We start from the raw sequence: 72,089 nt of genomic DNA, 5'->3' as shown, positions 1-72,089 counted from the left end.
TTATTTCCTTAAGGGGTAAAATACAGTAATTTCTATTTTACTTTGCAATAAAACTGTTGATGTGTTTCTATTGCCTTGATGTCATAATGATGGTATTACGAGATGGATTCATTCAGATAGGACACCACTGAAGGCCTAGGTGTGAAATGCACAGACCGCCGAAGTACTAATATGAACGTATATAACATTAGTACGTTAGGTGCAAATGTGTACTTTTTGAAAGGGTAGTGCTCAAGTGACAGCTGTAGTACATATTTTGACCGTTAACATCTGACAGTGTAGAAATTGCTTTTAAACTTGATAGAATACACATATGACACAGAACAAGGGTGTCATGATGCTGTGTTGAAAGGATGATGGAGACAAGGGAAATCCAATAAACACATAAACTTTAATAAACATGGAACTCAGGGAACATACAGGCAATGTAGCTTTACACAAACACCATACCACTACATGGACTGGGCCATGATGGGAAAACACAGTAAGCTTAAATAATGGTGCTGATCAGGGTAATGGTTGACAGGTGACAATGATTGGACATCAGGAGCAGGTGCAGGGGAGTAAGGGATGCTGGGACCTGGAGTCCATGGGCAGATGATGGGGGAAAACAATGGAAAACAAACAAGCAGATAGACTGGCCCTGCGTTCCAGTTCTTTTTCAATGACCTTCCCTCGCTAACTTCCCTCAGTCTCATTCACTCCGATGTATATCATTGCTCACGTTTTACGAGTGCCCACTACTGCTGGAACACTTGAAGTGGGTTCAAATGGATCGCCCTAAGCCCTTGATCACATGGAAAGTGGAGACCGCCCCCTCCATCATTTGAACTGTGCACAGCGCGAGCTGCTGAAGTGACGTCACAATCGTGATGCATTGTGGTATATGAAGCTGCCTGAAGTGTACATATGAAGTAGACTCGCTCCATCAGTCAAAATCGAGGGAGCAAGGGTCTGTCCATATAAACTTCTCTCGTCCACTTGACGAAGTGGAACGCGCTTAAAAATGGGGCCAGGGATTCCCTCTAGGCGATGTGTTTAGGGAAGTTTGCGAGTGCGTGCCTAAAACTGGAGTGGAACCCAGCCTGGGATTCTGACAATTGGATGATCAAATGCATTACTGAACTTGTCAACTCAGCATTTCTTTGGTAAAGACAGTGAGAAATGTTAAAAATCCGGGTCTTCCAGATTGGGTTTAGCTGGTGTAGCAGGCTGGTTTTATGGGCTTTCACCACTTTTTTATCTGCTCAAGCTGGTCTTAGCCAGTCAGATTGGAAAACCAGAAGACCCACCAACTAAAACCAGCCTGACCATACTGAAAGCTTGACTAGCTTGGTGAGCACCCCCTGCTGGTTTCACAAACACCTCTACCAGCAGCAACCTGGCTTTCCCAGGTGGTCTCCCATCCTAGTACTGACCAGGCTCAGCCCTGCTAAGCTTTAGTGGGCAAGCTGTCTTGGGCTACAGGGTGATATGGATGCTGGACCCTGACTTGTACAGTAGGCTAAAAAGTTTGCAACCAGCCACAGCTAAAAGTGACCAAAATCCCTCTAAAATCAGCATGCTACCCCAGCTAAAACCAGGCTGGGAGACCACGTAAAACCAGTCAACCAGCTTAGGCTGGTTTTAGCTGTTTTTTTTTTGCAACAGGGGACATTTGAGAAATACGGTATGTGTACTGTTTGTATTATGCAAATCTGCTGATGCTATACATGAAATACTGTACTGGGTGAGCTTTTACATTTGAGAAGATATTGAGATATTGTATCCCACAATGCAATGTGCTCAAACTGACCTTTTGTTACAGTGTAATGAAAAACTAAGATGGTGTCTTTTTATCTTTTCTCAACTTGTGGCACCCTGATCAAATCGAAAGGTATTGGGTGCATCCCAATTCAGGGTCTGGATCCTTTTAAGGATCAGCCTTCGTCACAGCCCGTTGACGTCATTGGCCTTCAAATAAGGCTTTGGAAGGCGGCAGCCCCCTCACAGGGGCGCATTGAAACTTGGGAGAGCCAAGGCTGTGAAGGATCCATCTATGCAAAAAAAGGCCACATTTGGAGGCTTGTATGTGAAGTAGCCTTCAAATTGGGACAGCCTTTTTCACGGCCCGGTGACATCAGGCCTTCAAATAAGGCCTTGGAAGGCCGCAGCCCCTCACAGGGGCGCATTGAATCTTGGGATATCCAAGGCTGTGATGGATCCATCTATTGAAAAAAAGGCCACATTTGGAGGCTTGTATGTGAAGGAGCCTTCAAATTGGGACAGCCTTGGTCGCGACCTGGTGACGTCATTGGCCTTCAAATAAGGCCTTGGAAGGCTGCAGCCCCTCACAGGGGCGCATTGGATCTTGGAATAGCCAAGGCTGTGGGGCACTTGAATCTTGGGATAGCCAAGGCTGTGATGGATCCATCTATTGAAAAAAGGCCACATTTGGAGGCTTGTATGTGAAGGAGCCTTCAAAGTGGGACAGCCTTCGTCGCGGCCCGTTGACGTCATTGGCCTTCACAGTGGCGTGTTTACCCACCACGCAAACCACGCAATTGCATGGGGCCTCGCGGGCTTGGGGGGCCCCCTACTGGCCACAAGGTGTGAGAAAGTATGTTACGTTTATTCAGACGCAAATCTAAGGCACGGATAAAGCACGCGGGAGCGAGAGATGTGCAAGTATGCACGCAGAATAATATATGCGTGCATCCTCGCAAGGGCACATATAGGCTACTTCATGAGCGAACTCTACGGGACAGTGCACCTCTGCTCAGCGTGCACAAATGCAGCCACACAAGTGCTGGAATGAGCGCTCGCTCGACTCTCTCTGTGCTCTCGTAACTGCACAACATTCACTTGATGGTCAAGTTTACTTTAAAGACTTTGGGCTTCAAACCTGTGATTGGTGGTTTGGTTTGATCAGTGACACGCATCTTTTGTTCAACACTCGTACAGGTAAAGACACCACGCAGGGGTTTAAATCATGTCGAAAATACATAAATCATATTCTGTATCTCATCATTGCCATTAAAATCTCATCTTTAGTGTATTTCTAGTCTATATGCTTGTTGTATCTCACAGTAAGTTTGTTTTTGCAATATGAACATGAGAGTTATGTGATTCCCATCCATAAATTCAAGCAATAACCAACTTACAATGTTGCTGGTGTTTGTTAGTTCAGTTTGTTAGATCAGTATGAATCTTAATCTAATGCTTCCTCTTTTTCCTCATTTAGTTTTTTTTAGTAAGACGTCAGACACTGAAGTTGCAGTATTAATTACATTGTTTTAAATACATCCTATAAGACATTTGCAAGCAAAACTTATATCTGAGAGGGGCGTAAAAAAAATTTTGAGCCAAGAATTTTTGTCATACCAAACTGTAACAATTTAGTGTTATTTTAAGCAGTGTAAAACAAAATAAACCCGGTTTATATATATCTCACTTAATTCTATATACTGAATATTATTGTTGTGCAATTCAAATGAAAAACCTTGGGCAATGCTGGGGCATGGTGGGCCCTGGTTCTTGGACTTTGCTAAGGGCCCCAAAAATGGTAAACACGCCACTGGGCCTTCAAATAAGGCCTTGGAAGGCCACAGCCCCTAAATTGCCATGCATCCATTGTCACAGCAAAATAAGGTTAAAATGCAAAAATGTTTTTTAATTAACGACCATAAATGGATGCAACTCGCTAAACGTTAAATATGCAATGTGATGATAATGTGAGAAACATGGTGCGGTCATGTGGTAATGTAGCACACTGTTGCATGAACCATTTTTGCTGCACAATGTCTTCTGTTTCACATTATATTTTTGAGAAACTCTGGGATTTTTTTCAGAAGCAGTAAGCTAGATATAATTTAAAATGAGTAAAGGATGGATGGTCTCTCTTTAACAGACCGATGCTGATGAAGTCGTACTGATCCACACACAAACACACACACTCTCTAATTAAAGGTTAAGCCGATTCCACCACAGTCTGATAGTATTGAGAGATCTACCATTTAAAAAACCTAGCAATTAATGTTGCTAACTCTGCACATAGCAGAAATCAGGTTGAAAAGACTAAATATATGTTTTTATATTGTCTAGTCTACTCCTAAACATCTCTATATTCTCTAAATGACGTTCACCTTTCACAAACAGAAGTCAGAGCAAAATTAATCTCACCTCTTTTAAACCAGAAAACTATAATTATTTCTGCAAGTAACAAAAGAGTTTAATTAAATATAGAGCTGGATGATATTTATGTGATCCAGCATTAGTAGCTACTAAAAGCTTGTTTAGCTTTTAAGGTTGTTTATGGGGGGGGTCAGTAATCCCTATGCATTTAGCGAGCAGTAAAACACATAACCTCGGCTCATGCTCTACGAAACACGGTACCGGTGCTGGGCTTAAGCCGTCAGCCACCGAGAAAAAGCCTCAGAGTTTTTTTCCGTCCAGGCGGGTTTCTCTCCCGCACTTCAGTGGAGCTGTTGGACGCCTGTATTTTGGGGATTAGTAGCTTAATCGACCTTGTAATGGAGAGATCAGAGCAGCGTGGAGCCATGGAGAGGAGTTCTCACAAACATATACACACACTCATTCTAACACAGACACGAGCGTACACACACGACCCCCTACCACCCCACCCCTTGGATCTCTACTAGTGCTTTTAATACATGCTGTTTTTTTAGTTTGCTCATTAAATGCCAAAAATCTCCTTAATTTGAACCAGCAAAGTTTCTTTCCGATACAGATGTTACTATTCTCAAAGGGGGAAGCGGGGATAAGGTCACCTCTCAAACATACACATTGATGAAACGCATTGAAATGCAGCTTTGGAAATGCGACAGGAATGCCAATTTTTGGCCTGGGGAGTGGGTTTTGTTTTAGGAGGGCTGTGATGTTGAGGCCTGGTGAGGGGTCACAATGCATCTCTCTCCAGTAGGGATTTGGCTAATGCCTGTCAGAAGAGCATGGGAATGCATTGTACAGTCATCCCTCTCTCGCTCTCTGTGGCATTAATCCTGTGTTATCTCATATCAGAGATGGTGTAGGGATCGGGTGCATGAGGGGCGATAAGACGAACAAACAGTGTGGTTCATTAGAGCGAAGACATTGTGTAATCACCGCTTTAATCTCCCATAATCCCAGCATCCCCAACCAGGCACACAGTCACAGGGAACCCGGCTCTCCACTCCTCTCCATCCTCTGATTTTTCTGTGTTTTCTCTTGCTTTTATTAATGTAACACTGCTTTGGAACAATTTAACAATTCTGAAAATTGCTATAAAAATAAAATCGAATTGTACCTCTGGCCTCTCTGCAACTTTCCAGAACTCGGCCATTAAATTAAAGCCTGAATCTGGTCCATAAATGAAACACTGTGACCCAGGCTGACCATATAAAAAAACTAAAAACTAAAAAAAAACCTAAACCTTTTTTTTCCAGAGTAAAGGAATTCAGAGTTGTTCCACACTAATTATTCAGTCACCATTATAGTCATAGGCACTGCAACAATTGTATGAAATATTTTCAGTTGGTACATCCATTCATGCATTTTCCAAACCTACTTATCGCATACAAGTTCAGGAAAGGGTTGGAGCCTATCCCAGAATCTTGGGCTACAGGCAGGGTGCACTCCGTATAGATGGTCAGTGCATTGCAGGGCACTTAAAGGCACACAATCACTCTCACCCACACACCTAAGGGCATTTTTGACCTCATCTGCATGTTTTTAGACCGTGGAGGGAAACTGACGTCCCAGAAGGATGCCTACGCTAAGACAGGGACAACCTGCAAACATATAGAAATGCTCCCTGTTAGCCAGGCACAACCCAGGAACCCTCTTGCAACGCCAACCAATGAACCACTGTATTGCCCATTATTTTAGTGTCTATAACAAATGAGAAGAAGCATTACAAAACATTTTATTTAACTAAATTTTTTTTTTTTTAATTACTTCTTTTTAACTTGCATGTTTACATACCAAGGCAGGGGCGTAGCCGTTATTAAAAGTGAGGGGACAGTGACATGTATATGTATAAAGTAAAGTAAACTGTGACATATTATACCTAATAAAATTTGGGACCAAAAATGATTCAGACACATTGACCTTACCTGACCTAATTCAAGATTAATTCGTTTTTTAAAGACTAATGGTCTAGTAAATGGTCAGTAATAGAAAATAAATAATAAATACCTAATAAATAATTAATAGAACAAATAATAGAACAAATTAGGACCAATAGCCCACATAATTACTCTATAATATAACAAGCATACAAATAAACAGTGCTTTTTATGTTTTTCATGGTCTGTAGAAACGTAATCAAATGTAAAATAACACTGCATGCATAGTCTTATAATGTATAGCCTAAATTAACTATAGATTAACCCTTTCTGCAATTACAAAAGTTAATCAGTCAAGACAAATGAATTATTTTCTCTTTGTCCGTTGTTTGATTAACATTAGAAACAGACAGCACATTTTCTCTTTGAGAGTTAGTGGATGGATCCAATAGGCTACTGTGCGTTTAATTTCTCAACTGCTTATATAGAACTTAAGACTGGACTGCGTTTACAAGGATAATTACAGATAGTTTTGCGTAAATATGTGCATATATTTATATAAAACCAAATATATGTTCTGTCCAATATTTACCCAGCATTGGGTTAAAAATAACCTACTGTAGCAGGATTTAGAGTGTAAGCTTATTTGCACCTTAATACTGACAGTGCCACCCCTAAATCATGCTTATTTATAACCTGATGCAACTTGCTGAACTAATCAGGCAAAGCTGAAAATTGTTTATTGTTGTGTACTTACTTCACACAGTTTTACATACTATACACTTTTGTCTTTGATGAGATCAGTGGCAGCTGGTGCAAAAAAAAAAAAAAAAAAATGGGGGGCAAACAAACTCAAAATCAAACTTTTACTGTAGTAATGCAGGACTGTGTAAGTAGCCATTTATCAGGTGATGAATATCATTACTGTTTAGCTAAAATACTGAAAATGTTCCTGTTGAAGTCAAAGCATGAAATAAATGTACTATGAATCAACCGAGGTATGCAGCAAAGCATTTGTGAAGCCACAACACGCACAACCTTGAGGCGGATGGGCTACTACAGCACTCATCTCCACTACAAATAGGAAAAAGAGGCTACAATTTGCACAAGCTCACCAAAATTGAACAGTTGAAGACTGGAAAAATGTTGCCTGGTCGGATGAGTCTCGATTTCTATTGAGACATTCAGATGGTAGAGTCAGAATTTGGCATAAACAGAATGAGAACATGGATCCATCATGGCTTGTTACCACTGTGCAGGCTGCTGGTGGTGGTGTTATGGTGTGGGGGATGTTTTCTTGGCACACTTTAGGCCCCATCGTTTAAATGCCACAGCCTACCTGAGCATTGTTTCTGACCATGTCCATCCCTTTATGACCACCATGTACTCATCCTCTGATGGCTACTTCCAGCAGGATAATGCACCATGTCAGTAAGCTTGAATCATTTCAAAATAGTTTCTTGAACATGACAATGAGTTCACTGTACTAAAATGGCTCCCCCAGTCACCAGATCTCAACCCAATAGAGCATCTTTGGGATGTGGTGAAACGGGAGCTTCGTGCCCTGGATGTGCATCCCACAAATCTCCATCAACTGCAAGATGCTATCCAATCAATATGTGCCAAAATTTCTAAAGAATGCTTTCAGCACCTTGTTAAATCAATGCCACTTAGAATTATTAATAGAGTTAATAACGCATTAACACCACATTTTAACGCCACTAATTTTATTAACACGTGATTAACGCAACACGCGATATTTCTGTTTGACCCTTAGTCTAGCCCACAGCTGGATGAATTGAGATATATGATGAATATATTAATATATGATTTTAATCCTTTAATCCTTTATTTGTTCTTCAACTGAATGCCTTGTAAAGTGTGATTTTGTAAGAATAAAAGCAAGTTTCCTTCATCTCAGATTATTTCACTTGCTTTCACTGATCAGTACTGTAGCTATCAGTTAAACCAGTGGTTACCTTTTTCACTTTAAGTCCTCCTAATTGGCCACAACAATATTTGAAGGACCCCCACTCATTTTTTCCATATAAAATTAACTAGAACTTGAACAGATGTATATAACTTTTTGATAACATGTTAAAGTAGCTTTCCTCTCTGGCGAACTTTATGGGGGCGGCGCCCCCTATTGACCAGCCGCCACTGGTTGAGATACTGAATGAGGTGTTTAAATTTGCTCCTGATATTAATTGTTTATGGAAAATCAATTTCTGTGTATTCCATTGTGGGATACAAAGTCCCATGTATTGTGTTCTAAAAAATGTTGGGTTAAGATCAACTCAGTCTGGGTTACTTTGCAACCAAAGTGTTACTTTGGTTCAAGATAGACATCCGCAGCCATAGGTTACTTAAATCCAACACTTTAGGTTGGCTGTCTTCTTAACCATCTTATGGGTTGTGCTAATTTTTTTGTCAAGCTTTTTGGGTTAGTGGTTATCAGTATTTTCTGCAGGTGCAATTTGCAAGATTGCATAGAGTATGTCATAATCTCCTGTTTTACTTTACTGTGTATTTTATTGCAGTATTTTAATAAAACAGCATGTATAGTACATCAGTTCAAATCATTGGATTTCTATTCACAAATCCTTTAAAATTAGATTCATTTAAACAATTAGGGTTATGTAAAGTACAACAACAGTACAACAAAGATACAGGCAGAGAGGAGTTTATGGATCTCAGTCTTTTTCAAATAACTCTCTCAACAATGTTGGCATCAGCATGTGAATACCAAAAGTTAAACTTTTAAACAAGCTGACTTTATTCTTAAAAATGAATGAGAAAAACATAAATGTCACGGTGATCCGTGTCATGTTTTGTTTGTCTCTCCGATTACGTCACCTGGACATTCACGGACTGATTCATCACACCTGTTCCCTGTTAAGTGTTGTGTATTTATACTGCTGTCTGTTTCTCACCTGTCGCCGGATCATTGTTATTGTCATGACGTTCGTGTCTGTTCCTGTTCCGTCTGTTGGATGTTCCTGTGTTTACCCACCTGTTGTTTTATTTCCGTTCTGTTAATAAATGTTATTTATTTCATGGTGAACCCAGCAATTGCGTCCTCACTCCTGTTACCGATCGTGACAGAATGATCCGGCCAGACTGGACGCAGCGGGTTCACGGAGGGCGGCTCCCCCAGGAGTTTCGTCGAGGGGGAGTAGTGACATCGGGGTTCATTCTCCACCAGCCCCGATGTCTCTTGGGGACCACCGTGAGCGATCGCTCGCTCCTGCGGGCCTGCGGGAGGAGGATCGGCCCAGGCGGTCCCCCAACGGTTGAGTCGTCGTCGTCGACGGTCCCTCGGAGGACCACCGTCCCGCTCGTAGGGGGATCCGGAACGGACCACGCCCGATCTTTTCCCCGGGGTGGCTACCGAAGTGAGGGTCCCCATTTCCGCGAGGGGACGGGAGATGACTTCCGGGGGGCATCGGATCGTCGGCGATTCCCAGGAGGGGGGTAATTCGTCTGCCTCGGTTCTCGGAGCGATCGCTCCGGTTCTCCTGGCGCAGTCCGGCCCACCGTCCTGTTGGTTTCGTCCTGGCGGCTGCCGGCAGCGCCAGGGTCCTCAAGCCCTCCACCCCTCCCTTGGACTCTTGCTACCAGACTTTTGTGTTTGTTTTGTTCATGTGAGTGTCTGGTAGCCACTCGTAGAGGGAGGGGTCATGTCACGGTGATCCGTGTCATGTTTTGTTTGTGTCTCAGATTACGTCACCTGGACAATTCATGAACTGATTCATCACACCTGTTCCCTGTTAAGTGTTGTGTATTTATACTGCTGTCTGTTTCTCACCTGTCGCCGGATCATTGTTATTGTCATGACGTTCGTGTCTGTTCCTGTTCCGTCTGTTGGATGTTCCTGTGTTTACCCACCTGTTGTTTTATTTCCGTTCTGTTAATAAATGTTATTTATTTCATGGTGAACCCAGCAATTGCGTCCTCACTCCTGTTACCGATCGTGACAATAAAACACAGTGGTGGCAGGCAACTTCATTCATATTCAACGTTACTTTTGACGTGACCAAAAATATTGAATATAAAAAGATTAATGGAGCGGTGAATCAAATACTCAATTTTAACAAACGTATGTTTGACTGTTTTAATTTACTAAAAACATTAAACGATTAATAAAGGTACACCACTTAACAATACAACTGTAATATAACGATAGAAATATACAAAGTTAGTGATAAGGAAGGACTTATCAGCCGCAATTTAGATTCTGATGCTCGCTTACTGTGTTTTATACGGTAATTTTGGGCAAGTTGCGTTTGAACGGTCCAACACTCAACAAAGCTTTTTTATCATATAACTGTGGTATGTAACGTTACGTGTATCTAAGAGCAACCTCACAAGCACAATAGAAATATACAAAGTTATTGATAAGGATTTATCAGCCACAGTTTAGATTCTGATGCCCGTTTACTGTGTTGTATATGGTAATTTATTCACGTTGAGTTTAAAGTTTTGTTTACACTTTACTATACGTATTGTCATTTATGTGTAACATCTTTAGCATCCAGAATCGTTTGTGGCTCAAACATATATGTGTTCGGCTGCTATTTTTACACATTAATGTTTTTAAAAAATTTTCCCACATGTAATGACGGGGAATGAAGCTGTCCAATCATAGCAGTGGGCGTTTACGTCCAGGTCTTCAATGTTGCCCGCCCCTTCAAACGAAGCTTTTCTCCAGAGAGCCACTAATCCTTGTTACAAAATAGCGTATTACTTATTGCTTTTGATGTTTTTGAATGTAAAAACCACGCAAACATCATAAGTAGACATCAGATAACATAGTAAAACAATAAAATCGACGAATTCACCGCCGCTTTAAGCACTGCTATTACTGTATAAGGAGACAATGCAACGTTCAATATGGCCACTCTGGTGACGGAAGTCCCGCCTTTAGCTAATAGAACCAATCATCAATCGATAAAGACTGTTGATTCTCTGGGGGACGGGCTCTATAGACAGTTTTAGCAGTAACAACATAAACAAAGGGTAAGCTTGTCATTCTATCAGCAACACCAAATATTGCATTACCAACAATCGTAGGATTGCCCAGGTTAGTCAGAATCGGTCATGGTCAATGTATATGGTTGTTGGACCATAGTTTGGGGGCCCCTAAGCATCCGCCTAATTTGCTTATAGGGAGGGCCCTATGTATCAACTATTACACTGATCTAATATTACTCTGTAAAATGAATGTATACAATGTTTGCTACAGGTCCTTGAATTCTTGCCTGGCTGCCAAACCTCTCTGAACAGATGTGATTCATGCTCGTCGTCTCCCTTTGTCTTTAGCAAAAGAAAACATTTTATTTTCAACAACGTATTTGTTTCAGATATCAGTTAAGCCACTAGCCAGATTGATATATAAATACGGACCGGAAGTTCACTTCGGTTCATGTGGATAACCACAACAACGCGCGCACATCCGATAAAACCATCTACTGTATATAGATTCATGTGAGGCGTTTGCCAACCTGTGCGCATGTCAAGTAGCTGAAACTATGATATAAAAATGAGCTAAGGGACAACAGTTATGGTACAGTTGTTTTTAGGTTTAACTGTTTTTAATTGTGATTTTAAAACTTGATTCATGCACACCCATGCACACATTTTTCTCGTGTACAGCAATGGATTATAGATATAAACATTTATACAAAATTAAGATAATGATAGCTTTGGGTAACTTTAGCATTGGGTTGATGTGGGACATTGGTTGGGTTGATGGGTCAGGGTGGGGCGGAGGGGTGCAGTGTATTAACTTTAATTGAAAATGACCCAACCTGTAACCCAATGAACTGGGTTACACAAAACTACCCAACCATAGAAAATAAATGACCTAACTGACTGAACCCAGTGATTGGGTAAAAAACAATGTTTCTTAGAGTGAACAGTATATATTTTTGAGGATGTAGGTGCAGTTCATGTGTACACCATGGGCTATGTACAGTACACGAAGTCTGTTTCTCACTTAATTTACTCTCCGTCTTTCACACTCATCGCTTTTACAACTCCTCCTGCCTGTCTCATTTACGTCGCTCCCTTTGTGCATTTTCTCATCTTGCACTCCCTCTCCTTGTCCTTTTTTCTCTCAAACAGTTTTCTTTCTTTTTCTCGTCTCTAAACTAATAACAGAAAGGGTGCCCGTGGGCAACCCAGTGGAAATAAAATCAATACTCTCTCGTACAAAATCAAGATTTCTTTTATCCTGCCACTTTTGTTGCTTTACTTTTTCTCATGCCACCAATCCTCAGAGCTCTCACTCTGGTCTTTAGGGTGTTGTGGAACGCTGTCGAGGAATTTTACGAGGTGCTCTTTCCCCGCTATTTGATCGATTGAAAATAATCAAATCCTTTCCCCGGACGCATTTCATCAAGGTGCTCTTCCGACCTTTGTGCTCTTCTAGTAGTTTTTCAGTGGCGGGCACGTACGTGTTAAGTGTCAATGGGTCGGTTTTCTATACAGCTGCCCCATTATAAGCACTTGAGTCTCCAACATACAGTAGCAGCAAAGTGAAGAGAGAGGAAATCAGATTGAAGCTTCATACTCTCTCCAAAGAGAGAGAGAGAGAGAGAGAGAGAGAGAGAGAGAGAGAGAGAGAGACATGATAATGACGTGTAGAGCAAAGGGTGCCGTTTGGCAGTTTGTGGAGGTCTAATGGGAAGCGCTTCTCCTGTATTACTGTCAGATGGCGCAGATGGACAACAGAGGGAGGAAAAGACTCTTGTGGACGAAAGAAAAAATGGGGAGAGGAGAAGGGGGTGGGGGGCAGAGGAGCGTGTTCTCTCACTCACCGACAGTATTACATGCTGGCAGACCATGGCCGAGAAAACGGGTTGCAGACTTCCAGTGTGCCATTCTTTGTCCAAAGTGCCAGCGATGCCATGTTGCCCGTCATGCCAATAATGCCTGTTTGAAATACAATAAATTGAAAGAAACAGACCAAGCGACAAAGAGGAAAGAGAGGCAGACTCATGTGAGAGAGAGAGAAAGAGAGAGAGAGAGAGAAATGAAAAGCTCATTATAAGCGAGGCTCCCTTTTTCCATACATCGCTCATTTTGTCTGAGCAGTTTGTTTTATTTATTTGAAGTTAGTGGCTTAATGAGATCCCAGAGGCCCAGAGCTGAGAATGAGAGAGAAAAAAAAATTGAGAAACTGCGAGCAATGTAAAAATTCAAAAAGGATAGGAAACGAGCTGAAATGGAGAGATGTTAATGAAAATATAAGATGTAAAAAAGCTTCTGAGAAGTCACCGGTTTTGGCACAAACTCAATGGTGTGTCGTTTCAGAAAATCCATTTAAGTTTTACATTGGTCTATAGGTGAATAGAATGAATTGATTTGCCTTCAAAGCCCCCCCCCAATATGTCATCGTCGTTGTAAGATTTCATTTTATTGTACAGTATTGATAGTATTTATGGTACTGCCTTTATGCTGATTTAATCATTCAAAGCCAGTTCAGATGGTTTGCCAGGTAAATCTGAGCTTAGTAACAACCCCACATCCCTGGTACTACAGAGGTGGTTCAATTTAACCATTGTTCATTGCTTCAGTAACATACATTATATGACTAACCTGCTCCAGGCCATGTTCTGTTCTTCCTCACAAATCGCAAACACATCACAACAAAATCCCTCTCCAAGTCACTGTAAGGCGCACATTAGAAATGATTTATTGCTTTGCATTTATTTATAAGAGTTTCAAACCTTTGTGCAGTGATTGATGCTAAGGACCTTATTGAACATTTTGTTTCTGAAGCTTTTGAGACATTTCTTACTAACTTTTATCATTACATATAAATACTTACAAATGCATATATGTAAATAATTACTAATAAGATGGAATAATACAATGCCTTTCTAAAATCATCACTATTAAGAGCTTTACGTCACTTCACAGTATCATCACACCCCATACCTACTCCCCTCCAAGACCACAAAGCTTGCAGGTAAATAAGGTGCATTTTTAATAAATTAACTCTTTCCCCGCCAGCCTTTTTCATGATTTTCACAAAAGTTTAATGCCTTCCAGAAAATGTTCTTCTTTATATATATAAACAAACAATATATCAAATAAAAGAAGAGACCCTCTGCTTTCAAACAAAAGTTTCATCCTATCTTCATTAGTTTTCTTTATATCACCTCTTAAATATGGGTAGGTTTCTTCAAAAACTCCCAATTTTGAGCAAAAAGCTGAGATAAATAAATTTTTGTGAAGGACTTTTGATAGAGATCAGATTCAGAGCGATCTTTTAAACATACAAAGAGTTCTTTCTCTTTCACGTGAGGCGTTACTTCCGGATTGTATAATATGCTATTATCGCTATTGCGGAAAGCCGGAAATTCTCGTCATTGGCAGGGAAGCGTTTTCTCTTAATTGACGAGTTATCTCGTCAATGGCGGGGAAAGAGTTAAAACATAATACATGAGTCCATGGAGATTGTTAGTGGATCACTCAAAGTCACTTTGCTGTTGAGGTGAATGACACAAAAAAGAGTTGAATGATTTTGATTTGATTATTATGCCTAAATTATTTTTTTATATTTCAATTAAAGGAGCATTTCACCCATAGAAACATCTTTATTGAAAGTGTATCATATTTGTAGTCGAAATGTAACCTACATTTACAATTTGGTGCCTATTTGACCGAGAAAAGGGGTGTTTTGTAGTCTCACCCCCTCAACAAAGATATTGCACTTCCTTCTTTCAATGATGCAAAATGATGATTTTTACATCATTGAAATAAGGAAGTGCAACACTGAAATCTGTATTTCTCCTGTCTCAGCAGCAGCTGAGGAAATGATGCATGACCATTCAAAAACATGACTGGGGTTCTAACTATACAAAGCTTAATGCAAATGGGTAGAGTGTCCCTTTAATGTGAAGTTTTACATTTGGGAACCCCTCCTCTAGGCTATGCAATAAAACAAGAACAGCGTGCATTTTTATATTTTAAAATAAAATGCAAAACAAGGGTCTTTCATGTAAGAAAGTTTAATCAAAGAGAAAGTGCCAGATTTCCAACTTTTACCTTAGTGCAGGGGTGGGGAACCCTGGTCCTGGAGGGCCACTGTCCTGCAGAGTTTAGTTCCAACCCTAATTAAACACACCTGAAAAATCTAATTAAAGTCTTCAGGATTACTTGGAAATGAAATTTAGGTGTGTTTGATTAGGCTTGGAACTAAACTCTGCAGGACAGTGGTCCCCATTCCTGCGCCTTAGTGGAAGCATTTATCTTCAGAAGTTTAACAAAGAATCCAAAATATTTTTCTGACACAACACCACTTCTGAAAAACAAAGATGAGTCTAAATGTTATTTTTTTTGTGATTGATGACATTTGATGGATTGACAGTGACAGTGCTCTGCAACAGAGAAAACCATTGAGCAAACATTTATATTTTTATATAATATATTTAATAAAGACATGCATATTTGTGGAAAGTAAAAATAAAAACATCCTACATTCACTTACAATATGAAAGGTGTGCTGCAAAAGTTTATTGTAAACCTTGTGAAAAGGGTTCAAGTAGGAATCATGCATATGATGCCTTCAAAGTTATTTAGATAGACAGTAGGGATGCACCGAAAAGAATATTCTTGTCCGAAGCCGAATAAAATGACAACTGAGCCGAAGGCCAAATACCAAACAACTAATTTATTTTCCTAATTATTTTGCCAATTTTCTCACCATTGCACAAGCTTCATTTTCAAAATGTCCTTTTGTTTCACATGAACAGTGATTTTTTAACATTCCAGCAGTCATTATAGGACCTTTTTACACCTGATCACTTTTCTGATCAGATAGCTATAGACTTGTTAAAACCACATAAACGAATCTTGGCTTAAACGGATATTAATACAATCTTCAATCACCCGCGCAAAAGGCAAATAACCAAACAAGGTCCGCGTGCACAGTCAAGCACAAACAAGGGTAGAGACGGCAACAAGATTGACAGGAGATGACATAGGAAAACGCTGTAACAAAAAACTTATTACTGATGAAAAAGACTTTACTGGTTTTAGGAAGTTTTTATTACATACTGCTGACGATCTTTGTCGTTTTCCGTGCTTGTGCATTCAACAGATACCCAGGATCCCCACCATGTCTTTCTCATAATTATAATTCATTACATTTATATAGCACTTTTGTGCAGCACTCAAAGTGCTTTTCATATTAAAGGGGGATTCCTCTCAAAAACCAACAATGTGCAGCATCCACCTGGATGATGCCGCAGCAGCCATATTGGGCCAGAACGGCCATTAGTGGAGAGAAGGCAGAGTAATATCAACAGTTAGTATATGAGGGGATGATTAGTAGGCCAATGGACAAGTTTGGCCTGGATGCCGGGGCACACCTCTACTCTTTTTCAAAAGACTTATTGGTATATCATGGAGTCAGGACCTACGAAGCATGATACGTCATACACTGCATGGTGTTCATGATGTCTTGATTTTAAAAGATAAATGAAATCTGTAGTGTTGTATGTTTTCAAATCTTTCTCTGACACCTTTGTACTTGCACCTAAAAGTTGTTTTTGCAATTTTTTGGCCGAAAATTTTTAGTTGTCGAACATTCAAGGCATTCCTAATAGACAGCTCACACGATTTTGAAACAAAGCTACTTTATCTCAAGGCAAACACTTTCGAACTGAAGTTGAACCTCAGGAATCATTAAGCCACAGATGGTTTTAATAAAGTTTGGTAATGATAAGATAATAATTAAGCAAAATCGCTTGAGTAGGAGTGTAATATAGCTCTATATCATCACAGCTATGATTAGACCAGAGGCACGAGGCCGCAGGCTGAGTTAAAGAGAAAATGATTGTTTTCATTGCTTTATTCGCCAAGTGTATTTTAATCGTCCACACGATGTGACATTATTGCGGTACTCCCTCGAACGTGCATATCCAGGAACTCTGTGCCGGGTTGCATAAAGCACCTTAAGTGTAATTTCCCCTTAAGTTTGCCCTTATGTTTTCCTTAAACTTAAGGGTGTTGCACAAAACTTTAAATGGAAACGCCATCAACCCTTAGAATTCATCTTAAATAGCTGTTTTTCGTTTAAAGGGACTATAAGTAGGATTTTAATTGTTTTATTAATCAAAATCAATGTCTTTGTTTATAAATATGTCCTCATTGGTGTCAAATGACCTCTGCCAATTATCTGACTTTTCTTCGTAAGCTTAGAATTTCTTCTCTTTACTTACATTGAACGGGTAAGTCCAATGAGGCGTCCATGTCGTTCCACCGTATTGATAAACTATAATAGCAGAGAGGGACAAAAAGCACTAGCCTACCTAAGCGTTTTCATTCATAACATGTGAACCAGCTGAAACGGACAAGGAGATCAGTAAGTACATAACAGCTACCATAGTTGCAACACGCATTTGGAAAAGCGAGCCGTTAGAGAGCACTATTCGTTTGAATGCAAAATACCATTTCACCACTAGATGGGGTAAATCCTACTTACTGTCCCTTTAGGTAATCCCTTAAAGGAGTCATATTATAGGGCTAAAAAGCACACTACTATAATGTGTTTGTGTGGTTTATGTAAAAAAAAATCGTTATTTTCCACATACCATACATTTTTTTTAGCACCTCTAAGTCCCGCCCATCTGAAACAGGTTGTTTGGTACAAAGTTAATCGTTGTGAGAAAGCGCGGTGTCAACGGGTGTGAACTGATTGGCCAGCTATCCAGTGCGTTGTGATTGGCCGAATACCTCAGTAACGTAATCGGAAATATGACGCTCCTTGCCAAGTTTTGGAAGATGAGCTCCCAAAACAACAATGAAAGCCACAAGATACTATCGTATTTACTACTACCTTATCAACACAAGCCTGAATCGGACCCAGAAAACACGGATGGCTAAGCTAATCGATCAACTTTACCAGCGCGATGTGAGCAGAACGTAACAGATGGTAAGGACAGGATACTAAAACATAAACCATGTTTTGCATTTGTGAATGTAGAAACAACAAACAAGCACTAATCTGCACTTCTCAAATCTCGCGTTTGGATCATCATTAGGAAATGCATTAAAACACAGGCGCGTCTCTGCACCAAACTCGTCTTTAAATCGTTAGTGAGGAAATGTATTAAATATGAAAACATCAGCTACTCACAGGATGTCAGTGTAGTTGCAAAGTTACAATTGCTCCACTTTTTAGACGAAGCCTTTGTGTACATCCAGCGGTTGTACTTCGCGATGTTTAGAAAGTAATCCTCCTTAAAATGTGCCGCACACAATCGAACTTTCGGGCTGTACTGTACTGAAACAGTGTTGTAAATAAAACCTAACCACTGGTTTCTTAATGTTTACTCTGTTGGAATGCCAACCAAAGTAGTTTTGCAACGAAACACAGCGTCTGCTCGACATGGCGGAAACAACAATACTACAGCGTGATTGAAAGTTACACCCTCTATCTTTGCGTATATGAGGGCGGTGTTATGAAAATGTTCAAACCAGTATGACGTCAAACTGCATGGGCGTGTTAAACGAGCCGTTTTAGGTGGGAGTGGATGAGGCTTCACGTTTTAAGATTTGGAAAATGTTACCTTAAGTGTAACACAATCAAAAATTAGACGATATGGCCACGTTTAGAACCAGCGGAAGATCATTTTGTACCAAGGCAAATTTTTAGGGATAGGAGGACCATCTTAGCGATAAAAAATTGTTACAAGAATACAGATGTGATCAACGCACAATATTTGACATCGCTTTGATGCGCACTCACTAATTACCTATAGTGTTACAATTACTTCATTTTGTTTTTCGCATCTGTGAGTTTTCAGTCTGTTTTAGGAGATGTTTTCCACGTGCATAAATCGTCTGTCAGGAGAGTGGTTAATAACTCAACGGTGCTGGTCCTCAACCTGTTCATCAGGTTTGTTATCGTTAGCGCTTTGTGACTTTACACGGCAGCAAAACAAACTCTCCACAGTTGTGCGGCTATGATAGTCCAGTTTGGCTTTATCTTTTTGTTTTTTTCTTATCAATTTCTTTGTCCATTATCCGTTTTGCCTCCGTTGTGTGACTGGGTTTAGTAGTGTTTCTATGTTAACACTAGACTTTTAAACATAAAACCAGGATCGCTGTCGTGACACACTTAACAGTTTCCCTTACCTAAGAAAACCGTTTAAGGAATTTTATGCAACACCCTTAAGTTATTCTCTTAAGTAAGGGGAAATCACCCCTTAAGTATCATACTTAAGGGAAAAACTTAAGGTGCTTTATGCAACCGGGCACAAATCTTTGTAGGAATTAGGAAATAAGGATATCACTTCTGATTGGAATTCAAAGACTGATTCATGGGCTAGGGAACCTATTGAGACACACGGAAAGTGCCCATGCATTTGTGCCCATGGATGTGTGTGTGTGACCATTCACTCTGGTAGCAGTTATGTGAGCGTACATTTAACACATACCTGTACAGTAAATAACATTGGGAAAATGTTCAGTTGTAATTTGATGGGAATTCAATGTACAAATTAACAAAAGAAAGGTGTGTGGACTGGGTTTCTTTTTGCAAAGGTCTAACCATTCAAAAGACGTCATCAAATGTATGCTTGTGTATATGTATGTAATATACTGTATGTAAATGTATACTACCGGTCCAATGTATACCTTTCGAACAGCTTCTGCATGAGAAGACATTTAGTATATGGCACCTTAAAATGCTGTCTTGATGAGCAGCTCACCGAGGCTGGATTTACACTGCAGAACTTGATGCCCAATTCCGATTTGTTGACCATATCCGATTTTTTGCAGACCTGTTTACATCTATTTTTTAAAAGCAGCCGTATCCGATATCAGTATTTACACTAAACACAAGGTGAAACAATTCAAGGTAGACATACTGACCTAGAACAGCTTGAACCACAGAGGATGCAAAATGTTGCCAAATTGATTATACAAGAATATATTTACTTCTGTAGTTAAGACATAAAACTTTAACATTACTCCACTAAGCCATCAAGTAATGTGATCATGGATGGTGTCCATCTGAGTTTTCAATGACGCACGTCACATCTTCACATGGGAATATCCGATCTGTCCACTTACATTGATTTATGTCTACATATGAATGAGGCCTGAAACAGATCGGCGATATATAGCAAAATATATATACGCTTTTTCCTGCTTAAAAATCCATTGGTCATTTCCGATCTGTGCCCCTTGAGGTGAAATAGTCGGAATTGAGTCACTTCAAATGTTTGAGAACACAGCCAATTTCTCTATTTTCTAGTTTTAACATCTCTCTCTCTCTCTTTCTCTTCCCTGCTATCGTCCAAATTTGATGGATATGCACCAGTACAGGGGACAGACAGACGGGGGCTGTTGGACTTATTGTGTTGTATGCGTGTGTGTTTGTCTGTGTGTGTGTGTGCATGCATGCGTGTTGGTGTGTGTGTGCGCGAGTGTGTGTTTAATGAAGCCCAGAGCATTTCCACACCCATGCAGGGAGGCTTTTGGCCGTGGCACTGAGACCTCCAGCCAGTGCTTCATGTAGGCATAACAAATCGAAAAAGGACGCCACATAAAACACGCAGACGGGAGTCGTGTTTATTCATTCATCTGATCTATTTGCTCTTTTTAAACAATGCTGTTTTATGGTGCAGTTAAAAAAGACCAAGGGTTGTTTGAGCACAGATGCCATATATATTTACACACACACACACACACACACACACACACACACACACACACACACACACACACACACACACACACACACACACACACACACACACACACACACACACACACACAAACATTACATACATTTAGTGTATATATACAAAGTCAGAAGAAAAAGTAAAAAACACATTTTCTATCACTGGGGTGGTACCCCTCAAAGGTTCATTTTTTGCATCTTTGGGTATACGACACTTTGAAATATATTGCATAAAATTTAATTGGTACAAAATAGGTCCTTTAAGGTACACTGTAAAAAAGGCTGGGTAATTTCAACCCAGTGTTGGATCGAAAAGGGACAAGCCCAGCAGCTGGGTTTAAATTAACCCAGAAAATGTTTATATTTGACCCAACAATAGGTTAAACAACCCAGCACTTTGGGTTGAAACAACCTAAATTATAACCCAGCCAGCTGGGCTCGTCCCCTTTTGACCAAATGCTTGGTTGAAAATATCCAGCATTTTTAGAATGTACCTTTAAGGACCAATTTTGTATCAGTTAAATTTTAGGGTTACAAAACATTTAACTGTACCTGTAAAGGTCCTTACACAAAACATTATCCTTAAGGTACAGTGATATACCAAAAAACCTTGTATTATGTAAAGCGGAACCTCATTGTTTACCTTTTTTCTGACAGTGTATACATGCACAGTATATGCATAAACATGCAGTTTGGGTCATAAATAGACATTTGTCAAAAATAAATAAAAATGTTAATAATTTAAATGAAGAATTATAAAAATTGGATTTTTTTCGTTTTGCTTTTTAATAGTTGTTTATCAGTTTTTCCAGCATCTTCTGCATATTTGAATTCTTTCCAACAGTGGCTGATGTTAACATTTTTCTTTTCACACTCAGGGCAGTTAAATAAAGTTATACACAATCAAATCAAAACAACAGACGACAAAATAAAAACAATTAACACCAAGCATCCTTTTTAAAAGATTACAATCACCTGCCTTAAAAATTCAAACATTTAAAGGGACACTTTCCCATAGAGTTAAACATTTGATTCTTACCGTTTTGAAATCCATTCAGCTGATCTCCGGGTCTGGCGCTACCACTTTTAGCATAGCCCTGCTGAAAAAACAGCATACCAGCAAGACCAGCATTTGTTGTGTTTTGGTGCTGGTTTGCTAGTGAACACCAGCTAAACCAGCACCAAACTAGCATCAGCACCAGCTAAACCAGCACCAAACCAGCAATAGCACCAGCATTCCATGCTGGTCATACCAGCAAGACCAGCATTTGTTGTGTTTTGGTGCTGGTTTGTTAGTGAACACCAGCTAAACCAGCACCAAACCAGCACCAGCTAAACCAGCACCAAACCAGCAATAGCATCAACATCCCATGCTGGTCCACCAGCATCCCATACTGGTCATACCAACTAGACCAGCATATGTTGTGTTTTGGTGCTGGTATGCTGGTGAGCACCAGCTAAACCAGCATAGAAAAGCATAATTCCCATGCTTGTTTGATGCTGTTTTTTCAGCAGGGAGCTTAGCACAATCCATCGAAAGAAGTCCCTTTGGTTACTTTCAATAGCAAGGGACTATTTCCAGGCAGTGTGTAATTTCACTAAGCCTGCTGCAGCCATGTTACAGCAGTAAAGTCCTTGATTATTACGCTAGAATGAGAATATAGTTCCTAGCCATATCGGCCTAAAAAAAATCCCAACTTTTAATTTTCTGTCGGTCTTAGTACACGATGTAACTACAGAAGTTTTAAATAGGAAAAATATTGAAACTCTTTGGTTATTTTTTAGCGCAATGTTAATGGTCTAATCAGATTCAATGGATTGTGCTAAGCTATGCTAAAAGTGCTAGCGCCAGACCCGGAGATCAGCTGAATGGATTCCAAAATGGTAAGAATCAAATGTTTAATGCTAGGGGAGCTGAAAATGAGCATATTTTCAAAAAAAGTGGAATGTCCCTTTAAGCATAAACCGGTGTGCAATGTTATGCTACGGTTTTCAGGTTGAACTACATGTTTCCTGGAAAAGGTGTGCAACGGTGTGCAACAGGGTTTGAGATACATTTTCTCTTGTTTAGTGGGTGTGTCAAAAATGTCTGCCCAATCAGGAGCACCATAATATTAACCATGTGGTATTTAAAGGCGGGATGCATGATTTTAAAAAAAAAAAACAAAAAAAACACTTTGGAAAGGGGAGGCCAAGTAGCAAAACACACTTGTAGCCAACCAGCAGAAAGGGGCATGTCTACTAACCGACATTGTTGCCTGGGTTGCGTATGTGTGGGGTTTGTCATAAGTTTTATAGTAAAAATAAAGGAAATCAGCTTTTTCAAAAAGAACACAAAGAATGGCCCTCTCATTTGCCATAGATGCAACTGTTGCATCATCAGAACAGGGTGTTCAATGCACCACCGTTTCTGTAAAAAAAAAAAAAAAAAAAACCTTTGCAACCTATACATTTATCTTAATTTGATTTATACACATGTGATATGTAACCCAAAATACATTCTCACCACACACTCAATGTCAACCATCAAACATCTTCATTGGTGAGTCCAAGAATGCTTTTACCATCATGCAATACACTCTCACTTGCGGCCAAGATCAATTCAGCCCACTCTAGCCTGGTGTAGCCCACAATAGCACTAATATAACCAGGCCTCATCTTGCAAGCGAGACTGGCACCAACAGAGTGCTGATATTACTCCAATGAGTCTCTCTGTCTCTGTCTTATTCTGTCTCTCTCTGTCTCTCTCTCAGATGATAGATGCTTCAATAGTTTTTAAGCGCTGGCTCATTCTATGTAGGCGGGTGTCGTATTTGGTTTGATAAGGTGATTTTTTTTAAAGTAATTATTGCATGGTATGATTCATCTATCAGACAAATAGTGTTTATTAGAAATCATTTTAGTATTAAATAAATTGCACAGTGCCATCTCATAATACTGTACTGTAACAGGATTGACAGATTTATAGTTCAGAATAGTGAAACTACAAACGGTTTTATAAAGCTACTTTAATGCTATACTGCTTTTGTTTATGACACTAACAACACGAAGGGGCCCTATATCAAACACCCGGTGCAATGCGACAGCAAGGGCGACACAAGTGTTTCTTGCTAGTTTCAGCCCGAAACAATTATCATTTTCACGTCTAGTGCCACGTTTAAATATCAAATCAGTAACTTCCAGAAAAACGCAGAGGTTTTTTGTGATTGTTGCGGGCAAAAATCCTTGATCTTGCGTCGCGTTTTCTTAAATAATGCAATGGAATATGCGGGATATTTATGCAATTTTATGCGATGAAATTGGGGGAACTTGCAAAAACTGCAGGAACTGCGGGAAAACAGTTTGCAGCTTTTCGATGATGTTCACGTCACATAATCACGTCACTTCACAATGTTCCTATGGCAACAAGGGACATGGCTGCACTTGTGTGAGGTAAATGCAACATTTTTCATGGGATTTTTGCTACGAAAATGTGGGGATTATGAAATCATGCAAGCCCCGCATATTTTGCACACGGAAAATTTGCAATTTATGCTGCAAAAGTGCGGCGTATTTGAAAAAATATAAATATGAGGACTTTGGCTGATTATGCATTAAATAATGCTATCGCATAATCGTGTTTTTCTGGAGGGACTGGCTAATTTAGTTGCGCCCATCTGTTCACCGTGCTGGTCTCAAAATGAGGTGAGGTTAGGCACAGTGTTGGCTATTTTAAGGCAAGTGAAAACAATTGTGTTATTGACCAACTAAAACCTGGTCTGAAGTCAATGGTGCAGTATTTTTTATATATTTAACCCTTTTATTATGTTCTAGGTCATTGGCCCCATTTAGATTTTTAAGCTGTTGGAAAAGAACAGTTGTTGTTTTTTTTCAGAAATTTTGTGACTTTTTCTCAGTTATGGCCATAAACATGCATGCAAAGTCTGAACATGCTAATATATTTTGTAGTGTATTGTCACACTATATATGGTCTAAGACAGTTTAATTCTGTATTATGTGTTTAATGGACATTTATGTTCAACTTGTGGGCAAATGTCTAATTTATTGTCTGTTTGTTTGTTTTTATATAGCTCTTACGGTGTTTGTCCTAGAAATTAAATCTTTCATAAACATCAGTTAAGAGTCAATTGTCATCTGTTCAGCCGGGGATGCTACACCCGTCATGTGTGTGGTTCCTTTTTTTTCAAAACATGTGTTCTACGCATCGAGAGATTGTGTGCATCACGTGTCTTGTCAAAATAATTGGCTGCTGCAGATGCGTCTTAAGGGTTTATGATAAAAGAGACGTTCGTGTTTGCCAGATACTCGCATAATCTCATGCGTATTCAGAGTTTACTGTTATGGGAGTGTCTTGCGTGTATTTTGTGAACGTGAGCGTTTTTTTAATCATAAACGGTTTTGATGCATGTGCAGCAGGCACTTATTTTGACAAAACACGTTATGCACATGGTTTACATGACGCAACAAACACATATTTTGAAAACGCAAGCAATACTCCCAACACTTATTTTGAATTAGCGAATTAATTTTAAGTCCGTCAGCCCCTGCCCCTGAGGAGGTCTGTGCACGCCACTGTTGCACGTTAAGCCCAAAACACACCCAACCCTTCGGACCATGCGCCTGGCGAGCAGGCTGTTTTTATTCTTTCGTAATTTAGTTTAGTTCAGATTTGTTACATAAAATGTGTGAATATGCTAATATAACAGGCTAACAAATGCAAATTAAAGAAAAAGGAAATTACTAGATTTGTACTGATGTGTTTTAAATCAGCTATTCACTACACGTGTATAAATGGCAAACTGTGCACAAATGGCAATCATTTTGCAGAACAATCTCTGTTTCTGCCCCCCTCTCTCTCTCTCTCCCTCTGTGTATTTTAGGATTGATGGTTCAATGGCTTTAAGCGGGCGTACTTGAGCGGCTCTCCTGGCATGAGTTGCTGGAACGTTCTCCACTTGTCTCAAGCAGAGAATGTGCACGTAAAGGCCACGCTCGCCGGTCTCTGGGTGAAAAGGCCTATCTGCCTGGGTGCAGACCCCCCTTCTGGCTCTGGTTCAACCTAATAAGCCTAATCTTCCTATTTTTACTCCAACACCAATTTCCCATAATGGAGAGGAGCAATTTTCTCCCGTAATTGCACTTGATTAAGTGGGAAGCAGTGATTTTATTTTTCCTTCTGTCTTGGGCTCTTCATGAGAAGCACTAAGGATGGTCTTGGGTCATCGTACGCTTTGTGTAATTGACTTCCCAATTGAATATAAACAGCCTTGGACAACTGGTCTCCCGACTTGTCCAAGCTGACTAGAGAGATCCGTTTTGCCGGTTGTAGGAGGATTTGAGTGCTTTTGGTCAGGCAGGTAAGATGGCTTAAACACAGTAAACTTTTTTTATTGAAAATGGCAGTTTGTTGGAAGTAATGTATTATAGACTGCCACTCAAAAGCAAACGTTTATTCTTACTATAAAATAAATGGACAATAAATGGTCCCAATAAATGGAAACAGAGATGGAGAAAAAATAGGATGGCTTTTAAGGGCAAAATAAGCCTGTGCAGCACATATGCAAACATACTGCAACATTTCTGAATTCTCACATTTAAGCACACACATACACAGATGTCTGTCCATAGTTTATATATGTGTGTGGTTATGTTGTGAGAACCATCCTCCATATATTGGTGTCATACAGGGATGAGTGTGGCCGTGGAACAGCGCGTCCCTGTTGCACTGTGAGACTATTACATGGTCTAACAGAGCTTAACTAATAACCTGGACCAGATCACCCATTTCCTTACACGTATTCACATTAGCTTGTGACACAGAAACAGGTTTCTGACTCTCCCGCCCTTTCGGTGTCCTCTTTTACCCATTTTTTTTATTTTAAAGACCATGCATGCTCGCTTTATTAATATGTTAGACTAAAGTGTAATGTTTTCATAAACGAAAACAATACTGAATACATGTAATAGTAGCTTAATACGTTTATTATGGTTTGTTTAAATAACTAACAATGTGTTGAATGAGAAAGATGCTGCTGTCTGTCGGTTCGTGTGAATTCTTGATCTGTCCCCAAAACTCAAACAAGTCCATTAAAAATTGCTGTTTAAAAAAAAAAACTCACACATGAGAGGCAGTTGTGACATTTTAAACCATCGCCTGAAAAGGTTAAAAACACAAAGTCTTGATATATTCCATGTACAAACACTCAACTGAGTTTCCCATTTTAAAGATACTGGTATGTCTCTGTGACATTATAGTTGTACATTGAAGACCCGTCACCCCCAGAGCAACAACACGAAATGATTGATTTATCTTCATATGATATATCACACCACTTCTTAATTTTAGCCTCACACTGGTTCATACATGGCAGGTAAATATTTACTATAGCTGTTTTTTATCATGTTTTATGCGTGCTCCCGGCTGGCTATTGAAATGGACGTCAGGCACAAAGAAGGGAAATAAGGTGGATAGATGCTCTTTAGTGCTACATTTTTTTTTACCATGATTACAAGTATTTACTATTTAGTAAGGAGAGTGGGGCACAACCTAACGCTTTTTGGTATTGGCTCAATCGTTCAAGAAATATTTGAGTTTGATTAATTACATTTTTACACAAGCAACACACACATCTCTGCTACAAATGACCATTTAAAGTTTGTTTTTATTACTTACCATTCTTGGACAATTACACCAAACGTGACAGAAGTGTAGACGTTACAACTTCCCCCATAGGTGGGGTTCATTGTAACAGGCAGGGGGTTAGTTGTAACACTTGATAAAAATTAAGTTTGCAGGCAAATATTTCAATACGATTTTGTTTATATACTTGAAGTGGATATTGTTTATATATCTGTCTATAATAGACAGGTATCCACACTTTATTCATTAATCCAGACTTTTTCTAACAATAGTTCAATTATAAATGGATACAAATGTCTAAATATGTGAGAAAAAGCAGCACAATTATGACAAAAAAAATTTTAATATGTGAGCCAGTCTGTAATAACCATACTACAGTTTCAAAATGAAATTCTGAGATAATGAGCATCAAAGTCTGATTTTAGCAATTAATTTTATTTCAATCTTTGACATTACCTTATTCAATCAATATTAAAGATATGAACAAAAATAAATTTGACACACGATTTTTGATAAGACAGGCACATTTATTTTGTTGGCAGCCAGCAATCATTTGTGTGTAGGCTATTTAAAACAACGGCAAGAATTACGCTAACATTAGCGGTTTTCATATTGTAAGTGCTGAGGGGTTAGTTGTAACACAGCGTTACAATAAACCCCGCTGGGTCAAAATATTTTCAAATCCACCAAAAAAGTTGCTAAGAGCTGCAGACATATTTCAAAACGATGCTATGTTTTAGTCAACAAAACACTGATTAATATGACATAGCATTGGATTTGATATCTTACACTCCCAACTTAGAAAAAAACATATGATGAAAAAATTTACTTACATGGCAACAAAACACTCATTCATCAATAACTCTCTGGAAAAACATTATACATTTACAATAATTTGCGGGGGATTATCTTTTGGCAGCTTGAAAAAAATTCAGGAAAACCAAAACGCTCAACCTTGTGCAACAATTTAAACAGTCTGTGTTACAACGAACCCTGCGTTAGTTTTTGCCCCGCGCACCCCTACTATTTAGCACCATTTTATTTGAGTGTAGCATATAAGTGTCCACAAAATTAACTTTACAGTTTCTTTCTTCCTAGAAAAAGGATCTGACAATAGACACAGATTTCTGTCCAGTCAATTGCTCTTTGAAATAATAATGTCCCTCATACCACCTTCCACTGACTAGCAAGTAGCAAATTATGGATTATGGCATAACTATAAACTGTGCTCCTATCCATCTAACTCATGCAATCTGTTTCAATAAGACATCAATTAACGCTGAAATGAAAACGTCTCGGGTTACGTAGGTAACCCTGGTTCCCTGAGAAGGGAACGAGACGCTGCGTCGCCATAGCAACGCTTTGGGGAACGCCTCGGCGTGACTGATCTGAAGCACGTGTAAAACATAATCAATAATTAGATGATTGGAAATAGGCTGGATGCCGCGCGGACCAGGGGTATAAGGAGGCATCCCAAACAGACACACTCGCTACCAGTGCCGAAGCAAGTGCCTACAGGGATGCGGGGAGTATGGCATGGAGACGCAGCGTCTCGTTCCCTTCTCAGGGAACCAGGGTTACCTACGTAACCCGAGACGTTCCCTTTCGAGGAACTCGAGCTGCGTCGCCATAGCAACGCTTTGGGGAACGAGATGCCCACGCTTCCATACTACCAAATGCCTGTAGCGTGTATAACTGAACACAGTCAAGGCAAGAGAACCTGGGACCCCAAGGAAGGGTCCAGGTCTAAATTATAAAATCTGACGAAGGTGAGCGGCGAAGACCAACCGGCCGCATCACATACGTCCTGGAGTGAAGCGCCTGACCCTAAGGCCTTAGAGGCAGCCATACCCCGGGTAGAGTGGGCCCTCACAGCGACAGGTGAGGGTAAGCCCTGATGTTCATAAGCCAGTGAGATAGCATCTACTATCCATCTGCTCAGAGTCTGCTTGGTCGCCGGTAAACCTTTTCTGGGTGAACCAAAGCACACAAATAGCTGCTCGGACTTCCTCCACTGAGCAGTCCTGTGAACGTATGTGTCCAGTGCTCGCACGGGACACACCAAATTCAGCTTTTCTTGGTCCGCGCTCCTGAAGGGGGGGGAGGACAAAGGGCCTGTAGAACAATGGGCCTCGGCACATTGTTCAGCACCTTGGGAATATAACCTGGCTTTGGGTGTAGAAAAGCCTTAGCCATCCCTGGTGCAAACTCAGACCTGCAGGGGATACTGACAGGGCCTGAAGGTCCCCCACTCGCTTTAAAGAAGTAATAGCCAGAAGGAACACAGTCTTAAAGGCCAGAAACCTATCTGGCAAAGTCTCAAATGGCTCGAACGGAGCCGACGAGAGCCCTTCCAGCATGACTGGTAAGTCCCAAGTTGGCACCCTTGTGCGGCTAACATGTCGCAACCTGCGAGTGCCACAAAGAAAGCGAGCCACTTATGGATGTCTACCCACTGATGAGCCTTCCACAGGAGTATGGTAGGCAGAAACTGCTGCCGTTAAACCTTAATGGTGGAAGGAGTAAACTCATCAGAGAACGCTCCTGCAGAAACCTCAGAACTACGTCGACAGGCAGTTATAACTGGGTCTGTCAGATGAGCTGAACACCAAGAGGTGAACATTTCCCACTTAAGGGAATAAAGTTTCCCCGTGGAGGGATAAACACAACCAGTGGGGAAGGCATACAGACGTAGCCTCAGCCACGCCTGTACCATGGAAAACCACAGTGGGTAAAGTGTGGTGTCCTGGGATGCAAACAGATCTACCTCTGCGCGTCCAAACCCTTTCCAGATGTGGTTCACCACATCTAGATGAAGTCTCCACTCCTAACGGAGATGTCTGTTGTCTCGAAGGGGCATCTGCCACATACAGGTGGCGTGGTATGTAGACTGCCCTCAGAGAGTCCAGAAGTGTATGGTAGGCAGAAACTGCTGCCACCTATACCTTAAAGGTGGAGTAATGATATGGTCTCCACAACCTCAGTTGGTAGCATGACATTCTTCCAAAGGAGTATGGTAGGCAGAGACTGCTGCCACCTAAACCTTAGGTTGGAAGGAGTTAACCCAGCAGAGAATTGCTCCTGCAGAAACCTCAGTACCACGTCAAGGGGCAGTTGACTGGGTCTGTCAGGTGAGCTGAACACCATGAGGTGAAGTTTCTCCACATAGGGCCTAAGCTCCTGATGGAGCTCCGGAGTAATCATATGGGCTCCACAACCTCAGTTGGGAGCATGACATCCTTCCAAAGGAGTATGGTAGGCAGAGACTGCTGCCACCTAAACCTTAGGGTGGAAGGAGTTAACCCAGCAGAGAATTGCTCCTGCAGAAACCTCAGTACCACGTCAAGGGGCAGTTGACTGGGTCTGTCAGGTGAGCTGAGCACCGAAAGGTGAAATTTCTCTACTTTAGGGCATAAGCTTCCTCATTGAGTGAGCTCTGAAGTAATCATCTGGTTCCCACAACCTCATTGGGGAGCATGAGGTCCTTCCAAAGGAGTATGGTGGACAGAGACAGCTGCCACCTAAACCTTAAGAGTGGAAGGAGTTAAGCCAGCATAGATTTGCTCCTACAGAAACTTCACCACAACAACAGGACATTTGACTGGGACTGTCAGGAGTAAAGTATGGTCTCCTCAACCTCAGTTGGGAGACCTGAGCCTGCGAGCCTGGCCCCCTCAGAGGCCAAGCTGACAGCTACCATATCTCTGGCAAACTTTCTCCAGAACTTCTGTGGCAGAGTAATTGGAGGTAAGAAGAGAAAGTCACATCAGGCAGTGTGTGGTGACCTGAGACGCAAACAGATCCACCTCTGCGCGTCCAAATAATCTTCAGATGTGGTACACCACATCTGGATGGAATCTCAACTCCCAGAGAATGGGCTTTGCCTTACAGGGCATCTGCCATATGCAAGTGGCCTGGGTCTAAACTGTCGTCAACGAGCACAGTTTGTCCAGAGACCACAAATGCCATTATCCCAAAATCAACCATGTTGTGATTTTGTCCCTATCGGCTTTCCATAACTGTACTCCAACCTGTAGGGGATGCGTCGGTTATCAGCGTCACACGCCAGAAGCGCACACCCAAAACAGTCCTTAGGATGGAAACCAAGGTTTCCTCCACACCACCAGAGCACGCAGACAACGATGCATGACTTTGATTGCAGACCTCCTTAGAAATTTATTTAAGAAACCACCGATGTGATGTCTGTCTAGACAAACACATGATGGCTCCTCAGGTCTAGAAGGAAATGGGAGTCCAACCCATATCACCATCATTTCCAAGGCAACATCAGTGCCATAGCCGATGATGAGTTTCAGCGATTTTGACCTCTTTGGCTTTCCATAATCGCAACAACCTGTGAGGGACGCGTCTGTTGTCAGCGTCACACATCGACAACACGCACCCAACACAGGACCTTGGGACAGAAGCCGTGGCTTTATTCCCGTTACCGGAGCACGCAAACAACGGTGCGTGACTTTGATCATGCCAGACGGGTTTCCCCTCAGGGAAAACCCTCCCGTGTTGAATGAAGACATAACCTCTAATGTAAGGAATCAGTCCTCGGATCTGATTAAATCACAGTCAGTCTCAGTCACAGCATAGGACTGAGCTGCATCACTGAACAGTTACAAATCCCTCCTTTTTGAAACAATAAAGCAATGGCTGTAGGTCATCATTTCTCTCATGTGGAGGTTCTACAGCCTCCTGCACAAGAATATATACATGCTCCCCACTGGAGCCGGCTGTATGCAGTTCCACCAGTGCAGGTGAAGGTTAATTGCAGCTGCCTGTGGTACTACGCACAGCAGTGAGTGTGCCCTGCGAGGGCACTGAAGGGAAGCAGGCACCATAAATGTGGTGTGAGCTGCTTCGCTTCAATAAGAAATAGTGAGTGCCACGAACGAAGACGTTACCCGCCTCAGCGGATGAAGGACTCGAATCGTAACACAAAAGATCATATCTTGACCAGCGGACGATCAGGAGAATATGCTGTGTACAGCTGTACAAGCAACACTCAGCATAAACACAAAATCACTGTTTGACACAGCTCACACAGGCTGTGACAAGCAGATATACATGGCTCTCACGCAAGGTGCCTTCCCGATCCGGCGAAAGAGAGAGAGAGAGAGAGAGAGAGAGCGGACGTTACGTGCAAGCAGAGATACCGCCGCCTGCACGAAATCATATGGCGACTCCCACGAGTGCAACCGCTGCTGAGAAGCGGGATCGCAGCCGCGAGCCCAAGCTTCCTAGAGAGCGAAAGACAGATGTCACGGGTGTAGGCGGGGATACCGCCGCCTGCACGCACGAGTGCAGTCACCGCTTTGCCTCGACAGAAGCGGGACCGGATCCGTGAGGGCGCGAGCCTGAGATATCCTACTCTAAAGCGCGAAGCTGGAGCGCAACACGTGCACGGGAATGCTCACAGTGCACACAGCCAGTTTCCTCAAAAGCCAACTGTGCGTGCTGCGCTCGAAGACACATATACATGTGTATCCTTGTCTGTGATATCGCGCTGACAGGGAGATACACATACTTGAACTTCTTAAACATACTTCAGATTTATGCAAACGTACACGCAGTCACTTGCTGAGGCACTAAAAGCGAGTGTGTCTGTTTGGGATGCCTCCTTATACCCCTGGTCCGCGCGGCATCCAGCCTATTTCCAATCATCTAATTATTGATTATGTTTTACACGTGCTTCAGATCAGTCACGCCGAGGCGTTCCCCAAAGCGTTGCTATGGCGACGCAGCTCGAGTTCCTCGAAAGGGAACTGTACCTGTCAGGCTATTTTATGTCCTCTTAAACCATAATTTACCTATTAAATGCTAAAATTCATCATTATGCTATTCATCATATTTTTTGTAGTGCCACTTATAATGTCAGCCAAGTTTATGAAATGTCATTCAAATTGTGCACCAAAATAATTCAATTTAGTTTCTCGTGACATCTACCACTTAGGATTGGCCTTTTGCATGTGAAATAAGTAAGAGCACTTTCTCAAAGCCTGCAGGTTTGCTTTCAAATCTAATGTAGATGTATATCTTTTAATAACAGCCTCTTTTCCAAGACTCTACTTTTCATGAAAGATTCACAAAATAACATTTGAGGTACCACACTATTATGATCAGAGAGCTTTAAAAAAAAAAAATTTTTCCTTTTTTTCTTTTGGAAATGTGTAACGTATATTCAGGAACAGTCTGAATAGGTTTAGCCATTTTTTACTCATTGTAAGTTCTTATTCATTTTAGAAATAATAGGATCTAACTTTACCATAAAAAGTTTTACTGTCACTGCACGGGCAGAGAGTTTCTTAATCCCAAACAAGAAAAGTTACTCAAAAAATGTAATGAAGCAGGGATTATTTCAACACGTTTTCAATCCCGTTTGGTCAGCGCCTCATCAGTGCCACTTTTTGGTACCACCCTGGCATGGTTTTTTGATTGTGCCGGGTACTTAGATTAATTTGCCTTATGCGTCAGATCAACTTGAAGTTATTTCTTTGCATTTGTAAAAGAAATTATTTAGTAGGAAGATTAAGTAGAAAAAATTTGGAGCAAATTTGGGCACAGACCAAACTGGAATAAGAATTCTAATGAGATTGCAGAAATACACCTTATAGTAACATTGTAATTCTGACTCAACTCTGTATTTAAATTATAACATAAGACACATTCATAAGTACATTTTATTATTTTGTATTTATAATGCTTGCTTTATGTAAAATATGTATATGTACAAATTCACCGTTATTTTTATTTCTCTGGTTCTCTGTCTCATGTATACCCCCCTCCAAACATTGGTTTTGGTCAATGAGCTGCCAGTCTCTGTTTATTTTGGCTTCAGATCCCTCTGGATGTGTGTTACTGATTTTTATGTGCCTGTTAATCTGTTTGCAGGCTTTTTTGATGGCTTTCCAAATGCGCTTGCCTTTAAATTCTGCTTCTGGTGTCGGAGCACACATCTGTTTCTTCTGCAAACAACATTCACAGTGAAAACTGAAGAGTTGATACACAAACTCATGTACTATTATGGGCTTGTGTACGCTCATACAGACATTTTTATGATATGTGAGCATGATGTAGTCATGTTGTTTGATCAATGTTATTGGCATAACTGTGTGATAAAGGTAAGTTACTACATGGTTGGGCTCTGTGATGTCATCAACAACATAGGCCTGGTCACAAACCACTGGGTTGTTTTAAACCTTGGTTGGGTAAATGTGGACCAACATAACCCTTAAAATATCCATATTTGACCCAACCATAAGTTGAAACAACCCAATGGTTGGGTGTGTGTATATTACCCAACTATTGGTTAAAACAACCCTGCATTTTTTGGAATGCATGACTCAAATCAGCGAAATAGCACAGGCAGAAGCAAGGGCAGTTGCTAGTAGGGATAATTTGCATGAAAGTGACCAAGAGGTGGTTTACTTGAAATTTTTTTTTCTTATGGTGCGTTTACACAATGTGCATTTAAAGGTGACATAGAATGATTGAACGGGGTATTTATCCTTGTTCTGTGATGTGACATGTAGACAAAAATGTTTTTGTTTGGGTCTGTAATGCCTTAGAAGCTTCCTAAAAACCTCTCTCAGATAGCTCTATTAGGGTGGGAGATTTTAAACAAGTGGTTTTGCACCTATTTAGCTCCCCCTACTGGCTTAACTTGCAATCTCATTACTGATTGGCTGACTTTGCTGCCACTCAAAAAATGTAGCCAATTATTTTAAAGTGGAGGGGCAGTTAGATGCCTGTGATGTCATAAGCATTGGGCCGTTTTCTGGCTGACATTTCTAAAATAGGAATTTCTATGAGACTGAGATGTTTAGCATGTTTAGCACTTTTTGTATGTTTGTGAATGCGGGCAGACTACCATTATTCAACAAAGACAAGGTAAAAAGTTTTTTCATTCTCTGTCCCCTTTAAAGGCACAATAAGTAAGACTGGCTAATACCAGACCAGTCTCATAGAGAATGAGACGTGGTCTGGGAACCATATGCTCATTTTCTCATATTTGAGGCGTGGTTTACGAATGCCCAGAGCCGTTTATTGAGCGCTACGAATGTCTATCAAATGTGTCTGTACGTAGCTCATAGCCAATCGTTTCAATTTTACCAGATGACGTATGTAGAGCGACATCAATTCAAAAGTAAACGACTTTTATCGGGTACGAGTGCAGCTGAAAGCTATGCAACTAAATCGGTAGCTGTATATTGTATTGAAAAGTAACAAATTTTAGTGGCACTACGACAACCACAGTACACGCATAATGACAATGATATTAATAAATACCACTTACCATTTATAAGTTTAATTTACTTCGTCGACGATGCCTAGCAGGTTTGTCCTATAAAACTCTGTGTTTATCATGTCTTGGCATACACAAACATCCTTCTTGGATATTTAATAGCCCAGTTTAACGCCAAAAGTTGCTCTTTTTTAAATAAACTTGCGTTTAAAACTACTTAGAACACTATCAAAGGCATTGAAACGTAACTTCGCGTCGGTTGCCGTATATAACAAATAACAAAACTGCCTTCGTGTGCCGCATAGACGTGGTCATCGTCTTGCTGCCGCCTCCCCGTTCTGTGATTGGTTCCCTATTTCAGGGGCAAAAAAGGGCCAGAGTTTCCATTCTAGATTTGCAGCGTGAATAAATTTGCGCGCAAGGCAGCATGGGGAAACCCAAGCTAACAATAAGTAGGATTTTTCCCCATTTAGTGGTGAAATTGTATTTTGCATTTAAAATGCGTGTTTCAACTACGGTAGCCGTTACTGTATGTACTCACTGATCCCTGTATCCGTTTCAGCTGGTTCACGTGTTTATTTTTGAATAAAGACATTGATTTTGACTAATAAAATACTTTAAAAAACTATACATTGTCCCTTTAACAAAAAATATAGCAAACCACAACAGAATGATGACAGATTTAAATCTCAGTTCTGATTGGAAACAGTTTGACCTTCTCCAAAGTGCTGAGGGGGAAATGCAATAGTTGACATTTCACTTTTTCTGAACCACTAGCATCCCCAAACAGAACTACAAAAATAATGACATATAAACAATAGAAATGTTTTTTTTTTTTTTTACAATTCTCTCATATTTCATTGATCAGACAATACAACTCCAAATTCACGCTCTTACCCAACTTATGAAGCACTTAAGCACCTAATGATTTAAAAATATTAAAAACTCCATGTATGTTTTGATCATTGTTTGAAGAAACCTATTGGAGAGGTGATAAAAGAGAACAAATGAAGATAGGATAAAACCAAGAAAAGTGTCTGTTCTTTCATTTGATATAGTATGCTTATATATTTTTTAAATACATTTTTCTGGAATGCATTAAACTTTTGTGAAAATCATAAAAACTGCTGGCAACATTAAAAAAAAACTCTGTCAGGGAAAGAGTTAAAGGTGCCGTATAATGTAAAACTGTATTTACCCAGGCGTAGATGAATAATAAAAGTTTGTGGGCCATAAACACGATTGTATTCTTCTTATGTAAAGCTTGTGCATACAAAAGACAGCTGGAAAACAGGCCAATCTCAACATAACACAGACTGTGACGTTACAGTCGATATGTACAATGGTGTTACAATGTTAAAAACAAAGTAGTGACTGCTGAGTTAGTGCAATATGCTAGTCAATGCTATATGCTAGCATTTAGGCTGAATTTCTACTACTAATGTTTCAGTTATGTTTTGCAGGTCCATACTGAAAAAACCCAAACTTACCACTCAGAAATGTCCATTAACAATCCCTGAATAATTAATTATTCCTCAAAATCTGTATCTTTGTCAGATACAGGCTCAAACATAAGGTCTTTTTACACACACACGCATGCACGCACGCACGCACGCACGCACGCACGCACACACACACACACACACACACACACACACCGCTACTGAAATAAGCCAATCAGAGCAGAGCTCAACATAATTATAGGTGACCCCTTCAAATAAGGTAATAATAGACCATTTCATTATCAAGGCAAATCCTATGGTTGTAAATGGACATGTAAAACCGTCTCTATCATTTCTCCCCTAATAAAGTATTTTATGTTAGAAAACAATAACATAAAGGGATCGTTCAGCCAAAAATGATATTAAACCGGAAGAGAGTTATTTTCGTTTATAAAGTTTTAAATGTGGATATTTCTACAACAAACTGTGCGGATAACCCTCAGAAGGCCTTTGTTTATCATCGTCGAGCCGTTTGGATTTATTTTGTTAAGGATAGAAGCACATTTTTTGGACTTGAAGGACGTGGACCCCGTAACTTTACATTTGATTAACTGAATCTAAAACATTTTCTAAAATAACAGAAAATGTGTTAGTCTGAAAAATGATGGACATATGCATCTCGGACGGCTTCGGGGTGAGTAAATCATGGGTTTAATATCATTTTTTGCCTAACTATCTCTTTAAAAATGAGAAATATGATAATTAGATACACCATCACCTTTAATATGATTTATTTTCAATCAAAAACAAAAATTCTTCTAATGATATTTTAAAGGAAATAGCTTTGGAAATGACGCTAAGGGCTTTTGGAGTCATAAAATCTCAAGTGGTCAGTCGCTATTGGAAATCTCTGCTGATGAGTTTAGAGACTCATACCGCTCATCCAAGAGTCCCTATTGTTTTACATACAAAGAGTGGGAGTTTATTTTTAAGCTTTCTTAAGGGACGTCATTGAGTTACGTCGGGGAAATCTTTTACCAGCACTCTCCAGCCTCGGAGAGATGCATTAAACGCCTGTTGTGTTCTCACCAGACTGAGCCATTTTACACCACCATCACACCCACAGGCAACAGATCTGTGTGTGTGTGTGTGTGTGTCTGTCTGTCTGTCTGTCTCACACACACACACAAACACACACATAAACACAAAACACTCGCTCTCTTTCCCCCATCAGTCCCTCTCCTCAACACTCCACTTTTTCCCTCCATCACTTTAGTGACGTTCAGCACTGGGCCGTGACATTACAGAAAAACAGAGTGCCAAATCGACAGCAAAAGAGGAAGAGAGAGAGAGAGAAAGAGAAAGAGAGAGAGAGAGAGAGAGAGAGAGAGAGAGCATGAATGCTAGACGAGGTGGGGGTGAGAGGTACTGTGAAAGAAAAGTGACAGAGACAAACTATGAAAGGCAGAGAGAGAGAACGAATGAGTGAATGAAGTGTGATGAAAAGGGTGTGTATGATTGTTTCTTCAACCTAAAGTATTTGAAACTTTTTATCATGCTTACATCATGTATTTTTGCTTTATTTTATATGTCTTTTATGTCTCTAAAAATCCTGTGTTTTTTAAAACCATGCAGACCAAACGTCAATATGTAACGAGTTGGGAGTGGGAATGTGTTGAAATAATTTCTACTCAATAAAATTTTTTAAGGGAACTGGTTGCAAAAAATTTAATTATCTAAATTAAGATATATGTATATGTCCAGTGTAATGCTTTCTGATCAAAACAACCTTAAAAAACGGATATATGACAATGAGACGTCGTCTACACAATGGGAAATGTTTAAAAACCCAACAACAAAACAGAAATTCTTTCAAATACTAAAATAACAACATACTAAACATTAATAAAGCCCGGTGCACACTGTGAGATTTCAGCCAGGATTTAGCTATCTGAGACAAATTTTGAAATCCTAAAAGATTACTGAAATCCTAAGCTAGAATCTGCCATCTTTGATCGCTAGTTTGACACTTTAAAGGGGGTCGCACACCGGACGCGCAGCTCTGCGCCGCGTTGAGTCGCGTCTAGGACAACTCGGAGGTTTTGTACACCGGTAGTGCACATTAAATAGCGTGAGCTTAGTCACATAGTGTCTACTTCAAAATATACGTTAACAGCCAATGTTAATCGCTAACAATTTGGGACAAATATTATGTTATTTAATGGTAAACTATGTGAGTGGCGCTCTGTGGCATGACAGGGATTTGAGCAACTTCCTGGGCTGGGTGCCGCGGACAGTGAGCGTACACTCATGGAAAACAATGTGTTATGTTTTTTTAGAACGGCGCAACGCTGAGTATTGCGTGCGGTGTGCGACCCCCTTTACAGACAGCCAATTAATGACCGTTCAGTGACATCTCCTACGACAACTGGCAGATCAAGAATCAATAGAAGCACAGAACCCGATGATGCAACTAAGTGCGACAACAACAAACCAACGCAGACAAAATGTAGAGAAAACGTGCTGGAAATACAAATGCCAGGTACTCGTCTCCTTCATTTTTTTCTTTTTTTTATGCTCGAGACAAGTCATGATTAAAATGAACGCTAGATGTTGTTTCGGTTTGCTAGCCTTCACTTCAGCGTGTGCTCGCCCAGCTGTCACCAATTGATGACGTAAAACTTTTTTACGTAAAAAATTTGTTTGCGTGCATCCAATTTTTTGAAGTCTTTAAACAACTACAGTCTGACATTAAAGGAAACTGAGATCATACAGTGTGACATTGACTTAACTACGATCTTGTTCGCCCAGTGTGGCAAACAACAATTCTAAATGACTATTTAACTCTTTCCCCGCTATTGACAAGTTATGTCGTCAATTAAGAGAAAACATTTCTCTGCCAATGATGCTTTCCTGACGAGTTTTCATGGTAATATGTAATTCTGCTATTATCCACTAGATGACGCTCTTACCCAATTTATAAAAAAAAACTGATGCAAAAACGAATTTAATAAATTTTAAACTCCTGTATGTTTTGATCTTCATTCTAAATCTGATCTCTTACAAAATTCCAGCTATTTTAGCTTTTTGCTCAAACTTTTGTATTTTTAATAAACCTGCCTATATTTAAGAGGTTGTAAAAAGAGAACAAATGAACAAAAGAACAAAAGCGTTTTTCCCCGTTTGTTTGTTGAAAGCAGAGGGTCTGTTCTTTCATTTGATATATTTGTATGTTTATATATTTATAGAAGATAATTTTCCTGGAAGGCATTTTGTTAAACGTTTGTAAAAATCACAAAAATGCTGGCTGGCAACTTCTTTAAAAAATGGTGGTGGGGAATGAGTTAAAATTGCACAGTGTATAAATATAAATGTGTATTATGTAAACAATTTAATTATGTTAAATTTAGTTACGGTCAGAATAATTTTTCAGTGTTTCCCAGACAGGGTTTAGATTAATCCGTGACTAGGTCTTAGTTACATTAGGACAATTAAAGGGTCTAACCCAGTGACAGCTAGTTTGGGACCATTTTTGAGCTTTTTTCTGACAATGCAAGCACTCAAATGTATTGAAAAACTTTATTTGTGCATGGAATAAGTGTTGGTGGAGTTAGACATAATGCCACAACTGTAGGACATGACGATAAACTGAACATAATTTTCAAATGATAAATATTAAAATTTAAGTTTAAAACGGTTAATTTTTTTGTAGATTAGTATAGTGGTGGTTTCACGTACAGGGCTTATCCTAGTCCAAGACTAAAATGAATGTTTGAGCTGCCTTAATTTAAAACACCTTGTACTGACATATCTTAACATATATCAGTGCCATTGTTTTGTCTTAAGATGCACACCAATATCGTTGTTTTTTTGTTAGGTTTGTAAAAACTCTGTCCAAATATGTGCAATGTATATATTATGTTCCTTTGAGTTAGTAATATGAACTCTTTAGGTGCAAAGGTGTACTTTTTTAAAAGGGTGCCGCCCCAGTGACAGCTACTGGGAGCATTTTTGACTGTTTTATTTTTCTTATAGTGTGGTTACCAAGGAGACAGCAGTGTAGAGTGAAGAATGTAAGATAAACCTGAAGACATAAAAAACATTGGAAAATGTTTTTCCAAGCAAGTATTTTTGCAAAAAAGTGTAAGAAATTATTTCATTGTATGTTTATAGCATGCACAAAGTGCTCGCTTTGAAATTATCCTAACAAACAAGCCTGTAATTTTGTTTCAAAAAGAAAAAAAATGATCTTTCCACTAACATGCAATTTATAATTAAAGATATGGTGGGAATGCTGTTGTTACAAAACATTCATCGACATTAAACTCAAAAATAAAAAAGTGTGTTTAAAACAGAGTTTTTGTGTTAAAAAAAAAAATACACAAAGCCAGAAGTGGTCATATTTAAAGAAACACACATCAGTGCATGTAAGGCCTGAGTGATTTTCTGTCTGTCAAGTGGCAACATTGTGAATGTTGGGGACTGGAGGTGAAGGAGCGGTGAAGCAGATGAGATGACCTATAGATCTGAAGAGAGACGAATTTCCTTGGAAAGAAAGACGGAGCTTAATAATTCAGAGAGTGATGCAATGAGGGACACGAGAAACTGAGAGACTCAAGGACCGATAAAACGAGAGAAGGGCAATAGGTGATGGCCTGGAGTGTAATAGTGAGAAATCACCGGGGTTTTGTTTGTAAGGCAAAAAAAGTGTCTTATTTCAATGTGCCATGTCCAAAACAAACAAAAAAATTATGCCTTTAGGCAGTACACTAAAGTAAAATCCAGTGCATGACATCCTTGCTATAAGATATCTTTATCTGGTTGGATTTTTGAAGGCAGCATATCCTCCCACAATCCTGTGCATGCATGCTGAAGAAATCTGTTAGCATTTCAATTTATAAAATATGAATGCTCATGGGAACCACAGAGGTTTTTGTTGCAATCTCATGTATTGAGCTGTATTGTAAACACCACATTACATCACCTTATGTTCAGATTGAATAATGATAACACTAGAATATGCACAGTCCATAACCTTTAACTTGTGACCAGAAAAATGTACTGTAGTCCAGTTAAAAATAAAAAAATAATAAAGTATAGGTTCTACATTTGTGTGCTGCATATTGGCCATTGCTTTTGATCACAAATGAGATGTATTGCTGATAAAAATAAGATGTCATTGTAATTTGACAAGAGATTACATTTCTTGCTGTAAAAAATTTACATTCTACATGGAAAATATTACACCGTTGCATACTGCATCACATCAAATAAGATGATTAACGATTATCAATGCATGAATTATACTGACTTTGAAAGCTGACTATTTGACACGCATCGTTGTTATTTAATATTCCTATATGTGGGCAAAGATAAATCACATCAGAGTGAAATCAGTCACAGTAACATCTATCTTACCCACACTCGACTATAGTACTGTATCTCACAGGAGATGAATCACATATGCACCGGTGTGTTCAATCCTTTTGGTAGTCGCAGCATCACGTCGCTGCTCATTTGCATAAGCAAAACTTTTCTCAAACGCGTCGCATTGATGGACTCGGCCACATCGCATCATCAGCTCTCTCTGTTGCTTGTGTCACCTTAAATCGCAAACACTCATTAAAAATGAATGAACTGTCGCTATCAGTGTCAATGCCTCTTGAAACTGCCCTACTAGTGATGCAATGGGAAATATTTGAATGCTGCTATTATGATCAACCAAGCTGATAGCAAAAACGACATCTTTATTGATTAAACAGGAACATTCATGTTTTTTTATAAGTTTTTGTTCGCTCTACGGTGCATGGTTGTAAAGCACTATCCACATTGACAACAAATAAATCGCTGGTGGTCACCGATTATGATTTCTAGCACTTGACTGTAGTCTAAACTGTATTGAACTGTTATGCAGATGACATCTTCAAAATGGCTGGATTATTTTTGACCCATGTTGGGTAACTATTGGACAAAACACACACTGGATTAAAAATTACCCAATGCTGGGTTAAACATTGCCAAATGTTGGATTGTTGTTATGCAACCATAGGTCATGATAACCCAGCAGTTCGGTTAAAACAACCCAGCATTGGGTCCATTTAAGCAGCGGTGTGTTCTGTCCAAAATTTACCCAACATGGGTCAAAAATAATTTTTAGAGTGTTTATCTTAGTTTTTTATGCTTTGGTATAATTCAAATAACATTGATGTTCTTATTTGATGTGTATCAAATAGGGGTGTCACGATTCTCCAAATCTTCGATGCTAAGGTCACGGTTCAATTTGATACTCGATTTTTCCTTTATTTTTGAAAGAACAGGTTGCTATGCCATTTTTAGACTAGACTTTTATGAAATATAATATCTGACCTTGAACCCGGAGATGCCCTGCCATGTTAGTCGTGCTGCCAGTGGAAAAATATGGTACACGCACATACCTGATAAAACGAAACTTCCTGTCAGATAAACATTTCTGTCAGTACTTTGCACCTTAAAACCCCCCTTTTATATATACCCCAATAAGTCATGTTTAAATGCTGTTTTCATAACTCTTAAGCAACTGAAATAAGTTGTTCAGAGAAACAACCAGTCCTGTTGTGCACGCACGCGTGATTGAGTTTAGCTGAAGGCGGGAGGCGCTTGCTGTTTTTTTTGTTTCCCATGTAAAGAGCAGCTCGCGTGATGTCTCCTGCATCTGCCATGCTATCTTTTAACTGGCTGTAGCTAGCGAAGTTAGAGGAGGTTGACTCACAGCATAACATGGGGGAGTGGCAGCATCGACAATTCCATTTTTTATTCGAAGTTCGAGGTTGTGACTTAATTTCGATCGATTTCGATTTAAAATACTCAAACAACTGTGGGCAATTAATACTCACATGGTCTACTGCTTTTGCTTTTTCAGTATGCCTCAGATGGACACATCTATCGTATGGGGCCATGGAAGTACGGGAGCTCAAAGTTAAAAATACAAAAACACTGAAGTGTCTCAAAAGTGTGATATAGGTACCAAGAAATGTATTCGTTTTGGTTAAATTGTACGCATGTGTGAGGACTCTGCCATAATCTGGTTTGGTAATTATATCTAGTTGTGTATGGCAGGGTCCTGACAGTACAATGTTTTGTGTGGGAGAGCGTGGTTTTGATATTGTCATATCAGACCACGTTTTTCCCATGTCTTGTGACTTTTCCCCGCTCCCTTGTATTCTCTTGTCATTGTGTGTTATTTTTCCCCGCTCCCTTGCATTTTCCAGTCTTTGTCTTTTATGTCTTGTTTAGTCTAGTGTTCTGTTTTCATGTATGTATATGTGCATGTGGATGTATGTAGGTGTATGTATGTGTATTTGTATGTGTGTATATAGGTGTGTATATATATGTATATGTATATGTATATATATATATGTATATATGTATGTATATATGTATATATATGTATGGATGTTATATGTATATATGTGTATATTGTATGTATGTGTGTATATGTTTTTATATATTTGTATATATTTATATATATAAATATATTTATGGTTTTGTCTTGTGGGTACTGTGGTTGTCTTGTGTTTGTATGTGTTTTACAGGTTCACTTGTGCTTCCCTCACAGGTGTTCCTGTTCAGTGTGATTGCCTCCTCTCGTCTTCCTCACCTGTTGCTTGTTATCCCGTCATCATGTCTGTGTATTTAAGCCCTGTGTGTTTGTTTGTTCCTTGCAAGTTCGATTGTCATAGTTTGTTAAGATACTCGCCTGTCACTTTGTCTTTAGACGTGTCTGTCACTTTGTGTGTACTCGCCAAATTACTAGCTCTGCTAGTTCCCAGTTCTGTCCTGTCCCTGTTTCCTGTTTATTGACTAAATCTTCCCTACCCCAGTTTGTGCTCTCTGCTACCCGGGAGTTTTTGCTGTGGATTTTGGATTACTCTCCGTGGTCTCTCTGCTGACTTTTCCCAGTAGATTCCTCGCCAGCTGTCTGTCTCTCCTGAGTGGTGTGTCTCCCTTCAAGCCGCTGTGTACACTCTGTCCGTGGATTCTCCAAGCGCCTGTCTCCATCTTGCGCTGTCCAGCCGCAGTGCGCTCCGGCGCGTAATTCTGCGCAAGACTCGGACTGCCGCTGTGCGCTGTCCAGCACGGACTCTGCTGAAGACTCTGACCGCCTCTCTCTCTCTCTGCCCGTTGCAGGATTTCTCTCTACCACCTGTCTCGTGTGCCAGCAGCTGGGTTGACTACGACTCTCCCTGCGTGAGGTGATCGGCCTTACACACTCTCTCCCACCGTTCGTTGTCTGGCCGGAGCCCGAACGTGTGTGGTTCTTCGCCCCAGTGCCTGTGTGTGCTCCCCGCTCCCAGCCGTCTGCCTTGGTGTGGCTTTTAGCCCAGACGTGCAATTGTTGGTTTTGCTGTCATTATTATTTAAATAAACATTTCTGTTACCTGCACTGGGATCTTCTGTTTTCATTCCTGACAGCATGTACATTTTAATAATATGTCATAGGTGAACGAACATACAGGATCACGACAATGAAAACATGGCGGATGCAGTATGTCCTAAATGTATTGATACTGCATCCACACATACAGTAACAGAATTTCCTGTCCTGATGGTCAATAACTGTAGATACTTCATCTAATTCAGTATCCATGAAATAACCCCTTGGCAGCTTCCCCTGTCGCCCATGCCAACATCCGTCACTGATCTTGTCTTTCAACACGAAATAACAACTAGAAGAAATTCCAAATTTGCAGGTCGCACATGCACGAGTACTCTTAAAAATGCTTGCGCTGTCTTAAAAACTCCATTTGGTCGCAGCTCTTGATGCCCCCATTGCCTGGTGCCCCAGGGCACTTGTCCAATCCCGTCTATGGATATACGGCCCTGACTGCATCCACCATGTTTTCATTGGCATGTGACCCATATGTCCTTTGGCCTATGACATCACAACAACTGTGCCCATTATTTAAAGCAATACTAAAGAGTTTTTGCTCTTTGCTCCCCCTACAGGTTGGAAGCGGAATTTACCACTGTCGTAAATAATTCTCCGCCTCCTCCGAAATGAAACACTTCCTTTTCCTTGCATGCTCCGCCATGATGACAATTGAAAAGCTGCATGAACGCTATATGGTATAATTTACCTGCCGAGTATGCTCAACCCACAACCTGCAGGATGCTCCACTGCCGTAAAGCAAGTTTTTTGTAGTTTTCACTCGGACTACAGGACCGCGGCCCGACGGTTGGAAACTTCTTTAGTGCGGTTTTGGCTGATAGAGGGCTGCAAAGCGAATGTGAAAGTGCCGTTCACCCTGTTTCGAATGGATGAACGACTGAAACTTTTTTGGAAACGTTATTTTAAGGTAAAAAACTCTTTGGTGTTGTGATATTGTGGACAGCGTACAACTCACTGAGGGCGGAACTATGGTAATGCAGGATTGTAAGTGGGCGGGGCTTTATCAGTGTGACCTCACATTGAAAACAGAATCAGACGACATGTCTAATGACACTGCTTTGGTTTATGAGGATAAGGTGAGCAGGTGGATTTTTTCATTGTAGGATGGTTGTGTTCAAACACTGCCAACACACATTCATGTCCTGGTAAAAGTAGATTTTGCATAATAGGTGCCCTTTAAGTATGTGTTTGAGATATATATATTGTATTTTTTTTATTCACTTTTTTAAATTGGTGGCTTTTTCAGCTCGTGTGGCCTCATAGTGAAGTGTCCATGTGAAGGCACTCTTTAAAATCTAGCCAAACAGAGCAGGTCATCCGCATACTTCATACTGTTTCTGGAATACTACGGAATCGGACATACAGTACTTTCCAGCTTTCCAGCATACTGATTTTGTCCTACTATAGACTATGAAAGTAGGCAATTTCCGACACAGCGATATAGACCCTCATTGAAAATAGAAGACATCTGGGCTTCGGTGTAAATCATCTTCAGTCAGTTAAATCAAAGTCAGGCAGGCTCAGCTAATTAATGAAATGCACAACCTGCTATTATATTTATACTTTTATTATATATTCTTATTGTACTGTATATTTTATTATATATTTATACTACTAGGCCCTAATTTTTGTGTTTCAGGGCTCTTCATACCCACGGTTCCATCCACATAAACAGCAGCATTGCATTTTGAATCTAACTAGTCGTCTTCAAACTCATTTTCTTTCATGTACGGGGCCTAATTAGAAATTATGAAGCATGCACTGCTGAATAAAAAGCATAAAAGCTGCACGTTTGCTTGTCATATACCAGCGAATAGCTACAGAGTGTCAATGTTATTGCTCAAGTTGTACATTGAAGTGTAATAAACAGAAGTTATTCCCTCGTGTTCAAAAACACATTTTGTTCAATTCAGTGCAGGTCTTGCCGGTGCTATAAGAGGATGTGGCCACAGCATCACCTAGCGGTTACTTAAATTATAACAGCACAATGCTTTAATTATATATATATATATAAAAAAACAAATAACAAATGGTGGATTTTGTTACAGGTACAGTTTGTCCTTGAGTATCTTCATGACAGCAGCTAACATTTCAATAAAGACAGCATATAAACACATCACACTTTATTTAGTGTGATTCATATTGTGAACTTCTGAATACCCCCTTACAAAAGTGTACTGTGAATCACAGTCTGTTATGCAGAGTTTGTATTAATTAGATTGTAATACTGAAGTACTTTGATGTGTAAAGCAGCATTGCTGGCTTTTCTGAAAAGTGATAGCATGGTCATCATTTTTTACCAAACTGTGGATTGCACTATAGGGGAAATTGTCCGGAGGCTGTGCTTTCTCTAGAGACTTCAAATGAAGGTCTTAGTTAAGTATTTGTCTAAGATGTCACTCATATTCCTTAGGATAAATAAAGAACAGACAATGGAAAAGATTTAATTTTTATCAATATGTAACAACTTAACTCTTGTAATTACTCTTGTAATTTAAAACCTCTGTGTTGTTGTTATAAATCCTAATTATTTTTACTTAGTCTGTGAAAACCCAGCTAATATTGACTGAGTAAGATCATGTCAAAGATTGAAATCAATGTTTAGGAAGCAAACTGCCTTCAAATGTCATTATTAGATTATGAAACTGTCATGAGTGTGGAGGACAGAATCCAAGTGCAGACAGCTCTCAACCAAAAAGACTTTAATTATATAACAGAAACACCCTCAAGGGGGTAGACAAGGCAAGAATATAAATGATTACGTAAAACAAGGCAAAACAAGACAGGACCCATGACCGGGTTAAACGTGACAATTACACAGAATGATCCGACACAGGGAGGGGAAGAACAAAACTAGGGAACACGGACACACAGGTGACAGGTGTAAACCAATAATGAATAATTAACACAGAAACGAGAGGGTGGGGTCAAGAATTAAGACAGGAGAGCACGAGGTACACAAAACATAAACAGGCCACGTGACTCTCCACACAATACAAGACAACAGTGAGAGCTGCTAAATGACCCAGTCATATGAAACACATAAAAAGACATACAAGGCTGACAGGATCATGAGCCTTAATTTTACAAGACACAATTTACAACCTTACATAAAGTGGCTATTTTCACCTTTCAATCAACACTGTAAAAACATTCTGTAGAAATTACAGTATTACTGGGTATTAGTGGCAACTAGCTGCCAGTAACTTACTGTAGATTTTACATTTATGTCTTGCTGGCAACAGTTTGTTCAAAGTTAAATGAACATGAAACATTATGGGCCCTATCTTGCACCCAGCGCAATTGACTTTGTCAGTGACGCATGTATCATTCGTATTTTGCACCGGCGTACAGCGGGTTTTTCCCTCCACAGACGCACGTCGGCAAACTAGGGAATGAACTTGCGCTCCCTGGGCGTGCTCCGGCGCAAACCATCCCTGATGCTATTTTGCAGTTTCAAAAAACAATTGCGCCACTGACCAAAAAAAAAAACTAGTCTAAAGTCAGTGGCGCGTTGCGCGTGGTTCATTATGCTATTTTAAGGGCGCATGCTTGACCATAATGTATAGCGTGCACAACGCGCACACACTTTACTTTTCTAATCTACACAGATGCAACAGTTATTTTTGCAAATCATAAATTGTTACAATAAAAAATATTAACACATGAGATAAGGGGAATCATAGTGGTGAGCATTGTGGTGATAGTTTTTATTTATTGTGTGGCTGCGTTAAAAAATTCTCATGCAAATAACGATTAAAATATTTTCATAAGAAACCTTAATGTATATGAACTTGATTTGTAAGTGTACTTTGGGGTTGGACCTTGCTTGCGTTTCTTGGGTCCGAATTCAAAGCCCCCAAACCCTTTTAGCGGTGAGGGTGGACGCAGCAATGTCCTCTGCTATCCGTCATAATAATAGCAACCCGCCATGGAACTTGCACCCTTGCGTTTAAAGGGAATGTTGGATAGCGTTCTGATTGGTTTATTTGGCGTTAGGCCCAAACCACACCTATGAATAATGAACCTACTTCAGACCAACCCCTTATTGTTTTGCGCCTGGTGCAAGAGTTATTTCTCCCGCCGGGAAAATAGCAACAGCGCCCAAGACCTGCCCACAAAGTCACTTGCGCTTCACACTTGCGTTTCAGATCGTTAAAATAGGGCTCTTTCAGTCTTTATCTTCTACAGTAAGTTACTGGCAACCAGCTGCATAATTACAGCAAATTTTTGTCATAGTGTACACTCTTGTCAAACTGTATTATCTACAACTGTCATCTAACCAAAATCACACACACACACACACACACACACACACACACACACACACACACACACACACACACACACACACACACACACACGCACGCATTCTGGTTTATATGTTTTGTGGGGACATTCCATAGACGTAATGCATTTTATACTGTACAAACTGTATATTCTATTCCCCTTACCTACCCCATTCCCTAACCCCAACCATCACAGAAAACTTTCAGATACTTCACATTTTCAAGAAACATCATTCTGTTTGATTTATAAGCTTGTTTCCTCATGCGGACATCAAAATGTCCCCACAAGGTCACAAAAACACTGGTATTCCTATCTTTGTGGGGACAATTGGTCCCCACAATGTGATAATTACCAGGTACACACACACACACACACACACACCAATGCAAAAAATATTTATCCAACCCCATTTAAAACAGTCTGTGGGTGGACATTCATCGTACTGCATTGGTTTTCATTTCTTTCATTGACCTTATTGTATATGAGAGGTTGTAGTGAGCTCACATTTTCTGCTACAATGAAGACTTAGGTATTGAATTAAACGGGTAAATATCAGGCATGCATTGCTACCACTCTAAATGTGCTAATATACAAGAAAGGGGGCTAAATAATTGACCAAATGTTAGTTTAACCAAAAAATCATAGCTTGCACTTCCTGTCTGTCTTCCATCAGAGTGCAGTTTTTCCTTGTCTTTCATATTTGTGTTTATTATTGTGGAATTGGCAAAGACCTGGTGGTTGTTTTTGAAAGCTTTACAGACAAAATTAATATAGGGCCTCGCCATTTTCATTATTTCACAGCCTTATTATACATCAAAGTTTAATATGACATTGACAAAATATTAAATAGCCTTGTCTGATAGTCTGACAGTATTGTGTCATGTATCAGGACATCCTTGTGTCTGTTGCACACGGCTAGGGGCGAACGGCCGGATGATGGGCCTATTTGGGAGAAAGTCCAGGGCTGTTTTTTAGCCCCAGTCCGTCCCTGCAATGTGGTATATATAGCAATGCTAACATCGCGGGCACGCACACTGAATTTCTGGGTCGAACTTCTGGGTTTCATCCAGCTTTTACTTAAGATGCGTGTCAAGCAGTATCCACTTTTTGCCGAATGGTTGTAGTATTTTTTTACTTAATACTACAATAAATACGTGAAGAAAAACCACCAGAGGCGTTTGATATTTTGAGCTTTCAGTCCTGAGGTGTTTTTATTTTACAGCAACTGTTTAAAAATGTGTCACTTTCAACCGGTCGGTGTGCTTCCGCTAGACTCGGGGCACAACTAAATGGTAGGGTTGACAGTATATATATCTTTTATCTTGGTACTGACAAAATTTCATCGAAACCGAGGAAGGAGAAGGTATTCAAATGAACCGCGGAAACTTGGTAGTCACGTTTGTTGTGTAGATTAGTGAACGTCCTGTCAGAACATCAGAACTGCAGGCATCGTTCTAAAAACCATGGGTCTGAGTCTGAATATGACAAAATAATTCCAACTAAATGGCCCATTCCAACTAAAAAAGAAAATGGTTTTCATTTGAAAGAACTAACAAAATTCTACCATCTGTTAAAATTTCATGCAAATATCTGATGAAATGAGAAAGTTACAGCAAAAACATGTGAATAAGCAGCATTTTCGTTCACACCTTCCATTGACATCCATATATAACCTTTTCTACTGATTTCTAATATTACAAATGTCATAACTTTCTCAATCCTCAACACATTTTTACAATCCGGGTATCTTTGTAAAGAGGAATGTCTGATCTGTCTAGTCATGTGATAAATTTTGAGCTTTGAGGTTTTTGAAAATGTTGTCATCATATCTAGTATGTCATAAAAAATATGTAAAGAAGAAAGGTAATTTTACATTCCCAGATAGCATGCAAACCATTGAAACAATGTTAAAAACAGTTGATTTGTCAAGGTTAACTGCATTGAATCAATATCAGGTTTGCACCCTCCGTTAATATTGAAAAATATTGAAATTTCAACAAATCATCATTATTGTGATCAGTGTTTGCTTTAGTTGGGTCATTGACTCTTGACATTCACTAAGTTAATTATTTATTTTCTTTTTTGGTGTTTGTATATGTTTATGTAGAAACGCATGTGCATTGGAAAAGAAAGATACGTTTCAAAGTTAAGTTGATACCCAGCATGCATTGCAGCATGAAGCTTTCTTTTGTTGATCGTCACCATTGATGAGATTCATAGATCGATTCAGTAGTTTAACTTTTCAAATGTGTTTTTATAATCCTCAAAATAACAGATCTGACAATGTCTCCAACTAGTACTGTAATGTCCAGTTCTTACACATCTTTAACTGTATTTTACTAATATTATTTAGGTATATCTACAATAATTAAACTGCCTGATAACATTAGATCTTTGATTACTTTGCAATAGCAGATGTATTTTAAAACACTGCTTCAACAGGCAAAGAAAACTTAAGATTAAAACACAAGAGTAAAGGGCCCAACTAAAGCAATCACTGATCACGGTAATGGTGATTTGTAGAAATTTCAATATTTTTTCAATAGTAATGGAGGGTGCAAACCTGATATTGATTCAATGGTATTAACATTGAAAAAACAACGATTTTTAACATTGTTTCAATGGTTGCATGCTATCTGGGTTATTAAATCAAAAGTAAATTATTAAAGAAGTAAGCCTTAAAAAGTATTTACAAATATTATATAATATTGTTTTAAAAAATTTAAGTAGATATCACATATTTTACAGTGTTAATTTACTTAACATTGTTAATTTACCTAATTTCCATATGTGTTGAAATTTGCTTGAAAAATATTAGTGGAAAAACAGTAAATACAGTAGGTTTTTAAAAAGTTGCTTAAATAATCTTACTTACAACATTGATCAAACTGATGAGTCAATTATGAGTCTATTTGATTTAAGTTCTGATGCACATGTCTTACATGATCTTTTGACCTAAACCATGGCTCATCTAGTTCTCCATTCATACCCCAGTACCACTGATAAAGATTGGTGAGCACTTGGTACTCTTTGTGTCGTCTGATGAAATCACAGCTGTAGCAAGCATGCTTCGCAGGAAAAGAGCTGATCTTCACTTCAAAATGTCGCCTCCAGTTGAAGTACCGCCTGTACAGCGTCTCATGCCTGCTTAAAAGAAGCAGATACTTCGCCAGAGCTCTCACAGAAGGAAAGTCATTAACGTGGATAAATGCATCACGGGGGACGAAACGCTCGTAGTTTTGTCTAGATGGGCCTAGTACCACAGGCACTGTACCGAGCTGTAAAGCGTTGTAGAGTTTTTCGGTAATGTAGTCATTGTGCTCCGAGTTCTCGAACGAAAGATAAAATTTACAGCTGGATAGGATTTCCTGATAACTCTCCTCAGAAACAGGTTGGTCGAAAGCGGCACCAAAGGTGTGGATTTCCACGTACCTCTGGAGCTCCTGGTATATGTGTGCCCTCTTGTGGTAAAACTGAAAGTTACTGACAATCCAACAGATCATTTTGTCCTTCATGGGTGGAATGAAATTATTCAATTCCTGATGGGTTGGAACGACCCACCCATACGGCACTGTGATATCTGCATCCTGTCTGTAGCTGAGCGAAACATTAAATAGGTTATCCAGATGAGGGATCGGTTGCGTGTTTGATGGCGATTCCAAATTCATCCAAATCCATTTCTGGTGCGGAGGACGAGGGGATGTGGGCAAATTGGAGGGGTACCAAATAATGTCTCTGTGATGTACAAGGACGGCATCTGCTTTGTCGTACAGATCACGATCCGCCGTGAGGCGACAGCTCTCTATGTTGAACTGTGACTTGCAGGCCTCCAGGTCAAACGATTTATTGAAAGGCCAGAGCCAGATGAGAATCAGAACCTCTTTTTTCTCCGATCTGATTGGTCCAATGCTGCGAACAAAACAATTGAAGGACGAGCTGTCGTACATAAACAGGCATGAGATCATAAACAGACACATTAGCAGTAAGACACCACGCGGAGGGGGACGGGCAAAGCTGCCAACTCTGCTTGACATCATTTCATCTGCTAATAAAAACAAAGGTATACAGTTGTAGATTTTGATTATGGAAGCAGATATCATTTACTCACACTCATCATGTTGTTCCAAACTTGTATGACTTTGTTTACTCTGTGGAGCACAAAAGATGTTTTAAGAATATTGCAACCTTTTTGTGAGCAAGAGCTACAACAATGGATAAAACAATAGTTAGGGCTACTTTGATATTGTCACGCAAAACGTTTTGGTTTTATTTGTTGATTTTATTCTATTTTACTTGTGGATATGTTTATAATGTTAACATACATCAAACAAACCAAGCTAATATAAAAATATGACATAAATAAATATTTAAACTTAGGCTATTAAATTAATGTGCTTTGGCAGGCAACTCAAAGACTTTGTACGGCAACCTGGTGACCCTGGTGTCCTGCACTCTGAATGATGAAAGTGATGCCAAGAACCAAAAATAATAAAAACAAAGCTTTACTGTATGTGTATACCTACATTACAGTATACATGGAGAGGATTTTACCTAATAGAAGAGGCGGAGATAGAGACAATAAACTGTTGCAAAGGGAAGCCTTTTGGATTTTTAAACTTAAATCTTTATTTCCTGACGGTATGAATGAAGAATTTGAACTTTCTTGTATTCTATGATTTCTTTTTTCGAAACATTATTTTTTATGTTTGTTTCATAAATTTTATGTTATGTTAGGCCTAGTCCACACAGTCCTCCAAAAATATCCCATCCACACATGCTCGGCTTAAAAGAAATCTCTGTCCACATGAAATGTAAAAACACCCTATCAAGCACTGTCAAGAGCATGCCACACCAGCAGGCGGTGATATAACCCAAATCGTAAAGCCATTCAGAAGCCTTACAAAAAGTTATTACCGGTTCAGTCCATAAACTGTAATAAAAAGATGGACGACAGCTGTTCGCTCTCTTCCAGATTTGGCGCTGACATCTTGGGTCTTGAGTCTGTGCAGTAGCGATTTCGGGACCAGTCCTGCGCAGTAGTGAGCAGGATGTTAAGCCGCGAAATTAAGACCCCTCGCTCTCGCAGAATGCGCATATCACACGATATCACAGCTGTCAATCATGATGTGACACCACAGTTTTTATATCATTAAATAACTAACTAAACACAAACCTATTTTAAAAACAAACATTTGAATTTACATCAGCGTGATAAAAAAATACAGTAAATGGCAGAAACCAGCTTCGGCAAAAAGATAATTGAAGTGTAATTAAATTTTATAGTTGGTCTCAAGTCCCATTGAATAACATGGGGAGGCGGGCTTTATGACCTATACTGAGACCAGTCACTGGGGGGGCGATCTAGACGTTTTGGCTTCACTTTTCAGGGCTTGTGCAGCACGCTTGGTTCAGTCGCAAAGGCAAAACCCCCCGGTTTTACTGTCTACACGACAACACTGCAAACAGCGTTTCAAAAAATCCTCACCCTGGCAGGGTTTTTTAAAAATATTCGGGTTCAGTGCCCTGAAAGACTGCGTTTTTGTGTGGACGAACGGCCGAACCGCATAAAAAAGTCACGGATATAAAAATACCCGCATTCGTGTGGGCTAGTGATGGTCGCTTTCGAACCACTGCTTCTGAGGCTTCTGAAAAGGCTTCTGAAACCTTTATGAATGTTTTGTTTCGAATTTTGTTTGGAGCTTGTTTCAAATAGGCCAAGTCATGTGATTTTAGCAAACGAGGCTTCATTACCTCATAACTGTTTCAAAACGTTTCGAAAATCCGATGATGTACCACTAGGGGGAGTTGATCACAAATGACCAGTGTCTAATATGGTAAGGAAAACTCGGGTCAGTTTTATTTTGCAAGTTCATAAAACATTCATCCTTCTGATGGCATTTTGTCTACTTTTTGTTTATAAACAGATTTAATGACAAAAATGTGCATAATTAAAAGGGGAGTTTGTTTCAATGATCTGTTTGCCCTAAATAAAACTAAAAACACACAATACACTTTTAATTATGTCTCAATTAAGTTAAATAATTTTTTAAAACATATTTTAATCTAAATCTTGCTATTATTTTGTTAAAAAAGTGTAAAATGTTTGGACACATCTGCTTTTACAGTATTTTGACCAGCAGGTGTCGCCAGCATGTTTGATGTTTCGAACGCTTCGAAAAACTGAATCAATTTTCGAAGCAATTGATTCGATTGATTCGAAGCTTCGAAAAGCTTTGTTTCTCCCATCACTACTGTGGACTAGGCCTAAGATTCTCTTTAAGGCAGGGGTGGGAATTCCTGGTCCTGGAGGGCCCAGGTCCTGCAAAGTTTAGCTCCAACCCTAATCAAACACTCCTGAAAATCGCAACCAAATGCTTCAATATGACTTTAAAATGACATTCAAGTGTGTTTGATTAGGGTTGGAGCTAAACTATGCAGTACAGTGACCCTCCAGGAATGCCCACTCCTGCTTTACGGGATACTTGATATTATTGGTGCTAATTAGGGATGCACCAATACAACTTTTTTGGAGTACGAGTACGAGTACTTGCATTTCAGTACTTGCCGATACCGAGTACTTAATAAAAAAACATGATTTAAATTTACAGGTAACAGCTTTAGTCATATAATTTAACAAAAAAACAAAGGACTAGTTTTCCAGATTGTTGTAAACTCTGCCTCTTTGGACAACACAAGAGGCATTAACCCCTTACACGCCGTTCAAACATAGACATTTCTCAGACCGTGGTATCAATTCCAGGTATCGGGGGACTTTTAATGAGTATGAGTACTTTAGAAAATGTGGTATCGAGGCCGATACCCGATACCAGTATCGGTATTGGTGCATCCCTAGTGCTAATTGATAATTTCGACAATTGGACTCAGCTGATAGATTCCAATTGCTTGTGTTTCTAGAAAGAGGGTGTTTGTTTGTTGCATATTGAACACTGAGGATAGCAATCTGCTGAAACGTTTGCTCACGTTCCCTGGTTTTTAACTCAGACTTTGCACTTTATTGCACTATGCATTTCATTTAATAAATTTTGTACTTTTCTAGACCTCAGTCTTTTGGATTCAGTGTGCGGCCAGCCATCTGTTTTGTTAAAGAAATTATACAGAAATCTTCACGGTATAAAATATTTTTACGATAAATTTTTTACGCTTTATGTAAAATCATAATAATGCTACGATTGTATGTTGCAAATACATCTACATTGTATGCTTCAGCATCTTTTTAAACATACAAAAAAGTATTAACAGCGAGACTGTAGCTGCATTAACTCATAGCCAAACAATGATATGTAAAAAGGCAGAAACATAATTCTGTTTACTGTCTTTGGGACAGCCTTCACTTCGAGAGAGTGCCAGTTATGTCTTAAAATGCTGTAGCTCACAATAGATTTTGGAAAGTTCCAGAATTTATAAGGTGCAAAGGGCACCCTTTTACTTAACTATTTACAAAAGTTTCTTTAAGATGTTACGAGTCAGCACACAGGTAACAAAAGAGGTTACTCTTTAAACCCAATGTGTGTTTAACTATGTTTCAAGTAGTTCAGTCATAGAAAATACAGTACATATTTAACAGTGATCGTTCACAATTAAACAATAAAATATTTTATGGAGAATTGTATTGTTAAATCAAATGTGTTTAAATACTAGCAGTGTGGGATAATACACATTTTTAGTCACTAGTTACAGTAAAACACATTTACTTAGAGTTTTAATATAAGAACAATTAATGGTTTGTGGTTGCTGATGTGATTATTCTCAAATATTTATTTTTTTATATTTCAGATTCCTGTTTCCTGTGAAAGTATACAGCTTTAATTGAACTTTAATAATATAATTGCATATTATGATGGTGATAATGTCTGGTTTTATTGCTACCATTATGATAATTGAATGTTTTGTTCTGAACGCATATTAGCATGTTGAATTGGAAAGGTCTAAATGATGTACATTTTCTAGAACCACTGGAGTTGTTCAGCTCGTTTAAGATTTTTAATTTTTTACATTTTTAAGGCGAGTCTTGTGTTTTTATTTTACGCTTTTTAATCACTCAATCACAATTACCACACATTACAAAGTAAACACGTGCTGTTGTTGCTGTATATCCACTTAAAATACTTATTTTCATCGGTATAATCTAATGTAGATTTTACTAAATGGAGTACATTAACTGTGAAACATCCTAGTCAGCAATTTTGCATTTTATTTCTGAGACAGAATGTGTCTAAACATAGGCCGAAATTAAATAAATGAAACAAACAGCTTGACTTTGCTTACATGATAAAATCTCACAAGTAATTCTGTCAAAAACTATACAGCCAAATAAAATTTTATTTAGGCCATAAGTGGTTGGTCGGACTTCATTGGGTTTATTAACCTAAACAGTTGCTGGGATATATTTAAACCTTTTGTGCATGCTTAGATTGAACTTTTAAATACGGTAACACAAGACACATAAAAAAATAAACAAATGAAACAACAAAGCCAACAAAAAAAAACTTACCTAGACGTGTGCCATATGTGCACGTGGACCCAGATCCAATCACATTCATTCTAAACCATAATACTCTTGCCATAAACAATATGTTGTCTTCACACATTTGACACCTCCCTTCTTGAACATTGCCTTCTTCAAGTTTATGGTGTAGTGGCAAACCTGAAGTCTGCTGACAGCTTGAGGTCTTATTTTCTCTTTCTCTCTGTAGGGAACAGTCTGTAATTCTGTTCCTTCAATGATAATGACACAGCAACATTCAACGTTAATGCATAATCACAATCATGATCAAGCGAGGCGTTTGAATGTCTTATGTACTGATTTAAATGGACGGATTCTTAATGAACCAGCAAGGGGTACTTCGACAGGGAAGCAACTGTTAAAGTGGAATTTTATTTTAGCAGTTGAATAATAATATCATTATGCATGCTTTTTAAAATTAAATTATATTCATAATATGGTCAATCATTATTAAATTATGTTTATACATCACCTCGACAATTTTAAATACTTGTAAACTTGGGCCTGCTGAGAAGTTGCAAAATTATCAGTACCATCTTGATCATGTTTTTATGTAGATTTTAAAACCAGCTAAACTAGTTTATATAACTTGACATTATATGACATTATATATGCAATGAGTTATCATTGACCTAACAGCTGCTTAATCACAAACGCCCCCCTTGTGGTTTATACAGAGATGTGTACGACTCTGCTTCCTCAGCCTGAACAGACTTTACTTCATTTACCTTTTGAGTACCATTAATTTTTTTCCTGTCACCATTGGCACTGTGAGGTTTGTAGGGCACTGCTTTTTGTATGAAAAGACGACATAAACATGTGCTGTAAAAAATACTATTTGCACAATTTAATTGATTTTATTCAGCATCTTTTATCCTAATTTCATCACAACATATTTATCCTCTAATAAAGCAGCCTGGCTTTCTTTCGAGAATACTGTTCAACATGCACCACAGAGTTGCAGGATAGCATAATAAAAACATATTGTCACATAATTATGATAATGTTTCATGATAAACTATCTTTGTATTTGGTAATGTACCATTTTCGCTTTATTAAAACAATTAGGTTACTGGGTTGGATTATGGCCTACTGTCCTGAGCTATCTGCAGGACCTTTATAGGACTATAGCCCAGTTGAAGGGGTAATAAATGTAGTAATTTTATATTATTTATACCCTTTATTCAGCCAGGAAAAGCCTCTCTGAGATTAAAATGTATTTTTACAGGAGTGTCCTGAGTCTGACCCTAGAAATGGAGCTAAAAAGATAATGTGGGGGTGAGTTAAAACATGAACTGTAATGTTTAAGATGTTATGATTTCTGTTATGTATAGAGAATGAATACCCCACATTTATTTAATTTATATTTTATGTGTTCAATTAGGATGGGTTTGTGTCATATGTTAATATTAGATTTAACGAATAAGCACATGCTCAAATACGCTATTCGTGCTATTTTAAGGACCTAACAGCAGATGGCGCCAGTGAACAAAAAATGTGTGAGAGATGCCAACGAAGAGAGATGCACTTGATTTCTTCAAACCAGTACAAATAAAACAAACACTGAGTATACTGTACACTTTTAAAAGCATTTTAAGTGCATTCAGAGTAACGTGCATTTGCACATGAATTTTATCATTGGCAAATATAAACTACTCGTTAGTAACTTAATTATTATTATAATTTTATTATATTAGATCATTTTAATTTAATTTCTGAGTAAGTATTAAACTCTTTTTTTTAGCTTCATTAAATATAAAATAATGGACTTGAAAAAATAAAAACTACACAAAACATAAATTCTTAAAAATATAATCGAATACAAAATATTAATAATTATTTTAAATTATAATTAATTAAAAATATTAATTTAAAATAAAACTAAATCTTGAAATGATTTTTTATGTTCTCATTCGAACAACATATTAAAATACTACAACTCATACTTCCACACGCACGAAGTTATTCGGGACTTTTATTTTGACATCTTGTAAAGCGACATTAATCCTGCACACGCCAATGTTGTTATACAACACATGTAGTCGCCCAGAAGCAGTTATTCTTTAACTGTAAGTAAGTTGCAGCAAAATCAGTTGTGTATGACCCGAAAACTTTCATATGACTGTATTTGGTTTTGTTGTGACAGATCTGTATTGACAGATGGAGGCGTTGCTGAAGCGAGAGCTGGGCACGGTGCTGTTAAAAAGCGCTGGACATTCAGCTGGAGGATGCATCAGTGAGGGCCAAAGCTATGACACTGATACTGGACGAGTGTTTGTCAAGATCAATCACAAAGAGGAGGTCTTACATCTTCCTGAATTTCACTCATTAAAGATATTACAAACATGAAAAAGTAAAGTTTAGCGCATACTTGAGTTAAAGTTATTCCTGCTACATTAAAATCTTAAAAAGTCAGAAACATCCCTAAAATACTTTAAAATGTAATCCAAGAAGTTTTAGTATACCACAAAACACATTTTGATGTATTTTATTTAGATTTATGCATTTGGCAAATGCTTTTATCAAAAGTGACCTACATTGCATTTCAGATACATTTTTATCAGTTTGTCTGTTCTCTGGGATCAAACCCTTTGCACTCCTAATGCAATGTTAAATTTAACTGAGGTACAGAAATGTTTGATGTACGGGGTATAAACTCTCTAACCTATTATTCACCTTGGGCCGACCAAAATGTTTTGGCTTCAATTCTTTTGGATGCGTAATAATAATAAAAACTTAAAGTGCAACAGGTTGATTTTGTTTTCACTTTTTATTTTTCACTCTCACCTGCTTTCTCTTTCTCTCTACTACTGTATATTTCTTTCTTAGGCTAGAAGGATGTTTGATGGAGAGATGGCGAGCTTGGAAGCGATCCTGTCAACAAACACAGTCAAAGTACCCAGGCCTGTGAAGGTTGTGGACCTTGAGAGAGGTGGATCTGTTTTCATAATGGATCATTTGGATATGAGGAGCTTAAATAAGTATGGCCCAAAACCATGCGAATCCATTAAAACCTAAAGGAGGTGGATTAATAACATGTGAGTTATTGTTTGCTTTTGTAGATACTCAGCCAAGCTTGGGGATCAGCTGGCTGATCTGCACCTTTACAACAAGAGACAGATAGAGAAAGAAAACAAGGAGCAGCAGACTGTTGGTAACATGTTTGAATGTGGGAATTTAATCAGCTTTAAATGGCCTGATGGCACTTTTCAACTAAAATTTTCAAATTTGGTTTCTGTATCTTTAAAGGAAAAGGATCAGGACAGTCTGAAATTGGTGCAGTAAATAAGTTTGGGTTTCATGTGACCACATGCTGCGGTTATCTCCCTCAGGTGAACATCTACCATCTAACAATCACGTGGAGGGAATTATATTAAGAGATTTTTGAAAGTGTATAATTTATCCAGTAAAATGTCTTTATGTTTCTATCTTTATTTAGGTAAATGACTGGCAGGATGATTGGGTGTCTTTTTACTCTCAGCAACGGCTTCAATGTCAGCTTAGCTTGGTGGAGCAGTCATATGGAGACAGAGAAGCCCGGGAACTATGGACCAAACTCCAAGTAAAGCATACAGCTCAGATTGTTATTATGCATTAATTGGCACAATATCCAAAATTTGAAATATTTTAATGAACACACACATTTATATGGCTGTCAGTAGATCTTGGAGATGGCCAGTATATCACACGTGTAATGAAATAATGTTTGTTAATGTCATATGGTTATTATAGAGCAATACCAAACCTACATGCCTTTGTTTGAGATATATTATTTGTTAAATCTTCATTTATTCACTAATGGGTGGGTGCAGTGAATTACCAAACTCACTGTTCAGATCTTAATAATGGGAGAATGTTCTTTCATGCCCAATTAAAGAGTTAGTTCACCCCATAATTACAATTTTATCAAAAATCATTTCCCCCTGTGTCGTTCTAAACCACCAAGTCCTTTGATTGTCTTCAAAACACATTTTTAGATATTTTATCTATATCACATTTGAGATATTTTAGTCACAAGTCACAGGTTTTCATTAAAAAGATCTAATGCGTTCACACCAGCCGTGGTAGAGGCGTCAAGTGCGAGTGATTTCAATGTGAAGACGCGTTGAAGCACGTCTGGAGTTGTCGCTGCGCCCCTAGTTCATGCAAATGCCGCAAATTGAGGGTTGCCACGGGAAACGTGCGAGATGAAAAATGTGAACTTTAGCAGAAAAACGTGTTGCGTTAACCAATCATGAGCTTGCTCTATTAGTAACGTGATTACAGGAAGCAAGCAGAGTCTTAGAAGCCCCTCCCATGACACAAATTTTCGTGTGAATGTCTCGATGACTAGAATTTCACGTGCGGCTTTCACGTGTAAATGAAGGGAGTAAACTCAAAATGCTCAAGCGGCAAACTAGACGCGGTTGACGTGAATTTGACGCCTCAAAGCGGCTTGTGTGAACCCACAGTAAAAATGTGTTCTGAAGACAATCGAAGGACTTTAGAACGATATGGTTAAGATTTATGATAAATAAATGATTAAAAAAACACTAAATCAGTGTTAAAGTTAATAAGATAATGAAGTGATTGAGTCATTAATGGTGAACACCTGCGGGTCATTCCATGTCAAATCAACAAAATTTTGGAATTGTTCCTGTCTTTAATTTTTTATTTTGTTGACTCTTTTTCTGGAGAAAGTAATACTAAAATGTTGAAGAAAGCCAAAATATTAAATGCAATAGACAAAATGACTAGAGTTAAATTAACACTATCATCATCTCTGTTAGAAAACTAAAATTACAACTTGCTTGCAGAGTTACATGGATGATAAATTTAACTTCTAAAGAACTGCTGAAAATAAATGAATAAAGTTAGTCACCATTCTGCCGATTAGTGTTTCCTTTAGTTGGGTACTTGGGTCTTGAAGTTTATTGTTAGTTATCTTCTGCTCATTATGGCAGTGTGTGTAACACATCTGTTAGAGCAGAGAAGTCAAGCTTTAAACTGCTACTATGTTATTTATTGTGAAAGTATAAGTCTTATTATTCAATAATCTCATACGAAAAAATTGATCACTGAATATAAGTGTATAATTTTACATTCTGCCAACCCTGTGAAGCTCCCATGAAATCCAACAGTCCTGTAAAATCCACACACCCTGAAGAGTTAAATATTGTTTACCCAAATCTAATCTGTGGTGCTAGACAGACACAATGAGACATCAACAATCAGCCTATAAAACACAATCATGGTGACAATCAACAACAAAGCTTCATGCCGCAATGAATGCTGGGTACCAGGATTGTAGAAAACTCATTAATAACTCCTATCATGCATTGCAACATGACAAAATTTAACAACTTTCTTACTGTCACCATAGGTGAGATTTGTATCAGAAATCATGATGTCTCTCTTAAGAAAAAAAAAATACTAAAGCATTACGGCAGTCTTATTCAATACAGTCTTATTTGTATAGCGCAGGGATGGGCAACTTCGGTCCTGCAGGCGTGATTTTTTTTCCCAAACCAGTTCAGATAGGAGTTTTACTTAAACATGAGCTCAGGGGCAGAAAGAAATTTGATTGGTTCACAAAAATGACCAATGAAAGTCCTCAACCGGAGCCTTCAAGGCAGCTTCTGCAGTGAAGCAGTTCGAGCTCACCGTTGGTCAGGTGAGTAGCGCAGATGGTTAGATAGGAATGTGACTGTTTTGAATTCAGCTCGAAATGTTTCGAGCGTTTAAGTTACGTGTTACCACGTTTTCACGTGTCCGTGGCACGACTTTCTTTTCGTGCCAGTTTCACGTAATGTTTACTCAATTGTTTTTCCTATTTTCTTACCATTGTCGTTTGGGATTGGGGTTAGAACAACTTTCTGTTATGTAAAATGACATCCTAACCCAAACCCAACTCTAACCCCAACATCAAGTGAAAGCAGTTTAAATTTCTGACAAATAAATGTATAAACCACTGACATTCTAACCCAAACCCAACTTCATCCTCGCGCGAAAACAGTTTAAAAATGAAAAAAACCCACAAATCTAACCCCAATCCCAAACGACAATGGTTTGAAAAAAGGAAAAAATATTGAGTAACCATTACGTGAAACTAGCACGAAAAAGAAAGTCGTGCCACGGACACGTGAAGACGTGGTAACACGTAATTTAAACGCTCGAAACATTTCGAGCTGAAATCCAAACCAGTCACATTCCTATCTAACCATCTGCGCTACTCACCTGACCAACGGTGAGCTCGAACTGCTTCACTGCAGAAGCTGCCTTGAAGGCTCCGGTTGAGGACTTTCATTGGTCATTTTTGTGAACCAATCAAATTTCTTTCTGCCCCTGAGCTCATGTTTAAGTAAAACTCCTATCTGAACTGGTTTGGGAAAAAAAATCACGCCTGCAGGACACCGGCCCTCCAGGACCGAAGTTGCCCATCCCTGGTATAGCGCTTCTATTTACATGCTTCACTTTCTTCATAATTAATTTGTGATCAAGTGTCTAAATGATTTGGAGAGTAGAATACAACAAAAATAAACAATCTCTACTCATCTACACAACAAACAAGTGATCTTATTTAAACACTGTTGCTATTGCTAAAAGAGGAGAGTTAGATCTGTGAAGGTCAATGGACAAATGCCTAACTAAAGGAAACATTAATCACAATAATGGTGATTTTAAATGAACCCAAAACAAACACAAACTTAAGATTTAATGTGATACATTCTGTGTTACATCACGTAAGAAAGAAGATTTGTCTACTAAATCACGCGTGTGGATGCTGGAATAGTTGAGCACTTGTATTTTGTTCTGACAGCTGTTTAGAAGTTAAACGTATCCATTTAGAAAATAACTCTGCAAGTTATTATTTTATTTTTCAAACAGAGATGATGATAGAGAGGCAACGTGAAAGATTGCAGCTTTTGGAGGCATACACCTAACAGTATTCATCTATTGCATTTAGTAATTTGTATTCATTTATCATTTTAGTATTATTTTCTCCAGAAAATGAGTCATCAAAATAAAAATGTAGAGACAGGAACATTTCCAAAATGTAATTGATTTGACACGGAATGACCAGCAGGTGTTTACCATTAAGTCTTAATCATTACTTCATTATCTCATTAACTTTAACACTGATTCAGAGTTATATTTTTAACACCAGTCTTTTTTAACACCGATCTTGGTGTGGATTATATAAACACCAAATAGTGTTGATTTAACACTGGTAGAGTTAATTTAACACTGGGGATTTTCCTGTGTAGGCAACGACAAATCGTCTATAGGTACAGTATAGCACACAGTTCTTTCAAGTCTCTCATTGTTTGTATGATCTGTTCAGCTGAAGATCCCTGAGTTGTTTACAGACCTTGAAGTTGTCCCAGCTCTTCTGCACGGAGACCTCTGGGGAGGAAATGTGGCTGAATGTTCAGACGGTCCAGTCATCTTTGACCCAGCGTCTTTTTATGGGCATTCAGAGTTTGAACTGGCTATTGCTGGCATATTTGGCGGCTTTGGGAGCTCTTTTTACAATGCTTACCATGAGAAGATCCCAAAGACAGCTGGGTTTGCAAAGAGGCAGCAACTGTACCAACTTTTCCACTACCTGAACCACTGGAATCACTTTGGTGCTGGATACAGAGGTTCTTCCTTACGCATCATGAAAGATCTTGCCAAGTAAACAGACTCCATAAATGTTTATGTTAAACTAACCCACAAATCAAACTTAACAGTTTGTGCATGACCATGATACAGTGCTTGCAACAAACATTTCCAGTGTGATGACACAAACAGAGACAAAGATATTTGTATTGATGAAAATATATTTAACAAAGAAAAGTCATTGTACTTTCAAATGGTCATTGTTTAAAATGTAACATTCCTAATTGTGAATTGCACTTTAACCTTAAACTGTTAATGCTTTAAAAAGAACTTGTCGTGACTCATGGCACTTTGATTTCAAATCAGATGTGTGCATTATGTGTCAATAAATATTATTCCATAACATTGCTGTTTCAAAGGTGCATGAGTTAAATATGTTTCATGTTGGCATAAGCCGTATGGTCGGACGGTAATTGTTACTCATGAGGATGTCAGTAAAAATATATTTGCATGCCTGCTCCACGATAAAACTCATGCATTCGGATGAAGACAAATTCATGGTGAATGTGTGAGTTTATGATTCATAACACCTGGAAATGCGCTGCACGTGTGGTTATTAAGCATGACCTGGATACTTGATTATATGTATATTGAATACTGTTGTGTGATTGAATATTTTTAAAATTTTATTTAGCACTTGTTGCTGCTAATAGACATTTTAAACGTTTTCGAGATTTCGGGTAGATGTTCAAAATGCATGCAAAGAAATCCACTTTACTTATGCAGAATAAACGTGAAGTGCGTGACCATATGGTGCTTTTCAGTGGTCATAAAGGCAGTGCAGGAAAACTTTTGCATTAAACCTCTTTTTTAAACTCAGAGATCTGGATTCGGACGGCAATTAAATTTCCACACAACCTTGGTGTTCAATAAAAAAAACAATAGGTAATTCGGCTAGGGATTTTTATGCGGGTGGTCTGAGGAAAACATTGACATTCTGTATTCGGATGGCAATAACCACTGACAACCCTCTGTAAATGATGAAAAAATACCTTACGTCCCTATGAGAAACAATTACCGTCCAAATAGTGCGGACCAAGCACCCTATCTACATACACTTCTTTGTAAAAGTTTAGAGTCACTTGCTCATTGTTTATTAATCATTTTCCCACATTTTATATACTGAAATTACTTAAATGGTAATGTACTGCAATGATTTTGTGACAAAAAGTTAAATGTACATAGTTAAATATACATTTATTTGTATAGCACTTTTCACAATACACATTATTTCAATGATTTGATTTTTGTATATTACATTGAAGAGTAATAGGTTATCATGTTATGTCCATATTGCAGAGGTGTACAGTTGCAAATGTAGTATAATTAGCATAGATGCGTTTCATAAACATTTCAAGCTAAAGATAATCATTTGCATTTGATCTGATATGATTGCAGTCAGTGATATAAGTTGAATTTTGTGAATGCTTGGTTAAAGTGATGTGTCTTTAAACTAGATTTAAACTTCGACACTAGCTGCGTTTACAGACAATTGTAATCAGTTTAAAGGCAGGATAGGCAGGAATTATCTAAAAAATATTTTTTACAAATTTGTTTAAACTGTCTTTATATTCCAATACATAATTAAAATGTAAGTAAACTGAGAAAGAGAGTATAAAAACACACGCGATGCCGACTGCTCTGCTGGAGAAAGCATTTACCTGAGACGAGCGGAGAGGAAGGAGTGCGGTGCATAGTAACATCATGTCCCAATCACATGTAATAATACACCTAACTTTATCACTATGAATATAAACAAATAGGATGGCTTTTAGTACTCACTATTAAGCTAGCATATCGATACTGGTAAAGTTGAAAATATATTTTGTTTGATTCGGTAAACGGGCTAGTTATATTTATAAGACAAAGCTAAAAACAGATTGCATTGATAAAAGTTTTTTATTACCATTAGTTACACTGTGATGAAGATGAATTTCGTGGAAGATTCATAAACGGTGTTTTGCATGGAAGAGTTTCCGTGATGAAAGCATTGTTGACTCTGATGAGGACTACACTCCGGAGACAAAACCGCTACCGCATCGTCAACTCGTTTATTTCTAAACGCGACGTATAGTCCACTACGACTTATATATGTTATTTTGTCTTAATGACGCATTTTTGAAGGATGCAGTTTATAGCCTGGAAAGTACGGTAGACAGATTAATCGGTTTTGCCATTTAATTGGCACCTATAGTTAAAAGTTTTTCGTAAATTGGTGTTTTTGCTGCTGCTTGATAAAAATAATCAACACGCCAAAAATCTTCATGTGCTCATCGGTTATTATGCACAGCGATTTTAGAAAGATGGCTAAAATCAGGGGTTAATGTCATAAGTGGGTGAACTAGCTTTTCTGCATATGAAATGGGTAATATTGTCAAGGTTTCTGAGGTAAAAGAAAGCTACTTTTGTCACATGTGAGATGCACTAAAAGGATGTGATAATTTTTTACACATCTTTTTGTGTTTTGCTTGATCTTATGTGCAGGGCCAGATGGAATCTGCAGACTTTTTTGCTTTTTCCACAAAAATAGTTTTTGGAAAAATTTGGAATTCTGCGAATGAAAAAGATCTGAGAGTATGGTACCGTAGCTTTTTTAGTACATTAATTTGTTCTCACATATAATTTCTTAAAGAGATCATCACCCACAGACTTATATACAAAAACACAACTCAGTCAAAGCCTCAGGTTAACCTTGTTTTATGTAATCAGAAGATGGTTTGTTCATATATGAGGATGAAGGTGAGGACAACGGGATAAAACAAACATAACTTTTAATGAATAAATGACTTGAATATATAATAAACATTCACCAACTTAACTAGAATGTTACATAGATGTCTAAACATTGTAAAGAAGAGAACGGGCAATGGAGTGATGAGCCTCATAAATGTCAGGACAAACACAGTTCAGGTGTGGGAGAAAAGATGATTGTGGGAAATAGAGGATGATTGTCTGGAGGATGATGACTGGGAAAAACATGGAGAAACAGGCAAAACAAACTAGGACTGTGAAAAGTAGGAAATTCATAGTTACTTTAAATAAGTATTGGTTAATGTGTACTTCTCTAGGAGGCACACTGTAAAAAATTGCTGTTAAAAAACAGCCAAATTTAACAGTATGATTCTGTTTTTTAACAAAAACAGAAGTATACTGTTAAATTCTGCATTCTGTAAAAAAACAGTTCTCAGAATAATGTGAATTTACAGCCCTGAGAGTCCACCGTTTAAGACTGTGTCCCAAATCACACCATACACCCTTATTCACTATTCCCTACATTAGTGTCCTAATGATCCACCTGAAATCAAGTCAATGAGTTCAGATACTGAAGCGTTAATGATTGACACCTGCTGCTAATAAACAGAATCACTAAAGAAAAGAGAAATAAAAAAAGAGAAGAGATGAGCAGAAACACTTATAGACACAAAGACTTTGATGAACATCAACTGAAAATAACATAACACAATAAATCTCTCCATATATCACCAGAGGAGAATTAAACATTTCCACAAACACCATTACAATCTTCACTTAGAAACCACTTTGACTTGATTTCTGTTATACATTTACAACAGTTCTTACTGAGAACAAGCATGTGTTTACTAGACTTTACAAGCAATTTCTTTAAAGTCACCATTATTGTGATCACTGTTTTCATTAGTTGGGCTCTTGACTTGGTTTACAGTCAGGTTGCTATAACTGTGTCTTTATGATACATGTTTGTTATGGCAAAGAAACCCAAGAGATGATAGAGTCTCGTGAGGTTGGATGAGTGATTGTAGATCAGTAGTTTATTTTACCAGATTCATGGAGCTGAATCATAACAATTAATAATACTTAGGAATGTTTATGACTAAGTATTTACATATTTGAATCAGAATCATAAGAATTATTATTAGTCCACTAATCTGATAGCTTGACAGAGTTGTCTACAAATGAATTTTTGCAAACTTGAAACCAGTTCTCAGATGACACTCACAAACATCAAGAATCAGCCTACGATTCTCAACTAGGGTGACAAAAGAAAATGGAAAAACAGTTCATCGGCCTAATGAGTTTTGTACTATGCAGATACCTAGCATGCATTGCAGCATGAAGCTTTTCATTTGATAGTCACCATTGTTGAGATTCATAGCCTGATTCTTGATGTCTGTGTATGAATTTTGCTTGCATTTTTATTTCATTTAATCCCAATGTTTTTAAGATTCCTCTGGCTACATCAATACTCTGTTTCTGTCACATTATAAGACTACTATATGGGCTTGACACCCATCTAATCACTTATGAGCTTCTGTATAAATCAGTAAATAACTTTTGACTCATGAGACAAACACCCTAACTGTCATTAGTCAGTGACAATAATTTATTTATACTTTTTTGCCATATTCAATGTCTTTCAAATCACATTGATAAGCATGAATAAATATAACACCAAATAGCAAACCCAAGGATCAAGAGTCCTACTAAAGCAACCGCTGATCACAAGAATGGTAACTATTATTTAGTGATTAGACTAGAGCTGTCCAAACTCAAAACAACTTGCACTGACATATCTTAAAATACATCAGTGCCCTTTGTTTCGCCTGAAAATGCACAAGTAATGTTTTTAGTTAGGCATGTTTGTTAAAACTTGTTATATTTCCTAATTAAACTATTCCTGGTTTAAGATAATACCTGTTCAGGAAACCACAATTTATGATTTACTTCTCAGTAAGAGCTAATGTAGGCTACATATAAAATAAAATCTAACTGGTTTGTAATAAGTGAAGATGGTAATGCTGTTTGTGGAGTTGTTTGATGATCTTCTTGTGAGATCTTAGGAAATCTGAGTAAGTCTGAGTCTCTTCTAAGTCTGTAAGTTGAGTTCTGCTTGTTTTCTCTTTAATTCGGTTCTTGTTCATCTTTCATTCAGTGATTGTGTTTGTTAACAGCAGCTGTTCATCATTAATCACTCAATCATCACTTCATTATCTCATTAACTTCAACATTGGCTCTGTGTCTTTTACTCTTTGTAGTGTGGACACATTAAGCAGTGTTCTTTTGACACCAAGGATTTTGCGATGGGGTTTAAAGGGTTAAATATGTAAGATATAAAAACACAGAATGCTAATGTTTTTTAACAGTCCGAAGGAGACCGTAAAAAAACATTATCTTGCTGGCAACCAAGCTGCCAGTTGATTACTGTTATTTAACAGAATGTGCTGTTAAAAAACAGAAAACCTAACAGTCAAATTTGCATACAGAAATATGTTAATTTTACACAGACATTAGAGAAAAGTCCTTGTATTTTGTTTTTTAAATCATGTGAAATTAAAAACTGATCAGGGGATTTACACAAGATGATAATGTGAGAGATCGGTTAGTGTTTAATGTTTTGTTTTGTCAGGATTTGGCTCAGTTTTTGGGTTACCATTGTGCTGAAGAGTAGTGTGGTTGTTTAGGTCAAGGATGGGCAGTAGATCATTGATGTTATGCTGCCTGTTGTTTTATTTTAAAGCAGTAACTTTGTAGTTTGCTTATGGTGAACTACATGAGATTTGTGTGAAAGTTTAAATGTTTGCAGTTCAATTTTAGAAGTAATATTTGTGTTCAATGGACTCAAATGTATTAAGTTCATAATACTAACACCACCATATAAATATATATATATATTTATAAACTTGAATGGATCCTGCAATTGGTTTCCTAAATGAAATGAGTTGCTTTCAGGGCATTATAACATTAACATACTGTTAAAATAGGGGAGCTGTAAATTAACGAAGTAGAACTGTATTTTAACAGAGGCAGAACCGTAAAATAACATTATCTTGCTGGCAACCAAGCTGCCAGTTGATTACTGTTTTTTAACGGCACAATTTTTTACAGTGCATTTATTATAATAATAATTTTAATAATTCCTTACATTTATAAAGTGCTTTTCTCAGTACTCAAAGCGCTTTACATATGAACGGGGGAATCTCCCCAACCACCACCAATTAGTAGTTAATAATGACTAATAAAAAAGTAACTAATTGTTACTTACCCCAAACAAATGTGTGCAATGACTTACTGATTAGTTAATCACACTTACTTATTAGTTATCCAGTGACTACAGTGTTAATGCAGAACTAACCATTAGTAAC

The 72,089-nt window shown here is 38.6% G+C and overlaps 2 protein-coding genes across 4 annotated transcripts; one reads left to right on the top strand and one right to left on the bottom strand.

Annotated features, from left to right (window-relative positions):
* Positions 1 to 52,646: 52,646 nt before the first annotated feature.
* Positions 52,647 to 53,749, bottom strand: LOC135727133 (4-galactosyl-N-acetylglucosaminide 3-alpha-L-fucosyltransferase 9-like). Its single transcript, XM_065245207.2, has one exon. The coding sequence runs from the start codon at positions 53,747 to 53,749 to the stop codon at positions 52,703 to 52,705; it is 1,047 nt and encodes a 348-aa protein (XP_065101279.2). The 3' UTR covers positions 52,647 to 52,702.
* Positions 53,750 to 60,299: 6,550 nt separating this feature from the next.
* On the top strand, positions 60,300 to 66,315 carry LOC135744894 (ketosamine-3-kinase-like). 3 transcript variants are annotated; one of them, XM_065263279.2, is made up of 7 exons: positions 60,300 to 60,395; positions 60,473 to 60,627; positions 61,156 to 61,307; positions 61,389 to 61,480; positions 61,576 to 61,658; positions 61,766 to 61,888; positions 65,651 to 66,315. In XM_065263279.2, the coding sequence occupies exons 2-7, from the start codon at positions 60,487 to 60,489 to the stop codon at positions 65,987 to 65,989; spliced, it is 930 nt and encodes a 309-aa protein (XP_065119351.1). In that variant the 5' UTR covers positions 60,300 to 60,395; positions 60,473 to 60,486; the 3' UTR covers positions 65,990 to 66,315. The 3 variants fall into 3 exon arrangements, with proteins under 3 accessions (XP_065119351.1, XP_065119353.1, XP_065119354.1); XM_065263281.1 differs by having other exon boundaries at positions 60,307 to 60,395; positions 60,487 to 60,627; XM_065263282.1 differs by having other exon boundaries at positions 60,323 to 60,399; positions 60,487 to 60,627.
* The last annotated feature ends 5,774 nt before the right edge of the window (positions 66,316 to 72,089 follow it).

Source organism: Paramisgurnus dabryanus, chromosome 3 (assembly GCF_030506205.2).
Source record: "Paramisgurnus dabryanus chromosome 3, PD_genome_1.1, whole genome shotgun sequence".
NCBI classification, from domain to species: Eukaryota; Metazoa; Chordata; class Actinopteri; order Cypriniformes; family Cobitidae; genus Paramisgurnus; species Paramisgurnus dabryanus.
The sequence above is the reverse complement of the archived record's forward strand: the minus strand, read 5'-3'. Positions and strand labels throughout refer to the sequence as shown.

Coding starts and splice junctions, on each gene's coding strand:
- LOC135727133 (XM_065245207.2), bottom strand. CDS start 53,749: ATGTACGACAGCTCGTCCTTCAATTGTTTTGTTCGCAGCATTGGACCA.
- LOC135744894 (XM_065263279.2), top strand. CDS start 60,487: ATGGAGGCGTTGCTGAAGCGAGAGCTGGGCACGGTGCTGTTAAAAAGC. Junction 60,628..61,155: donor AGATCAATCACAAAGAGGAG/GTCTTACATCTT, acceptor TTTCTTTCTTAG/GCTAGAAGGATGTTTGATGG. Junction 61,889..65,650: donor AACTATGGACCAAACTCCAA/GTAAAGCATACA, acceptor TGATCTGTTCAG/CTGAAGATCCCTGAGTTGTT.